General features: G+C 32.9%; 1 pseudogene; it reads right to left on the bottom strand.

Annotated features, from left to right (window-relative positions):
* Positions 1 to 22,369: 22,369 nt before the first annotated feature.
* Positions 22,370 to 30,673, bottom strand: LOC150032627 (agamous-like MADS-box protein AGL62; annotated as a pseudogene).
* Between the last annotated feature and the right edge of the window lie 33,619 nt (positions 30,674 to 64,292).

Below are 64,292 nucleotides of genomic sequence, written 5' to 3'. Positions count from 1 at the left end.
TAAACACTACAAACAGCCATTTTACTATGTCATCAACATGTCGTAAATCCACTTATACAACTGTTGAGACTAAATAAGTAATTAAATAGTACAAAATGATATAGCCCATCTCTGAAAAGCTATAAGTAAGCCAAAAGAAAGTTCCTAAAAAGTGTTGGAACCCTTCCCCACGTTGTGAACCCCTCCCTCCTAAATTCACCTAAATTTCTTTCAAGTCTAAAACCATCATTCAAAATATCCTAGAAGCGTAAACTATGGTACAAACATGTCGTAAACACTACAAACAACTATTTTACTATGTTACAAACATGTCGTAAACCCATTTATACAACTTTTGAAACTAAATAAGTAATTCAATAGTCCTAAAAATATATAACCCATCTCTCGAAAGCTATAAATAAGCCAAAAGAAAGTTCTTAAAAAGTGTCGGAACCCTTCCCTCTTACATCCAACAAAATTTCTTTCAAGACTAAAACCTTCATTTAAAATGTCCTAGAAGCCTAAACTATGCTACAAACGCGACGTAAACATTACAAACAACCATTTTACTATGCTATGAACATGTTGTAAATCTACCTATACAACTTTTGAGACTAAATAAGTAATTCAATAATCCTAAAAATATATAGTCCATCTCTCGAAAGTTATAAATAAGCTAAAAAAAGTTCCTAAAAAGTCTCGGAACCCCTCCCCACATTGTGAACCCCTCCCTCCTAAATAAGCTAAAATAATTTTTTCTCTTGAAACCTACAAAGTAGCAAAAGAAAAAAAAAATTCTACAAAACTACAAACTTTCTTAAACACACCTAAAATGTAGAGAATGTTGAGATAAAAGTATCTATATTGGCTACTATAGGTGCAGGATAGCCACATAACAATGTAACAAGTACCTAATTAAATCCACTAAAACACACATATTTAACATAAATTTACACATGTATAATATAATACAACATATATATGCATCTTTGGTGGCTTTTCTTACCCACCCATCCTTATCTGAGAAGTGACTTTTGTAAAAACCAAAATCCACTGGGCTGAAATCTTCACCATTTTTTGTTTTCTATAGTTAAATAAAAACAATTAGTAGTCATAAATCACTTGATAATGAATAAAATAACAAAGAATTTGCAACATATTAATTCATTTTTCACTTTTAAAAAGGATTAAGACCGACAACAATAGTTGAAATTGAGACCTTTTCTATTCTTCTTATTCGTTTCTTTTTTTGCTACACAAATTTAAAATTTATTAGTACCTAGGTGAAACTTTGACTCTAAAAAAACCTAAAAAGTTTCTAAAAGTCACTTTAACTCTCAAAACTAACTAAAAAAGCTTTTAAGGAGTGTCCAAGAAGCACTTTCACTCTTAAAATAATCTAAAAATGACTAAATGTCACTTTGATTATCAAACTCAAACTAAAAAATTCCCAAATGTCACTTTCACTTTTCAACTCAAACTAAAAAGCTCCTAAAATTTGTTTAAGTGACACTTTGACTCTAAAAAAAACTTAAGAAATTCTTGTAAGTCACTTTGACTCTCAAAACTAACTTAAAAGCTCCTAAATAGTATCTAAGAGCCAAAATAAAAAAAAAATCTTAAAAAGTACTCAAATGATACTTTGACTCTTAAAGCAACTTAAAACTTTCCTAAAAAATATGACTAACAAACGTATTACCCAAAGAAACTGGATAATAATTGAAACTCATCTTGTAACTCCATGTCCACAAGAATAGTTTTTGACATGCTTTCTATATACGATATTTTTTTACAAGCTTTTTGAACTCTAGCAAGTTCCAAAACACACCCTTTTATATTTAGTTAAATAAGTAATTGAGTTTCTCTCTCTAACTTTGTAAATCTTACTTTCTATTTTTTCCATCAACATAAAGTACATAATAATGGAATGTCAAAATTCTAATCATCATCCATGTAGTTCAAATCTTACCACATTTTTTTTCCAACTATTTGTAAAAAAAAAACAAAAATTACAAAATAAGTGTTTAAAATTGATGCTACAAATATAAGTAAGATAGAAAAAAACGAGTATATTCAACTACAAGTTATTACCTTTAGTTAAAACTCTCTAATGTAATGTAAAAAGTGTGTTCTTTTTTTTTTTTCCATTTCTTTTCTAATACATTCATTTTAATCATTTGAAAATAATATGTGAAAAAGAGGACAAAAAAGTCGTTGGAAACGAGCTAATGTACCATTTAGAAGTTTCAATTAGATCTTTATTTTAGTCAATGACACTCTAATACCCACAATTGAATTTTTTTTTTCAAGAAAAATAAATGTTAATCAACTAAAGAAAAGCATTGTGTTAATCAACTAAAGAAAAGCATTGTGTTAACATAATAGGTAAACTTATAACGTGCAACTTCAAAGTTGGAGGAGGGTGCGACGCGGGTGTCAGAGGAGTGTACGGCTGCCAACATCGAAGGAGCAGTCACCGAACCTCCAAGCTTATAAAGAAAAAAGTGAATGGAGGAGGTGGAAGAAAAAAAACGTGGCGAAGGGGGGGAGGAGTGGGAGGAATATGGTAGAAAAGTGGAGTACTGAGAAAGGAAACAGAGGCAAAGAAAATGGGAATTAGGAAAGAAGGGGAAGGAAAAAACGGGGGGAAAGGAAAATTAGATTTTTTTAAACTTTGACCGACGCATTGTGCGTCGGGATAACTGCCTAGTTGTGTTGAAAAACGTAGGTCCTTCATTTTGGCCGATGAATCAAAATTACGTCGAGAAAAACCAGTTTATGTCAATTAAAATTTATGCTTCGGAAAAAAAACGTCGAAACAGATAAAAATTGTTATAGTGTTTTTTACATTTTTTTGGTTAAAATTAGTGGATAAACTAGTAAAAACTCATCTATGTAATATAGTTTGGTGAAATTAAAAGTGTTGATGAAAATTGAACTGTAAAATTGATTTTATTTTTTTCTAACTCTTAAATTATGTAATGACGTGTTAAATACTAAATGGAAAGATTATGTACTACGATAGTACTAGATTTTTAATTTCTACCGTCATATAGTAGGTGTATGATGGAATCGAAATTAGTAGTCAAATTTTGTTCAATATACAAAACTATATGCATGATACATAAAACTAATAATTAAGATTGGCAGTAAACTAACCATAATCCAATAATTACACAAACGTAAAGTTATATTATAATGAGGGATGAAGTTTAGTTTTATGATTGATCATATAACTTTTGATATAATCATCAAACTGTGTGAAAAAATTTAATTGAAGTTGACATTCTCCTTTAGCTCATCCAATAATGCTTTACATTGTTCTAGTGGATGCATTTCCATTTCTTTTATGGGAACCTCCCACTAACATTGTTCCTATATATATATGTAATATAAAATATATTGGTGTTTATAATCTATTCACTCATACTTTTAAATTCAATTGTAATTTAATCAGAATATCAGATGTTAGAACATTGCATAAATTTTGTGGTTGGAGTTGTTTTATTTGATAATGATCTTTATTTTTTAGAAAAAATGTTAGAGATTTATGAAGGGATTGAATCCCAAGTGAAAGAGTGTGAATTCCATATGATTTTAATTTCAATTTCAGAAATAAACAAAAAATCCAGAGCAATAAGAATTTTACAAGATAAATAATAACTGCTAATTTGTATAGTATGCTTTCAAAGAAAAATAGAGAGGAAGATAGGAATTCATGGATCCTTACCCTTGGAGACAAAAAAACTTTTCACAAATCCTCTCCCGTCATGAACAAATGGAACTCTCTCTCAAATTTACGAACATACGATCACAGCAACATCAATGGATACCACTAAGAGTTCTTACTCGTTATTCTTAAGGCTTGAGAATCGACTAGTTGTCATTCTCACCCATGCAGATCAAAGGACAACCTTCATAGACAGGAGTTAACAACTCACTCAGGATCAGGTTAAGTCACCTATGGTCATTCTTGTGAAATATAGGTCTCTTCTAGTAATGGTGTTATATAGAGAGATTATTCATTTCGTGGTCCGGTCTTATATAAACTCTTTGTATAGAATACATTTGCTCACATATCTCCACATGAATGATCAAGATTAGATCATCTGTAGCACTTTACAACAATTGTAATAACTACTAAACGAGCCATATTCCTAGTGTCACTAGGATAAGGTACCCAACCTTATCTATCTATTATAGTTTTGTAGTTTATCACTAAACATGGATCCACCTATATATCTCCACATACATATTTAATGTTTAAGTTATAGTAGATAACATTGGATCTTAGTTTATTGGTTTTTGGGTTAAGGTAATGATAACTCTAAAAAAAACTAGTTTTCTATCATTAACTCTATCCATTTTATATTATTCTTTTGCATAAAATGTTCATTTCATAGGTAAATTCGTCTTGGAAGGGCAAAATAGTCATTTAGGAGAAATTTTAGTTAAAATGGAGTCAAAATGCATTTTGGAGTCAACTAATATGAAGAAGACACCAGAAACTATGAAAATGCCATCCCAACAGTGTCACAACCCCCAATGATGTTGTGTAATGTTGAAAGGTAGTAGATGCATAAATAGGGAAGTGCCATGAAGCTACCCTTAGTGTCGCGACACTATTAGTTTTGACGAGAAAAAAGAAGAAACACATGAGCCCTCCAAATTTGTCGAGAGTTGCAATGCTATCTCAACTCCACTCCAACGCTTGAGGTCTTGAATCGACAAAAGAGTTGCAACACTCTCCTTACCATTGTAATGCTACACCTTAAATATAAAATGAAATTTTAGCCATTTTCACGGAAAGATCAGAACTTCACTTTATTTTCTATCATTTTTTTTTTATCTTTCTACACTTTTTCTTTGTTTCTTACCTTATTTTTAATGCATCCATGCTATTCCTTGATCAAATTTTGAAGGAGATGCTTCATTAAAGTGAGTGATCTAGTTTAGTTTGGGTTAAATTTTTTATTTTCTTGGTATGAGGTTGAATTTTCTATAATCTTTCACGTAGTTGCTTGAAATTTCTGTAATAAATTCTTACTTAAATTTATTCCTGAATGTGAAATAATTTCTATACACTGGATTTAAGAATTTTTGGCGAACTTTCTTTTATTGAATGATTGCTAGAAATAATAGCATGTCTATGTGCTTAATTTCTTAGGGCAACCACAACTAAAAAGTGCAAATGTGTGAATTTGGATTATTGGAAAATTAATCTTATTCACAATAATGCATGATTAGTAATTCATGAACAATTGGGCTAGTAACTTAGACTTTCTGAAATACTAATCCAATCTTAGTCAAAGACCGCTCTTTCTTAATGTAAATAAACAATTAATTAGGTTGCTATCAATTCTTATTAATTGAGCCATTTTCTAATTACACAACCAAGCATATTAAGGATTTCCATCTGGTATGCGATGGGATACATCCTCAAGGAGTTACCCAAGAACAACTAAATCTTAGAGCCTTTCCCTTTTCTTTAAAGATTTTCTTTTTCAATATAATAAGTTCTTGAACTATTCAACGATTTTTAAAAAAAAAAAAAAAAATTGAAGAATCTACTAAACACTAAATTGAAATTTTAGTCTTTATTAGATATAAGATTTAATTTTATATCTAATATTTCATATAGTACTTAAGATTTCATCTGGTAATGATTTTATTTTTTATTTTTTTATCTTTTTTAAATTTATGTTTATTTTCTCCTAAAATTTCATATTATGGTGCTCATATTTCTTGAAGAAACACTTGAAGTCTTAGTCAAAACCATATTTTGTAAACTTTATTTTAATATGACATGATTTTCCAAAACATTAGTGGATAAAAAAAATAAAAATAAAAATAAAAATAAAAAAAATAAAAAACTTATAGGTGCAAATATTGTTTATAAGCTGAATTTTTAAAAACCAAGTAGGACATACATTTTGAATATGTCAAAGACACATTAGATATAAAATTAAAACTTCAACGGAGTGTAAGATATTTTTTTTAATGTTCTAAGGCAAATTATAAAATTGAAAGACCAAGAATACATTACACTTCTTAACATACATTGTGAATTTTAGTTTTTCTTTTCACTCTCATTAATTAATATGAATTTGATAGGCATGGTTAATGATGTATATATACATAAAAAGAAATTATAGACATGTGTTGTTTAGGTTCGATAATTGATAACTTAGATTTTCGTTGATTTTAAAAATTAAAAACAGTAAATCCATTATTAATTAAATAATTAGAATGGATCATTAAATATTGAGATTTGGGAGTTAGGAAATCTAGATTCCTTAATGCATGAAAAATAGAAAACTGATATGCCATAAATATGCCAACAATTATCCAAACATTTTTTCATTATTGATCTATTTTGACATTTACAGAATAACTCCTAATTTTTTTATGAAGTATAATAACTCTTAAATAAAAATTGGTTCATTCTACTCATTAGAGAAAGGGAAACTTGGCAGAGTGGGAGGAAAATGGTGGAAAAGTGGAGTGAGAAAGGAAATAGAGGGAAAGAAAGTGGGAATTAGGAAAAAATGGGGGGAAAGGAAAATTAGATTTTTTAAAAACTTTGACCGATGCATTGTACATCGGGATAACTACCTAGTTGCGTCGACATAAATATGTAAAAAAACTCATAGATCCTTCATTTTGACCGACGAATCAAAATTACATCGAGAAAAACCAGTTTATGTCGATGAAAATTGATCCGTTGGGAAAAAAACATCGAAACAAATAAAAATTGTTATAGTGTTTTTTACATTTTTTTGGTTAAAATTAGTGGATAAACTAGTAAAAACTCATCTATGTTTAGAATCTAGATTGATGAAAGTGCCAAATCTCGCTGGGAATGATAAATCTCATTGGGAATGGTAAATCTCGCTCATAAGGGTGGTCTCGCTCATGTGGGTGATCTCGCTCATGATGATTTTCTCGCTAAAAATACTGTTTTTGTCGATAAAAGTTCCATTAGTAAATGAACTATTTGAGGTATTTTGCTAAGAATTCTAAGTAGTTTAACTGGGAATTATTTCTTTCAGGCAAAGAAGAGCTAGAAGAGGCATATAACACGTTAAGAGGCCAACGAACTGTGAGTGACTAAGTAAACTTTAAGTTTTTTGATATTCATGCATATATGATCAAGTAAAGCACAGTGACATTAACAATGTATTTACACTTCTTTAAGCAACAAATTGTTGAAGAATAATTTAATGCATATCTTCCGGACTGTATGTGTATAGCACCGGTCAAGGTATGTTGTGTAACCGTTACAAAAGCTATGTTCTTATTTGATTTATGCTTTCTAAAGGAAGGTTACGGGAGAACGAATTCTTGTGTAAATGAGTGACAATGGAATAGCTCTTGTGTAATACTAGGCTATGGAACTTAATTTGTTGTTACAAAACACATATTTGATACCGAAGGACATTGAGAAGATATCTAACCAATTTGGTACCGAAGGACACTTGAGAAGGTACCTGGCTAATTTAATACCGAAGGACTTTTGAGAAGGTATCCGGCCAATTTGATACCGAAGGACATTGAGAAGGTATCTTACCAATTAGGTACCGAAGGACACTTGAGAAGGTACTTGGCCAATTTGATATCGAAGGACTTTTGAGAAGGTATCCAGCAAAATTGATACCGAAGGACATATGAGAAGGTATCTTAATAGCTCGATACTGAAGGAGGTTTGAGAAGGTATCTGAGCAGAAGTACCTAAGGATATTGAAGGACAATGAGAAGGTATCCTAGTCAGGTACATAAGGTACGATGGTACTCAGTTATAACCACGTACACGTAGGTAATACGACGTCGAGGGATTGAGCAAATGAGTTTTCCCCGACTAAGGTTGACGTTGAAAGTTAAATTTAGTAGTTCACTCTCAACTAAGGATAAAGGCAGTCGTATCTTCTCATAGACTAGAAGGATAGTTGGAATTGCTAATGCTTATGAATGTTTATCAACGCATGATGCTAACTAATGTATGAGTTTTTCCAAGTATGTTTTCCATGTCTAACGCATGCTAGTGGTTTTATAAGCTAATTCAATTTTTTTTAAGCCAACTTATTTCACAAAGTATGAAGCATGCATTATGGTTAAAACTAAGGTTGAATGAAGCTTGACGAACTATGTTTTAAATACCTAAGGTTGCCAAAGTACATGCGTTGGTATTTCTAAACATAATGAATAGGGATACTTAAGGTAGGGAAGGTATCTGAATAAATGTATCTAAGGTGTGACATATTAAAGGTATACTACCATGAAACACTTAAGGAAAGGGTGAGATAAACTACTTACCTTGACTACGATCCTAGTTATTCCTTATTATTCCTTATGGTTTAATCAGTAGAGTTTTTCCTCTTAAATCAGAAGGAAATTTGGACAGCATTTCCCTTGCATTTCCTCCTTCTAACTAACAGAATTACTTCACCCTTTTCACACAATTTTTACTACTGAGTTTTGTTTGAGAATCTGTTTAACTTCTGCCTAAAGCCTTCTATTTATAGCCGTTTCCAACTTTTCTCTGTGTGACAACTCATCCTACACAAGGCTTCTTTAAAATTACTTAGGTTTAAGAATTTCTCTTAATAAGACACCTAATTTTGGCTAACGTTTGCCCTTACGTCATCAACCTTTGTTTGTATTCCATTTTAGGCTTCTCCATGTATAATCTATAAGATCGTGGCCAAATTCAATGCATAATCCACGCTTCTGTACAAATCTCGCTCTTTCTATTCTCAGAATCTCGCTCTCTCCAGCTTTCTCGCTGGTTTGGCTCTCATGACTCTCGCTTTTGCTCTTGCTCTCACTGGTTTGGCTCTCGTGGATCTCGCTCTCGCTCTCGCTGGTTTTACTCTCATAGCTCTCGCTCTCTCCCACTTTCTTGCTGAGAATCTCGCTCTCTCCACTCTCGCTCTCTCCAATTTTCTCTCCAATCTCGCTCTCTTTGTTCTCAGAATCTCACTCTCTCCAGCTTTCTCACTAGTTGGCTCTCGTGGCTCTCGCCTTCTTTCTCTCCATCTTTTCTCTCCAACTTTTCTCTCTCCCAGTTTTCTCTCCAATTTTCTCTCTAATCTCACTCTCTCCAATCTCGCCAGTGTGGCCCTCTCCTTCTTTCTCTCCATCTTTTCTCTCTAACTTTGCTCTCTCCCAGTTTTCTCTCCAATATTGCTCTCTAATCTCGCTCTCTCAAATTTTCTCTCCAATATCGCTCTCTCCACTCTCGCTCTCTCTAATTTTCTCTCCAATCTCGCTAGTTTTCATGCGTGGGTTGCCTTCACTGCTTGTGGATTCCATTTCTCCTTTTTAACTCTTTCAAATTTTAAGAGTATATGGGAAATTAATTCACCTCCAATTCTTCCAATGAGCAGTGCCCAAACAAAAAAGTTATCTACTGCCCTTTGTCTCCTGAATTACCTAGCATCCAACTTCTAATTAATCCTCCCTGATTCTGCCCCCTTATTCATTATTTTTGGATAATTAATAAATTTATTATTTTTTTTCCAATTCTAAATTTTAACCTCATTTTCCTATTAAATTTATATATTTTTCATTCTTAATTATATATTTTATTTGTTTTCCTGCTTTCTAAATTAGGGTTAGGGTATTACATTTACTACCCCCTTAAATAAAATTTTGTCCTGCTTAACATTTGACATTTAATTTCCTATAGTGCATGCGTATAAATTTGGGTTGTTACATTATTCCCCCCTTAAGAACTTTCATCCTCGAAAGTTTCTTGGTTCTTAAACAGATAAGGGTATTTAACTTTCATCTCTTCTTCTCGTTCCCATGTAGATTCTTCTACTTGCTGATTTCTCCAGAGAACCTTCACTAAACTTATTTCTCGATTACGAAGTGACTTCTTCTCTCTTGCTAGGATGCAAACTGGAGTCTCTTCATATTTCAAGTTTTCACTTATTTGTAGAGGTTCATAATTTACTACATGTGATGAGTCAAACACGTATTTTCGAAGCATCGATACATGAAAGACATTATGTATTGTAGAAAGGGTAGGTGGTAATGCTAATCGATAAGCTACTTGGCCAGTACGTTCTAATATTTCAAAGGGTCCAATAAAGCGAGGGCTAAGTTTTCCTTTTCGTCCAAAACGCATAATGCCTTTCATTGGTGCTACCTTTAGAAATACGTGATCTCCTACTTTAAATTTCAACTCTTTTCGACGGTTATCAGCATAACTCTTCTGTCTGTTTTGAGTTGTTCACATTCTTTCCTGAATTAGCTTAATTGACTTCGATGTTTGATGCACCAATTCAGGCCCTAGTAGTGTTCGCTCCCCGACTTCATCCAGGGGATCTGCATTTTATTCCGTATAAGGTTTCAAAGGGAGCCATACCAATTGTCCCCTGATAACTATTATTATAAGCAAATTCTATAAGATGTATCTGCGAATCCCATGCTCCAGTAAAATTCAAAGCACGTGCCCTCAACATTTCTTTTAGAATTTGATTAACTCATTCTATTTGGCCATCAGTTTGTGGATGGAAGGCTGGGCTAAAATTTAGCTGTGTGCCCATTGCTTTCTACAAACTTTTCCAGAACTTGGAGGCGAAACGAGGGTCTCGATCTAAAACAATCGATACTCGGATTCCATATAACTGGATGACCTCTTTTAAGTACATTTGAGCTAGTGCTTCTGTAGTGTGAGTAGTCTTGCATGGTAGGAAGTGGGCCGATTTGGTGAGTCGATCTGCAATCACCCAAATCATGTTGTGGCCTTTAACAGTTCTCGGGAGTCCTGAGATGAAGTCCATAGAAATATGCTCCCATTTCGATTTTGGAACATTTAGAGGTTGGAGGAGTCCTTGTGGTCGTTGCCGTAGAGCTTTCACCTGTTGACAAACCAAACATTTACTTACATAGTCGGCTATATCCTTTTTCATGTTACACCACCAGTAATGTGCTTTCAAGTCTTGATACATTTTGGTACTCCTAGGGTGTATTGAAAAGCATGATTCATGAGTTTTCTTCAATAGTTCTTTCTTGATTTCTTCATCATCTGGTACACATAGACATCCACGGTAGAGAAGTGCAGAGTCTGGGGCTATAGAGAATTAACCGGTTTCTCCATTCTCTGATTGCAGTTGTTTGTTTAGGTATTTATCTTTTTGTTGTGCATCAATTATCCTCTGCCTTAATGCAGTTCTTGCAATTAACTGTGCTATTCGAGTTGTGAATGTTTCTGGTATTAGTGAGATCTTCGCTCTTTCAAGGTCGTCCATTATGTGTTTGGAGATGGTGCTTAGGGTTACTGTATGAGCTGACTTTCTACTAAGAGCATCAGCAACAATGCTAGCTTTTCCTGGATGATAGAGAATCTCACAATCATAATCTTTGACTAATTCTAACCATCTTCGTTGCCTCATATTTAACTCTTTCTGGGTAAACAAGTACTTAAGGCTTTTATGATCTGTATAAATTTGGATCTTTTTCCTATATAAGTATTGTCTCCATATCTTTAAGGCAAAGACTACGGCAGCTAACTCCAAGTCATGAACAGGATAATTTTGTTCTTAAGGTTTTAGTTATCTTGAAGCATATGCTATTACCTTTCTGTGTTGCATTAATACACAACCAAGCCCCTTCTTCGATGCGTCACTGTACACAGTTAAACCCCCTGATCCGTCACGTATAGTGAGAATAGGGGTTGTGGTCAACCTTTCTTTTAGTTCTTGGAAGCTTTGCTAACATGCTTGGTTCTAGACAAAAGGATCATTCTTCTTGGTGAGGTTAGATAAGGGTAATACTATACTTGAGAAATTCTTCACAAATCGTCTATAATATCCTGCTAATCCAAGGAAGCTTCGCACTTCGCTGACTATTGTTGGGCAAGGCCACTTGCTAACTATTTCAGTCTTAGCAGGATCCACTGAGATTCCTTTTTGCTTTACAATATGCCCTAGGTAGGCAACTTGTCACATCCAAAACTCACATCTAGAGAATTTGGCATACAACTTTCATTTCTTAATATGGAAAGGACGTCCCTAAGATGTTTTTCATGTTCTGCCTCAGACTTGGAATAGACCAAAATATCATCTATAAATACAATCACAAAGTTATCAAGATAGTCCTTAAAAATTCTATTCATCAAGCCCATGAAAGCTGCTGGGGCATTCGTTAATCCAAAGGGCATCACAACAAATTCATAATGCCCATATCTTGTTCAGAAAGCAGTCTTGGGTATATCAGACTCCTTTATTCGTAGTTGATGATATCCAGAACGTAAGTCTATTTTGGAGAATACTGAGGCTCCTTGTAATTGGTCAAATAGGTCATCAATGCATGGGAGTGGGTACTTATTCTTTATTGTCAACTTATTCAACTCCCGATAATCTATACATAAATGCATTGATCCATCCTTTTTCTTAACAAATAAGACAGGTGCTCCCCATGGAGACATGCTAGGGCGTATAAATCCCTTATCTGGCAATTCTTGTAATTATATTTTGAGTTCTTTTAATTCCGCAGGTGCCATTCTATATGGTGCTTTAGATATTGGTTCAGCTCCGGGAATTAGATCTATACAAAATTCTATTTCTCGACTAGATGGTAAACCTGGTAGCTCTTCTAGGAATACATCTTCAAATTCTCTTATTACAGGAATGGTCTTAATTTCATTCATTTGGTTTTGTAACTCCACTACACTTGCTAAATATGCCCAAGCCACTTGGTTGAGCAAATGTTTAGTTTTTAAGGCTGAAATTATTCTTGGGGCTGATTGTGTATTAGAACTCTTAAACTTAAACTTGGTTCCTGTTGGAAAGGTGAATATGACCTCTTTATTATGGCAATCTATGCTTGCATAGTTTGCTGCTAACTAATCCATACCTACTATTATGTCAAAACCACTTATGTATAGGATGATAAGGGTCACCCCTAGTTTATGTCCTGATACTGACAATTCACAGTTTTCCACTACTGAGTTGGCCAACATAGAAACTCTGGCAGGAGTAGCTATGGATAGAATGTAGCCTAAGGGCTTTGATGTTAATTGAGCAGTTGTGCAAATGTTGTAGAGATGAATGAATGACTAAAGCCCGAATCAAATAAAGTGAAGGCATAATACCCGAGGATAGGTAATGTACCTGTAACAACGGCATCTTGATCCTCTGCCTCTTGACGTGTAACAGCAAACACTCGTCCTTTCTGTTGTTAGGTAACCTTATTACTAATAGGCTGGGTGGTCTGGGCAGTTGATACTTGGTTGATGATCTTTGGGCAAGCCTTTTCATAGTGACCCATCTGGCCGCAGTTGAAACACACCCCTAAGTTCCGTAGACATTGCCTCTGATGGTGTTTTCCACAATTTCTGCACTTAGGATATGTGAATGTTTGACTCTTCTGTTGTGACGGTATGCCCTGAGTGCTTTGGGAAATTTTTGCTTGCCGTTGTGAACGTTGAAAGCCTTGTTGGGTGAATTTTCTTTTTTGATTTAGCATGAATCCTTGTTCAGAAGTTGAGGTTTTGAAAGCAAGATCTACTTCGATGAGTAAGGCCGACTCGAGGGAAAGAGCATACTCTTTGTGTCGGAAAGCAGTAACAATGCCTCAAATGCCTTCTCTTAATCCCAAAATAAACCTTTCCACCTTCTTCTCTTTTGTGTCCACTAGTCAAGGGACAAAGTGGGACAAGCGATCAAATTTCCGTTCACACTCTTCCACCGACATGTTCTCTTGACGAAGATTAAAAAATTCCACTTCCTTTTGATATCTCACTGTCAAAGGGAAATACTTGTGGTAAAAAACCCGATTGAATTATTGCCATGAGACTGTACCTTTGATTGTTCTTTGTGTGGACTCCCACTAGAACTTTGCATCACCTCTTAACATGTAGGTGGCACAATTTACTTTCTGTTCCTCTAGGATGTTCATATGGCGGAAAATAGTTTCTATTTCTGTTATCCAATTTTCTGCTATAATTGGATCCACCAATGATCCATCAAATGTTGAAGGATTGAACTTCCTGAATTCTCGAATGATCTTCGAGTCATTTGTATTTTTGGTTATTGGTGTGGTGGACGAGGTTGTGTTTCCATTACTCATATTTTGTATTATTATTCGTAATGCATTTGGTGTAAGTAACACGTAAGGCATCTGTTCATGTCCTTGATTTTGATCCCTTGTGGATTCACTTCGAGGTCTGCCTCGTCGTGTTGGAGCCCTTTGTAGTGGCATCTGGTACACACATTTTATTTTCATAATAAGGAAGTGATCTAATTTTAATTTTAATTTTTTTTAACTCATACCTTACGTTTAGTAAATTATTTTCTAAATTAATTGTTTGAAAATTCCACTCACCAGCGTATTTGGCACAACTATGGCCATCACTTAACAAGCCAAACCATCAAACACCACGACTCTTCTAATTATTAAAGCCTACTTGGCTAAAATGCTCTGATACCAAACTGTAACGATCGGATCTTTACATATTATGGTTCGATTGCTACGACATGCATACTTAGACTTTTCTATCATGAAATGAGTTTTGGCAAAAATCTCAAAAGAACATATCTAAGATTTTATTAATTAGGTAGAAAACTATATAAAAAGTTTATTTTACAAAACACCAGGATCCATAAAACATTAGCGTAGTGATACAAAAATGCATATGCCTATAATTGTGAGTTTGATGGTTGGCCATTTGAGCGACGTCCAGTTCTGCCACCTATGCTATGTTCTTACCTACAAAGTCTGTAAAAATAAGATGGGTATATAATATACCCAGTAAGTAGTTCTCACATGGGATAGTGACCAAATGCACAATCACGTGTAACATGTACTGAAAACATATGATTGGGACCGAAAACATATAATAACATGTGGTGGTCGGTTATGCTTCTAACGTAAATTTCTCCACCCTGATAGGAAGATGAAGACTTAGGCGAAAACTAACCCATCGGGTTATGCAGTCAATAGGGCTAGAGTTGCATCCAACATCAACCATTAACATAAACGTAAGATTGGACTAGAGAGGTGCAACCATACATACTCTGTTAGTCCCTAGCATAATCTTGACATAGAATTGGGATTAGAAAGGTGCAACCATACATGCCCTGCTAGCCCTAGAAGCATAACCTTTATCTAATTAAAATTTAATCTTATGAACAAACATAATGCATGGGGTCCCTTGTCGACAAACGTATTTTAAACATGTAATGCAACATAACAATAACATAATTATGCAACATATTAAAGGTACACTACCATGAAACACTTAAAGAGAGGGTGAGATAAACTACTTACCTTGACTGCGATCCTAGTTATTCTTTATTATTCCTTATGGTTTAATCAGTAGAGTTTTCCCTCTTAAATCAGAAGGAAATTTGGGCAGCACTTCCCTTACGTTTCCTCTTTCTAACTAACAAAATTACTTCACCCTTTTCACACGATTTTTACTACTGAGTTTTGTTTAAGAATTCGTTGAATTTCCAGCCTAAAGCCTACTATTTATAGTCGTTTCCAGCTCCTCTCTGTGTGACAACTCATCTTACAAATGGCTTCTTTAAAATTACTTAGGTTTAAGAATTTCTCGTAATAAGACACCTAATTTTGGCTAACGTTTGCCCTTACGTCTTCAACCTTTGTTTGTATTCCATTTTAGGGTTCTCCATGTATAATCTATAAGATCGTGGCCAAATTCAATGCATAATCCACGCTTCTGTCCAAATCTCGCTCATTTTGTTCTCAGAATCTCGTTCTCTCTAGCTTTCTTGCTAGTTTGGCTCTCGTGACTCTCGCTCTCGCTGGTTTGGCTCTCGTGGCTCTCGCTTTCGTTATCACTGGTTTTACTCTCGTGGCTCTTGCTCTCTCTCACTTTCTCCCTGAGAATCTCGCTCTCTCCACTCTCGCTCTCTCCAATTTTCTCTCCAATCTCACTCTCTCCACTCTCGCTCACTCCTCTCGCTCTCTCCAATCTCGCTAGTTTTCACGCGTGGGTTGCCTTCATTGATTGTGGATTCCACTTCCCCTTTTTAACTCTTTCAAATTCTAAGAGTACATGGGCAATTAATTCACCTCCAATTCTTCCAATGGGTAGTGCCCAAACAAAAAGTTATCTACTGCCCTTTGTCTCCTGAATTACCTAGCGTCCAACTTTTAATTAATCCTCCCTAATTCTGCCCCCTAATTCATTATTTTTGGATAATTAATAAATTTCTTATTTTTTCCAATTCTAAATTTTCACCCAATTTTCTTATTAAATTTATATATTTTTCATTCTTAATTATATATTTTATTGGTTTTCCTGCTTTCTAAATTAGGGTTAGGGTATTACATTTACTACCCCCTTAAATAAAATTTCGTCTTGCTTAACATTTGACATTTAATTTCCTGTAGTGCATGCGTACAAATTTGGGTTGTTACACAAGAACTGCTCTTTCTTAATGAAAATGAACAATTAATTAGGCCGCTATCAATTCTTATTAATTGAGTCATTTTCTAATTACACAACCAAGAATATTAAGGATTTCAACCTGGTTTGCAATGGGATGCGCCCTCAAGGAGTTACCCAAGAACAACTAAATCTTAGAACCTTTCCCTTTTCTTTAAAGGATGTGACTAAAGATTGGTCTTGCTACTTGGAATGGTCTTTAACAGAAGTTTATGGAGAAATTCTTCCTGTCTTCTAGAGCCCTATAGATTAGGAAGAAAATTTATGGGATCAAGCAATTTTTTGGAGAAACCTTCTTTGAGTATTGAGAACTCTACAATTAACTTTATGCGAGCTTCCCACATCACCAAATTTTTTACCTTGACTTTATTCAAGTTTGCTTCCTAATGACATAAGCAACATCGATGCGACACTTGGAGGTGCATTAGCCGATGAAACACCCTCAAAGGTGAGCCAACTCATTTCTACCATGGCAGATAATTCCCAACAATTTAGCTTGAGGCCCACCGGACCTAACTCTTTTGTAACACAAGAGGTAAAAGAGTTACGTTCTCAAATTACTTATCTCACTACTCTTGTGCAACAAATGGCTCAAGCACAGTTGAAAACTCAACTTCACGTGGAATAAGTCAATTACCTTGGAGGGTAAAGACGAGATCCTTATAGTAACACTTGCAATGAAGGGTCATGAGGTCATCTTTATCTTAAATCTGGAAGAAAATGTGACCAACAAGGGAGTTCATCTAATTCTAGTGCACCCCTAGAAAATATGGTGAAATCATTGGCAAATACTATGCTAACATTTCAAAAAGATATAAGTACCTTCCAACAAGAGTAAAACAATTTACAAGAAGAAAATGCTCTTTTCCAAAAAGAGACAAGGCAAGGTAAGCAATATCTAGCCAATCAAATTTCTAAACTGGCCACCACGGTAAGTAAACTTGATATCAAATATGGTAAGCTCCCTGAACAACCTGACACTCATTTAAAAATGTAAGTGCTCCTACTACAGTTAGTGTCTCTGCTTCTCCTAAATCTTCTAAACTCGAATCTTCTGGTTTTATGAACAATGAATCTTCTGAATCACTCAAATGTCTTGAATCTTCTAAATTTGAATCCTCTAAATCTGTTAATTCTAAATCCTCAGAATCCCCGATAATTGAATTCATGAAAATCTGAATCTGTCAATTGAATTCTCTGAAGATCAATTTAATCAACTTTGTTGGTTTTGGTAAATACGATAATAGACCCTGAGCATCTAGGAACTCTAGGAAGATTAATTCTATTTCTTTAGAAAAACCCGATCTTAAAGCATGTACTCCTATTGCTCTTTTTTCAAGTGGACTCTTAGACCCTTAGAAGAAAGAAGAAAAAGATAAACAAACTGAGAACCTTGGAAAACAGACTGCTATCTCTCCTGAAACGAGCTCAAAGTAGTGGGACAAGAAAAATGAAGAAATGATTATAGCTCAAGCAATAGTAATGTCAATTAAGCTACCTTGAGAACAAGACGATCCAGGCATGTTTTGCTTACCTTGCACTGTGGGTAAGAAGAAGCTGCAAAGTGCTTTGATAGACCTAGGAGTAGCTGTGAGAATTATGCATGCATCTTTGTTTTATGAACTTCGGTTGCTAGATCTTAAAAGTACAAATATTGTGACCCAATTGGCAGACTGTAGCATGAGAAAGCCATTAGAAGTAGTACACGATGTTTTAGTAAATATGGATGGCTTGATCTTCTCAACAAATTTCTATGTTCTTAATTACAACCAAAACACTTATTCTCTTTGGAACTCTATCATTTTAGGTAGATCTTTCTTATGAACTTCATTAGCAAAAATTGATATAGGCCAAGGGTTACGATCAATCAAATTTGAAGAAATTTTCAAAAAAAAAAATGTTTTAAATGAAAATGCCTCCATTAATCCACTTGCCTCAAGTGAATTACTATTTCCACAAGATGATGGAGAAGCAGCATCAGTAAAGATGGATGGATGGAGATGGTCGATTGACTCTGATCTAGGAGGAGGTCGATCAACTGTGGTTAACTATGTCTATATTTTTATAAGAGTTATAAAATGAGTTAGACATTTAAAATCTATAACAAAGATCAAATGTATGCTCACTTAGATTTAATGACAACTTGTTTTAATAGTTAAAATAGGCTGTTATCTTATAAAACACAGTTACAAACTCAATCGATCTATAATTCTATCTAAGGCTGTAAGTACTTAAGTTGATGATCTACAAAACAACTTCTACCTGGGGAATATAACTGAAATACTGAACATTATTAACCGGTTTTATGAGCATGCGTGAGCGGTGTAAGATAATGAAATGGTTTCATCACTTAGATATAGTAGGTTAAATCCAAATATAAATGTTATACTTGGATAAACCACATGACTTAGGGTGTTTATTAGCCGAATTACGCCTATGTAAAAGTATATACCCAAACATTTAGAACACTTCAGTGGAGACTAATAACATATACGATATATTGTTCTTAGCTCTCATTTCCCTAAGAGTTCACACCGTGAAATTCATGCTTGGCTTCGTGTCACTCTAGGAGTGACCTCCATTCCAAAATTGTTTGTATGAATAAATAGCAAGGTGAATAGGGGAAGTAGTTCATAGTAAGTGTGTGAAGGATATGTGTCAACATGTCATACAGTCTTTTCCATTAGTTTGGATTGTAAGATTCCTATGTTGCGCCTACTTGTTGACTTTAGGCAATCTACACTAATCGTTTAACAAACGGCTATCCCCTTGGAGGGTCATAATACGGGATTTGGAACAACTAAAACTCTAGGAATGGATAAGATTTCTTAAGTCAATACCCAACCTTGACTATCCAATTTAGAAGCATCGTTGGGGTCGAGCTCTGAAGTCTGAAAAATGGAGGGTTACACTTACAAAATTACTAAGTGTTAGTAATTTCTTGACCGAAATCGGTAGCTAAATAACTATAGGAATAAGAGTTATTATAGAGATAGTATTTAGTCAAGAATGTCTTACATTAGTGAAAGAGTATTTGATTACCCCTCAGTAGCACTTATTCTGACTCACTATAGTATTGTTACAAACAAATAATGAATTTTGGGGACATTATTTATTTTTGCTACAATAGAACTGGATTTAGAAATATTTTACTAATTAAAATTTGTTAAAGTTTTAGCATGTTGAATTCCTCCAAATTACTCATTTTTGATATGTTTAACGATAATAATTATTCAACATGGAAATCAAATATAGTAGCAAACGATGATTCAAAACTTGTTTTAACAGACCAATGTCCTCGATCTCCCAAGTCATTTGCATACCAAAATGGTTGGAATGCGTATGATAGATGGACATTATTCTAACAAATATATATGATATATTAGCTAAGAAAATTAAGAACTGAATGTCATAGATGAAGAGACAAAGAAAGCACGACAAAGTAAATATGATTTGTTTGTCATTGAGACGTGCTTAGTGAACATGATAAAAAGACCTAGATAATAGATTCAGGTGTCGCTAATAATATCTGTGCTTTCGCTCAGTAAACTAGTTCTTGGAGACAACTTACAGAAAGTGAAGCAACTTTTAAGGTAGGGACCAGGGAAGTTGTTTAAGCTAAAGTAGTGGGAGATATGAAGTTATTTATTGGAGATAAACACATTTTACTTGAAAATGTCTATTATATTTCTTATATGAAAAGGAATTTAATATATATCTCATGTTTACTTGAACAAAATTACAAAGTCTCTTTTGAAAATAATGAAGTGTTCATTATTTCGAAAGGTATTAAAATATGTTATGCAAATTTAGAAAATAACTTATACGTGTTAAAACTGACTAGGGTAAAAGCCATTTTAAATATAGAGATGTTTAGAATTGCTGAAACTCAAAATAAGAAACGAAAGATTTCTCCAAATACCTATCATATTTACTTAAGATTAGGACACATTAATCTCAATAGGATTGGGAGATTCGTTAAGAGTGGACTTCTAAATAAGTTAGAAGATAACTCATTACCTCCATATGAATCTTGTCTTGTGGGTAAGATGACCAAAAGATATTTTACAGGGAAAGTTATTAGAGCCAAAGAATCCTTAGAGCTAGTACATTCAGACCTTTGCGTTTCGATGAATATTAAAGCTAGAGGAAGGTATGAATATTTTATCATCTTTATAGATGATTATTCCAGATATGACTATATTTACCTAATGCATCATAAGTCCGAAACACTTGAAAAGTTCAAGGAATATATGGCAGAGGTTGAGAACCACCTGGATAAAAAGATTAAAACACTTTGATCAAATCGAGGTGGTGAGTTTATGGACTTAAAATTCCAGGACTATTTGATAGAACATGAAAATTCAGTCTTAACTCACAGCACCTGGTACACCACAATAAAATAGTGTATTGGAAAGAAGAAATAGAACCCTGTAGGACATGATTCATTCAATGATGAGTTATGCTCAATTGCCTAGTTATTTTTGGGGTCATGCAGTGGAGACTATAGTATATATTTTGAACGTAGTTCCCTCAAAAAGTGTTTCAGAAACACCTTACGAGTTATGGAGATGACGTAAAGGTAGTTTATATCACTTCAAGATTTGGGGGTGCCCAACACATGTGTTGGTGCAGAACCGAAAGAAATTGGAGCACCATTCAAAAGTATTCCTAGAGGAAGATAAAGTGTTTGTATCAATAAATGCAGCATTCCTAGAGGAAGACCCCATTCAAAATCATCAGCCTTGTAGTAAGCTAGTATTGAGTGAGACATCCAGAGAAAGTACAGATAAATTAACAAATGTTGTTGATCAAGCTGGTCCTTCAATAAAAGTTGTTGATGAAACTAGTATTTCACATCATTCTCAAGAGTTGAGAATGCCTCGACGTAGTAGGAGGATTGTTTATCAATCTGACTGTTAAATGGGTTTAATAGGAACTCAAGTCATCATACCTAATGATGGCTTAGATGATCCATTGACTTTTAAACAGGCAGTGGTAGATGTGGATAGAGACCAATGGATAAAAACCATGGATTTTGAAATGGAGTTAATGTACTTCAATCTAGTCTAAGAACTTGTAAATCAACAAAAGAGGGTAAAAGCTATTAGTTGCAAATGGATCTACAAGAGAAAACGAGACCAAGCTGGTATGGTACAGACCTATAAAGCTAGACTCGTGATAAAAGGGTTTACTCAAAGAGAGGGGGTAGACTATAAAGAAACCTTCCCTCTGGTTGTCATGATCAAGTTTATTAGAATACTCTTATCCATTACTGCCTTTTATGATTATAAATCTGGAAAATGGATGTCAAGATAACTTTTCTAAATAACTATCAAAATCCCTCACCCACTGCATGAGCACTATTTGAAGTGTCAAATTGTTGAAAGACTTAGTGCTTGCATGTTTATGTTGAATAAATACTTCAATTTCTAAAATTGAAGTAGATGAAATTCTGAAATTTTGGAAATTCTGCAAAATTTCATTGAGTTCTCAAACCCTCTACAAAATACTTCTAATTCCCTCTCAATTTAGAGTTCCACAACTCAAATCCGAGGCTGATAGTAGAGAAGATTCTTTTGGTGGTCTACTATAAATTTGAAGATCAAATTCGTGGAAAGCATAAGGATTAAGGTGGAATTCTTCAAAGGTAATGAACTGAAACCTAATATTTCATTTAATTCTTAAGATTTCATCTGGTAGTGATTTTATTTTTATTTTTATGTTTTTTAAATTTATATTTATTTTCTCCTAAAATTTCATACTATGGTGCTCATATTCTTGAAGAAAAACTTGAACTATTAGTCGAATTATAAAAACAAAACCATATTTTGTAAACTTTTTTTTTAATCTGACATGATTTTCCAAAACATTAGGGTTTACCGGTGTCGGTGTTAGAGTTGGAGTTTGGAAGAACTGCGGCGGCAGATTGCCATTAGAAGTCTGAATCAAAATCCGATCAACTTATTGTGTGGCATTCTTCTTTAGCTCATCCAAGTATGCTTTGAGTTGTTCTAATTGATGCATTTCCATTTCTTCTATAGGAAGCTCCCACCAACATTGTACCTATATATATATAATATATAAAATATTAAATATGTTATTGTTTATAATTTATTCACCTATAATTCTAAATTCAATAGTAATTTATTAGGAATATTAGAAGTTAGAACATTTTATAGATTTTGAGGTTGGAGTTGTTTTGTTTCATAACGATTTCATTTTTTTTAAAAATTATTCTTGTTTACTCATTTTTTTTACCTAGACCATTTACCATATTTAATAAAGAAAAAAGAAAAAAAAATTGTAATTTGGTTTTAAAATTAAGCTTATAAAGTTTACTTCTATACTTGGATTTTTTTTCTTTTGTTACCTATTTTTTACTAATGTTTTGAAAAACTTATTTTCTTTTTCTTTTTTAAATTGATTGAAGATTCAAATGATTCTTTAAAATAATGAAACCATGATAATCAAATGAGGTAAAAAACAAAGACAATTTTCAAAGATCAAATGATTATCAAACGAGGTTTAAAAACTTTTGAGTTTTGAAAAAGATTTAGTTTTAAAACAAACAAATAAAACTCAAAATAGTGATCAAAATGAAGGTGCTATAATACCTGATTTGCCTTCCACAATTTGTTCAACTCTTCACCTGCTTCTGTTCCACTTCTAGCTTGTTTAGCACTTGAGTATTCAATTCTCGAACATTGGCGTTCCAGTGAGCTTCAATTAGCTTCAAGAAGGTGACCTGAAGATTGCTCTCATTTGGTATCTTCACCATCTCTACCTTTTGCCTACCTCTGCTCTTACTCATGATTCTTAGAAATTATTAAAGAGAAAGTTAAAGAGAGAGAGAAAAATGGTGCAAAAAATGTAACAAAGAAAAATGTTGTTGGTTTAGAATGATGAGTGTTATATATATATATATATATATACATATATATATACACACATACATATATATATATATATACATATATACGCAGATATATGTAAAGGGAAATTTGGGTTGGTGGTGTGTCGTACAAAATAAATGATTTGGTTGTCAAAGAGTTTTGACAAATTGATCATTAAAGATAATAAAATTCTATTTTGGGGATATCATACATGATCTCAATTTGCTTAATATAAATGACAATTAATGCTTTTTAAAATTTTTTAAAAAGAGAAAAAAAACTTCAAATTTAATGTTATAGTGCTTACAAATTCCTGAGAAATAGAAAATTGCAAAGAAAAAATATATATTGAATTTTTCTTATACATATATAATTGATGAAGTTTTCTATAATTTTGTTGATTAAATTAGGAATAGTTAAATGGTTCAATTTTAATTTTATGTCTAACAAATTGCGTATTAATTGAGTAATTAGGAGTTACTAATAATGATTAAGATTAAGACATTATAAGGTACAATGGATTATTAAGTATTGAAATTTGGGAGTTAGGAAATCTAATTTCACTTAATGCATGAAAAATAGAAACCAAAATGCTACAAATATGCCAACCATTATCTAAACATTTTTATTGAGTATAATAATTCTTAAATAAAAATTGGTTCATTCTAGTTATTAGAAAAGTGAAACTTTGCTAAACAAATTTTGATTATTTTTAGGAAAAAAAATCAATTTGACTCCACACTTTGATACGATCAATTTTGCCTCTAAACTTTCACTTTCATTGACTTAAATCTCAAACCTAGATAAGTTTGGTAATATTAACTTTGAAAATGTTTTAATTTTAATCCTCTATAAGTTTTTATCGAAATATTGATAAATAAAAATACATATCATACAAAATTGATAAGATTTCAAGAGAAGACGAAATTAAAGCTAAATCTTTGTTAGAAATGATGAGTTCAGGTAAAGTTATTTAATGGTCAATTTGTGAGTTTATTCAACTTAAATTTGTGCAAAAGTTTATTGTATTGAATTTTTTAAAAGAAAAACGGTATGAAAACTTTTACATTCTTTGTTTTTTTTTTTTTTGGTTAAAATTAGTAGATAAACTAGTAAAAACTCATCTAAGTTTAGAATCTCGTTTGATAAAATTATAAGTTTTAATGAAAATTAAACTTTAGAATTGGTTTTGTTTTTTCTTATTTTTAAATCGTGTAATGAATGAAAGGATTATGTACTTCTATACTAGATCTTTTTCTGAATCGAAATCAACAATCAAATTTTGTTCCTTAAACAAAACTACATGCATGATACATAAAACAAAATAATTGAGATTTGTATTAAATTAACCATGATCTAATAATTACACAAACACAAAGCTATATGATAATGAGAGAAGAAGTTCAGTTTTATGATTGATCATATATCTTTTGATATAATTATCAAACTGTATGAAAAATAATTTTAGTTGAACACTCTGTAAACTGAGAACACGTAGATTTTAATTTAGCTTAATTAAGCTAAATTAAATTTCTTGTTCCTTAAGTTCAAAAGAAACTACATGGTCTATAGGAACCATAGTTATTGTAGGGAAGATGAGAGATGATGTTCTTCGGATCGACGACGAAAAGGCCAGCTTGTTGGTTAGAGTTTATCGATGTCGGAGTTGGAGTTAGGAAGAACTGCAGCGACAGATTGCCATTAGAAGTCTAAATCAAAATCTGATCAGCTTGTTGTGTGACATTCTTCTTTACCTCATCCAAGGATGCTTTGAGTTGTTCTAATTGATTCATTTCCATTTCTTCTATGGGAAGCTCCGACCAACATTGTGCCTATATATATAAAATATTAAATATGTGATTGTTTATAATTTATTCACTTATTGATTGTTTATAATTTATTCACTTATACTTCTAAATTCAATAATAATTTAATAGGAATATTATAAGTTAGAACATTGCATAGATTTTGAGGTTGGAGTTGTTTTGTTTGATAAGGGTTTGGATTTTTTTAAAAAATTATTCTTGTTTGCTTTAATTCTTTTTCCAAGACTAGTTTCACCATATTTAAAAATTGATAAAAGAAAAAGAAAAACTTTTGATATTTGATTTTGAAAATTAAGCTTACAAAGTGTACTTCTATGCTTGGATTTTTTTTTCTTTTGTTACCTGTTTTTTACTAATGTTTTGAAAAACTTATTATTGATTTCTTTTTAAAATTTATTGAAATGATTCTTTAAATTAACGAAACCGTTATAAACAAATTAGGAGAAAGTGAAAAAAAAATTCAAAGATCAAATAGTTATCAAATGAGGTTTAAAAGCTTTTGAATTTTGAAAACGATTTAGTTTTAAAACAAACAAATAAAACACAAAATAGTTATGAAATGAAGGTTCCATAATACTTGATTTGCCTTCCACAGTTTGTACAACTCTTCATCGTGCTTTCGCTCTATTTCTATTCAATTCAACACTTGAGTAAGTTGTGCATTCAATTCTCGAACATTAAGGTTCTAAAAGTTAAAAAATAGTAAATCCATTACTAATTAAATAATAAGAATTTACTAATAATGATTAATATTAGGAAATTAAAAGATACAATGATAATTAAGTATTGAGATTTGGAGTTAGGAAATCTCATTTTCTTTAATGAACGAAAAATAGGAAACCGAAATGAAATAAATATGCCAACAATTATCTAAATTTATAAGTTTTTTTTATCGAAATATTGTTAAATAAAAATAGTCTCATGGGCTTGGGTCTGGCCTTGATTGGCTAATGGGTTTGGCTTTTGGGCCTAATTTAATTGGACATGGGTCTGTCCTTGATTAGCCAATGGGCCTAACCTTTTGGCCTAACTTAATTGGACTTGGGCCTAATTAATTGGAGTTGGGTCTTGCCTTTTGGCAACATCAAGAAAAACTAGAGCTATCTCAAGTTCGAAGTCGATGATGACAACCAGCTCGAAATCGACTACGTCCATCTTGTGGGACACATTGATTTTTGTAATTGTTTTTATATAAATGAGATATAACAACCCAAATTTGTACGCATACACTACACGAAATTAAATGTCAAATGTTAAGCAGGACGAAATTTTATTTAAGGGGTAGTAAATGTAATACCCTAACCCTAATTTAGAAAGCAGGGGACACAAATAAATTTAATAGAAAATTCGGATGGAAATTTAGAATTAGAAAAAAATAAGAAATTTATTAATTATCCAAAAATAATGAATAAGGGGGTAGAATCAGGGAGGATTAATTAGAAGTTGGAGAGAGCGAGAGCCTCGAGAGTAAACCAGTGAGAAAGCTAGAGAGAGCAAGAGCCACGAAAGTAAACCAGCGAGAAAGTTGGAGAGAGCGAGAGCCACGAGAGTAAACCAGCGAGAAAGGCTAGAGAGAGCAAGAGCCACGAGAGTAAAACAGCGAGAAATCTGGAGAGAGCGAGAGCCACAAGAACCAAACCAGTGAGAAAACTGAAGAGAGCGAGATTTAGACAAAAGCGTGGATTATGCGTTGAATTTGGCCACGATCTTATAGATTATACATGGAGAACCCTAAAATTGAATACAAACAAAGGTTGATGACGTAAGGGCAAACGTTAGCCAAAATTAGGTATCTTATTAAGAGAAATTCTTAAACCTAAGTAATTTTAAAGAAGCTAATTGTAGGATGAGTTGTCACGCAGAGAAGAGCTGGAAACGGCTATAAATATGAGGTTTTAGGTTGGAAGTTAAACTCATTCTAAAACAAAATTCAGTAGTAAAAATCGTGTGAAAAGGGTAAAGTAATTCTGTTAGTTAGAAGGAGGAAACGCGAGGGAAGTGCTACCCAAATTTTCTTCTGGTTTAAGAGGGAAAGCTCTACTGATTAAACCATAAGAAATAACTAAGATCGCAGTGAAGGTAAGTATTTTATCTCACCCTCTCTTTAAATGTTTCATGGTAGTGTACCTTTAATATGTTGCATAATTATGTTATTGTTATGTTGCATTACATGTTTAAAATACGTTTATGGACAAGGGACCCCATGTATTATGTTTGTTCACAACGATGAAATAAGATTAAATTTTAATTAGATAAAGGTTATGCTTCTAGGGCTAGCAGGGCATGTATGGTTGCACCTTTCTAGACCCAATTCTATGTCAAGTTTATACTAGGGGCTAACAGGGTATGTATGGTTGCACCCCTCTAGACCCAATTCTATGTCAAGTTTATACTAGGGACTAACAGGGTATGTATGGTTGCACCCCTCTAGTCCAATCTTACGTTCATGCTAATGGTTGATGTTGGATGCGACTCGACCCTACTGACTGCATGACCCGCTAATCATCAGAAGGGTTAGTTTCCACTTAAGTTCTCATCTTCCTACCAGGGCGGAGAAATTTACGTTAGAAGCATAACCGACCATCACATGTTATTATATGTTTTCGGTCCCAATCATATGTTTTCAGGACATGTTGCATGTGATTGTGCATTTGGTCACTACCCTATGTGAGAACTACTTACTGGGTATATTATATACTCATCCTATTTTACAGACTTTTTAGGTAAGAACACAGCGTAGGTGGTAGAACTGGACGTTGCTCAAATGACCAACCATCAAGCTCACTATCATAAGCATATGCATTTTTGTATCACTACGCTAATGTTTTATGGATCCTGGTATTTTGTAAAATAAACTTTTTATATAGTTTTCTACCTAATTAATAAAATCTTAGATATGTTCTTTTGAGATTTTTACCAAAACTCATCTCATGATAGAAAAGTCTAAGTATGCATGTCGTAGCGGTCGGACCATAATATGTAAGGATCCGGTCGTTACATGAGATATTTTAATTTACACATTATTATTTTTACGAGATTTTATTATTTTTATTATTTTTATTTTTAGAGTTAAGTTAATATGGTTTAAAAAATAATAAAATAATAAAAATAATAAAAATAAAATTAAAAAATGTAAAGTGGAATATACTATATAATAACCTAGGTCGAATTTTGAAGACTCGACAACTTAAAAAAAAAAAAACTACAATATTTTTATAAAAATTTTCAAACAACAATATTTTTATAAATACGTTTGAAAAGAACAATATTAGTCTAATTTTGCCTTCAAGTAACCCCTCAAAGAAATTATGCAAATAAATAAATAACCACATTCAATAAGAAAATACATATATATGATAAAAAATATTTTAACCTTATTCTCAAGAATTATAGTTCTTTTTATATAGTTAGTTTTTATCTATACAAGATACAAGCTTCTTTTGTTTTTGTTTTGTATTTTCTTTCTTATCTTTTCCATTCTATGTTTATTTTTTCAAACAAAGCTTGATTTATCTTTTTTTAAAAAAATTAATTAGAAGAACTTCAGTGTGTCTTTACATACTTTCTTACTATTACTTTTGTTTGTTGTTACAATGTTTGTCTATGCTTTTAGTTTAATATCCGTGTTTTAAGTGACGAGTCATCTTATAACTTTTTCAAAAAATTATTTTTGTTCACTCGTTATTATTTTTTTTTTACTAAGACCATTTTCACCATAATTAAAAGAAAATAAAACTTTTGATAAGTCTATTTGAAAATTAAGTTTTTAAAATTTGAAAAATAGATCGGAGCTAAATTTTTAAAACAAATAAACTTATAGGTGGGAGTAATATATTAAAAGTTAATTTTGAAAAACCAAATCAGAGTTAAATTAGATATAAAATTGAATGTTCAGGGACATATAAGATATTTTTAGATTTCTAAGGCCAATTATAAAAATTAAAGATCAAGCATCACTTCTCAACATTCATGAATATTTTGAACAAAAACTAGGAAATCTAAAGACTAAAATTGCAATTTAACCTAATATTGTTTCATACATTGTGAATTTTATTTGTTTTTTTTTTCACTGTCATTAATTAATATGAATTTGATAGACATGCTTAATGATTTATATATACGTAAAAAGAAATTATAGAAATACGTGGTTTAGGTTTGATAATTGATTAGTTGGATTTTAATTAAGGTTCTAAAAGTTAAAAAATAGTGAATTCATTACTAATTAAATAATTAGAAGTTACTAATAATGATTAATATTAGGAAATTAAAAGATAAAATGGATCATTAACTATTGAGATTTGGGAGTTAGGAAATCTCATTTCCTTAATGCATGAAAAATAGGAAACCGAAATGCTATAAATATGCCAACAATTATCTAAACTTATAAGTTTTTTTTTTTATCGAAATATTGTTAAATAAAAATAGCCTCATGGGCTTGGGTCTAGCTTTGATTGGTTAATGGGTTTGGCTTTTGGGCCTAATTGGAAATTTGATTTCATTTGGTTTTTCGATCTTTTTGTACAAAGTTTATCGATGCAATAAAGTAAATGTAACGTCTTGAGTTTTAAATGTAATAAAAATCATAGTATCACGGTAAGGATTTTGAGTTTGATAAAATACTTAGAGGGAAATAATTCAATCTATAATTATCATCTACCTATAATTTCATATTCGAATTTATTATTTAGCTTGTTATTAGATCAAGTGAAGTCATGTAAAATTAGTCATGATGAGTGTGAACCGACTTTACATACATAAAAAAAACATATTATTCTGTGTAAATGCTTAGATCTCATTTGGTAATAATTGTATTAATAATTTTCTATTTTAAAATTTATATTTATTTTTCCTAAATTTCTATTATTGGAAAACCACTTAAATCTTTAGTCAAATTCTAAAAACAATAATAATTTTGTTAAAAATTAAAAGTGAATAACAAAAAAACGAAATTCATAGATAAAAGTAACTGTTCACACGAGGTTTCCGGAGAAACGTGTTTCATGGAGTTGAGCTTGAGTTGGTGTTGATGTTGAAGTTGATTTGATGCGATGTGGTTCGATCTCTAGTACTTGATCCTTTGATTCTCTCTCGGTTAGGTGAATGTGCTTGACTAGAAGGAAAGCACTGAACGTTCTTGAAGTAAAAGTCTTGGAAGAGTGTTTGTGTCTTCAAGGCATCTTGATGAATTCTCTCTAGGATCTCTAAATGTAGAAAATACTGACCCTTGCAAATGAGGGGAGCTTTTCTATTTATAGAGCTCCTGATGCATTTCTTGGGCATGGGATTGGCCTTGGTTGGCCAATGAGCCTAGCCTTTGGGCCTAATTGAATTGGACTTGGGACATGACTTTTGGGCCTAATTAATTGGACTTGAGTCTAGCCTTTGGGCCTAATTAATTGGACTTGGGTATGAGCACCACAAAGTGTGCAGAGCTCACTAGCTTTCTTGAAGAGGCCGGACCGACGCTCCGAGAAGGTGACTTGAAGGTTGCTCTCATTTGGCATCTTTACCATCTCCACCTTTTGCCTCCCTCTACTCTTCCTCATGATTTTTGAAAAATGAATAATGAGAAAGTTAAGAGAAAAAGAGAAAAAATGGTGTGAAAAATGTAAAGAAGAAAGATGTTTGTTTTAGAATAATGAATGTGTTGTGAGTATGAATATATATATAGAGGAATTTGTGGTTGTGGTGAGTTGTACAAAGTAAATGATTTGGTTTGTAAGAGATTTGTTATTAGCTTATTTATATTATATTATACCAACATGTTAATCTTATTTATATTTTGTTTGTTTTTGTTTGTATTTAAGCATAGTTTATTGTTATGTTTAAAAAGTTGATGTTTATGCTTTAATATTTTTAGTTAATACAAAATTATTGTGATTTTTTGAAATATATTTATGATGATATTTGATTTTTTTAGTATTCATTTTGAAAATATAGTTTTAAATAGTTTTAAAAAGTTTAATTTATTGTTATGTTTAAAAAGTTGATGTTCGAAATCTTAATATTTTTAGTTTAATACAAAATTATTATGATTTTTTAAATATATTTCTCATGATATTTTATTTTTTTAGTATTAAATTTGAAAAAAATAGGTTTAAAAAGTTTATCTTATTGTTATGTTTAAAAAGTTGATGTTCAGAAACAATATTTTTAGTTTAATACAAAATTATTGTGATTTTTTTAATATATTTCTCATGATATTTTATTTTTTTAGTATTAAATTTGAAAAAATAGGTTTAAAACGTTTATCTTATTGTTTTGTTTAAAAAGTTGATGTTTATAATTTAAAAATTTTAATATTTTTAGTTTAATACAAAATTATTGTGATTTTTTTAATATATTTCTTATAATATTTTATTTTTTTGTATTAAATTTGAAAAAAAATAGTTTTAAAAATCCACCTTATTGTTCTGTTAAGTTGATGTTTATAGTTTAAAAACTTTAATATGTTTATTTTAATAAAAAAAATATTGTGATTTTTAGAAAATAGCGGACAAATGTTTGGGATTTATGTTGTTTACAAATGGTAATATGATTGATTGTATTGATAGACTTGACCATGACAAACCACCAAGTGGGGGTTTTAGCATAAATGTGAACAGTGGAATTGTATTTGAACAATTCATGATTGGGATGTCACTTAGTGTAGATATGAGAAAAAATCAGTTAGAAATAATATATAGACATACTAACCTAGAACCATCAGGATTAATAAGGTTTATGTCATTTCCTATTCCGAATGCACAAGCTATGAACTTGATGTTCTCAATCGCGATGCCACTCCTGAAATTAGTGCATTTGTATGTAAATATAAATAGGATAGGGTTGGATATAAACTTGAATGCACCATTTAATCAGTTTGAAGATCCAACACAATGTATTGATCCTGATCTGAAATCAGTTGCATTGCCATGTGATAATGAAGATATGGTGGTTAACAATCAGTATAGAGATTTCAGAACAGAAACAGACAATGAATTCGAAGAGTTGGATTCCGATGGTCGTGAACATGAGTTATCTTCAAATACATTCAACGATTTGGATATGAATGTACTAGATAACATTCGAGAACATGACCCAATTGTAGCCCCTATGGACGTTGACAATACTCAGTTGCATAAAGAGTTGATTTGTCAAGATAAAGAAATGCTACAACACGCGGTCAACTGTTTTTCTATTAAATGTCACGCACCATATGAGGTTGCAGAATCGACACTGAAAATTTGGAAAATTCTGTGTAAGAATTGGGAAGAAGGTTGCAAATGGAAACTTCATGCAATAAAGAAAAAATCGCATGGCTTGTTCGAGATCACTAAGTATGATGAGCAACATACATGTTTTTATTCAGAACTGAGTCTGAGTCATGTTCAATTGGATTCATCAATGATTGTACTAGAGTTCTGTGGTGCCGTAAGATAGAAACCATCTATCCGTGTGACCCAACTGCAGTCCAACATCAAATCAAAGTTTAGATATCATGTTCCTTACCATAGGGTATGAGAGGGCAAAAGAAAAGCGTTGACTAAAGTGTTCGGTAATTGGGATGAGACTTACAAATTGTTACCCAGGTGGTCGTATATGCTTAAGCAGTCCAATCCTGAAGTGGAGAGTGAAAGAAACGTTTACTGAAGGTCATGTTATCCTAACTTCTGTATTTTGGGCATTTGGTCCTCGTATAGAATCTTTTAATAAATGTCGACCGATAATTCAGATAAATGGTACCCACTTGTATGGCAATAATCGAGGAAAATTATTGATGCTACATCAATTGATTCGAACGGGCATCTTTTTTCACTTGCATTTGTTGTTGCAGATGAAGAGTCTGTAGACTCATGGGGATGGTTCCTGAAACACTTGAGATAAATTGTAACACACGAAGAGGTGTGTTTAATTTCAGATCGACATGCTTGTCTTACATGCTGATCCATTGTTGTTGAGAAAATTCGATAGACAAAAAGTTCACGTTATCATAACGAGATAGATTGGAGAGAACCAGTCACTCGACAACGATGTGGATTTTGTAATCAGTTAGGTCATAATCGAAGGAACTGTCCTTCGTTACTAAGACAGCCTACGGACAGTTAAGGATTAAGAAATAAATATATTTTTTTCATGTATATTTAATTAAGTGTAGATGATACATTTATTGTATACTCAATTTTTTTTATTATAATTTATAAAGTTGTACATTATTCTTTTAATTAAGTTGTACATTATTTAATTGAGAAATAAATACTTTTTTTATCATGTATATTTAATTAAGTGTAGATGATACTTTTATTGTATATTCAATTTTTTTTATTATAATTTATAAAATTATACATTATTCTTTTAATTAAGTTGTACATTATTTAATTGAGAAATAAATACTTTTTTTATCATGTATATTTAATTAAGTGTAGATGATACTTTTATTGTATATTCAATTTTTTATATGTACGATATACCTATTGTTCCTCCACTAGCTCCTAGACGTAGAGGACCTGTTCGGGAAGAGGATAAATTCGATGAAATTGCCCACAATGTGGAAGAGTTGCCCCCTGTGATATAGATGTAGAGTCAAACTGATTATGTTAATCGGATGATTATGATGCCAGCATTTGGTTCAAGACATTATGACTCAGAGGCTGGTCCATCGTCTTCATACGTGCATGGACATGGTTGGGGTCGTGGAGAGCATAATGAATATTTATATTATGAACAGCTTGCAGAGGTACCAAAGCAACATAAAGAAGAACCAGAGCAGCCTCAAGTTCGAAGTCGACGATGAAAACTAGCTCGAAATCGACGACGTCTGCCTTGTGGGACACATTGATTTTTGTAATTATTTTTATATAAATAAGATATTTTAATTTACACTTTATTATTTTAATGAGATATTATTTTTTTTTAATTTTTTATTTTTAGAGTTAAGTTAAGATGGTTTAAAAAATAATAAAATAATAAAATAATAAAAAATAAGAAAATGTAGAGTGGAGTATACTATATGATAAAATAATGAAAAATAAAAAAAGAAAAAGAAAAAATGAGTTCGAATTAATGGAAAAAAAAAAAGTTGGAGGTCGAACCATAAAAATTCGACCTAGGTTCGTTGAATTTTGAAGACTCGACAACTTTAAAAAAAAAAAACTAAAATATTTTTATAAATAGTTTTAAAACAACAATATTTCTATACGTACCTTTCAAAAGAACAATATTAGTCTAATTTTGCCTTCAAGTCACCTCTCAAAGACATTATGCAAATAAATAATCTATACAAGATACAAGCTTCTTTTGTTTTTGTTTTGTTTTTCTTTCTTATTTTTGCCATTCTATGTTTATTTTTTCAAACGAAGCTTGATTATTTCTCCTCTTTTTAAAACTAATTAGAAAAACTTTAGTGTGTCTTTACATGCTTTCTTGCCGTTAGTTTGTTTGTTGTCACAATATTTGTTTATGCTTTCTGTTTAATATTCGTGTTTCAAGTGACGAGTCATCTTATAACTTTTTCAAAAAAATATTCTTGTTTCCTCGTTATTTTTTTTACTAAGACCATTTCCACAATAATTTAAAGAAAATAAAACTTTTGATAAGTCTTTTTGAAAATTAAGCTTATAAAATTTGAAAAATAGATCGGAGCTAAATTTTTAAAGCAAATAAAACTTAATTTTAAAACAAATAAACTTATAGGTGGAAGTAATGTATTAAAAATTAATTTTAAAAAACCCAGATCTAAATTAGACATAAAATTGAATGTTGAGGGACATATAAGATATTTTTAGATTTCTAAGGCCAATTATAAAAATGAAAGATCAAGCATCACACTCCTCAACATTCATCAATCTTTTGAACAAAAACTTGAAAATCTAAAGATGAAAATTGCAATTTAACCTAATATTGTTTCATACATTGTGAATTTTAGTTGTTTTTTCTCTCTCATTAATTAATTTGAATTTGATAGACATGGTTACTGATTTATATATACATACTAAGAAATTATAGAAATATGTGGTTTAGGTTTGATAATTGATTAGTTGGAATTTCATTGACGTTCTAAAAATTATAAAATAGTAAATCCATTACTAATTAAATAATTAGAAATTACTAAAAATGATTAATATTAGGAAATTAAAAGTTACAATGGATCATTAAGTATTGAGATTTGAGAGTTACGAAATCTCATTAAAAATAAGAAACCGAAATGCTATAAATATGCCAACAATTATCTAAACTTATAAGTTTATTTTATCGAAATATTGTTAAATAAAAATAGTCTCATGAGCTTGGGCCTAGCCTTGATTGGCCAATGGGCCTGACCTTTGGACGTAATTTAATTGGACTTGGGCCTGGCCTTTGGGCCTAGTTTAATTGGACATGGGCTTGACCTTTGAGCCTAATTAATTGGACTTGGGTCTGGCCTTTAGGTCTAATTAATTGGACTTGGGTCTGAGCACCACAAAGTTTGTAGAGCTCGCTAGCTTTCTTGAAGAGGTCGGACCGAAGCTTCGAGAAGGTGTGTCACACCTCACCCCAGATCACCCTCTTAGCCTAGAGAAGGGCGTGACTGCAGCAGTTATCAACCCTTAGGCTAACACTTACTGCCTAAAAACTCTTGCGGAATAACTCTGATACGAAATACAAATTATATGCAATGGGACGGCTGTAGGCCCACAATTTATTAACTTAGAAACTTAATATGTTTAGAGTATTTACAACAATAGATTTACAAGTCCCAAAACCCACAAACCCTAGTCCTCATATGAACAATAGTAACATGTGTACAATATTAACAGTAACCACCTAGCAAACGATTACAAGTTTTTTGATTTTTTAGTGGCAGAGCAGATACTGAACAGTCTTCAGAGAATTTGACCGTTACCTGTGGGGGGGAAAAACAAAAATATTTGAAAACAGGGTGAGCTTACGCCCAGTGAATGACCGAGAAAACATAGTAAATTCTCATGCATAATTTTAGAAAATAGTTTTATCTGAAATATAAACTTTTGCAGCATAAATATTTTCCAAGCGTAATGTATATAAAATTGTTTTAAACATAAAACAGTAAAATCATTTCTCAAATCAAAGTACTATATACCTGGTAAAATAATCCCAACACCAACTACTAGTCCAGAGAGAACCCTCATGCTCAATCTCTGACTTTATTCACCTGTGGCCACACTAAGTACCTTCACACATTAGGTACTACTACTCAGATACCTTCTCCTTGTACTTCAGTATCGAGCTATTAGGATACCTTCTCCAACGTACTTCAGTATCCTGTTGGCTTGGTACCTTCTCAAACGTACTTCAGTACCAATAGATACCTTCTCCTTGTACTTCAGTATCTAGTTGGGTGGATGTCTTCTCCTTGTACTTCGGCATCGCATTTTACCAAAACTATTTGTAAACAACTTTTCTTTATAAAGCATGTACAGTATAACACATATACAACGTAGCTTTAAAGATGGTAACGCATGTTGGATAAAATCAATACATATACATATGTAAATAGTTTTTCAACAATATGCATGCGTTCAAATCACAATTCAAACTTGCTTGGAAACCACTTTAGAAAACTAGAAGGCATGAGAATTATTTTCGTAAACATGCTTTCTATAAAACGTTTGCAATCAAAACAGTTTAAAAACGTTTTAGTTCGAAAACATTTTAGCCACTCACCTCGAACCCTTAGGAACTTTTCACTCTAGTAGCTCCTCGGGTCCCTTTTTCACCCCTAGAATCCAGATTCAACTTACAACTTAGATTACTTATAGTTTCGAACCTTATATGGAAATACTTCCTTCTACAAACATATTCTAAAATTTCTTAGGAATCTTACCCTAAACTTTCAGCTCATAATTCTTCGTGGTTTGGCCGGAATCTCAAAATCTTCAAGACTGGCACAGACTGATCCAACAGTCTAACCCTTCTGCCTTCTTCTCAACCTCCAGCCCAGTTCCTTTGAGCCTTTTCCTCCAGTAGCCCTACTCTGAAAACTAGACTTCTAGAGATTTCAGATGGCTTTGGAATCACTCCAAATGCACGAGTATATTGGAAGATCTTCTTGTCCAAAGTTGACACATTCCTCTGATCCCTCACTGCCCTCTACTGTCTCTACGAAATTTATGATTTTTGTGTGATTTAAAAATGAAATCCCAACTCCCTATTTATAGGCATTCAAATTGCTCGTGGGATTGACAGCACCTACTTGGCTGCATGGCCAAATGTTTAATCTTCTCTTTATCAACGTAAACTGACTTCACCTTGGTTCAATGTGTTCTTCCCAAACGCATCCAATACAATTTCTTAGGGTTTAAGAATTTCTCTTAATCGGATACTTAGATTTTAATTGACGTTTGCCCTTTACGTCTTCAAGCTTTGTTTGTATTAAAATTAGGGTTTTTACATGCATAATCCACCCCAACACGTCCAAATACATCGCCCAAACGCTTGCTCGGCCGTTCAATGCATAGGCGAGGCGTGGGCATGACGTTCAAATCGGACAAAGTAAGGCTAGCATAGGCGCTCTCGCTCTTTCCGCTCTCGGCAGTGTCGCTCTTTCCACTCTCGGCAATGTCGCTCTGTTTCATTTTTTCGCTGGTCTCGCTCTTTTCACTCTCGCTCTCTCCAGCAATCTCGTTGGTCAGCTCTCTCCAATCTCGCTCTCTTCAGCTTTCTCGCTGGTCTCGCTCTCTTCACTCTCGCTCTCTCCAGCTTTCTCGCTGGTCTCGCTCTCTCCCATCTTCTATCCAATCTTGCTCTCTCCCATTTCCTCTCCAATCTCACTAGTCTCGATCTCAACGATCTCGCTCTTAGCTACTACGATCATTGTTCTCCGTACACATTTGCTCACCACTTTGTGATACTTTTACATGGATTTTCCAAATTTTTCCAAAGTAATTTCCCATATTTTTCGCATTTCACATAAATTCCATTTTTTCCTCAGTCCTTCAGCCATAATGCATTTCACATAACTTCTCTATACTTAGCCAAAATTTCACAAACTTAATTTCCATATTATTCCACACTAGCTCAACCTACTTATTATTTTTCCCCAACTTTCCCATCTCAATTCCATATTTTTTTTTTCCTTTCAAATCTCCATTCCTTCTTTCACCAATCACACTAACTGTTTTCAACAACCTATTTATTATACAAATTTCATTGCAATTTAACACTTAGAAATTTCCTTCCCCTTAACTTAGGATTTAACTTTCACTTAGTTAATTTCTTTTATCACTTGCTTAAGTAAGGAAAATAGAAATCTGGGTTTCACAAGGTGACCTGAAGGTTGCTCTTATTAGGCATCTTTACCATCTCCACCTTTTGCCTCCCTCTGCTATTCCTCATTATTTTTGAAAAATTAATAAAAAGAAAGTTAAGGAGAAAGAGAGAAAAAATGGTGTGAAAAATGTAAAGAAAAAGGATGTTTATTTTAGAATGATGAATGTGTTGTAAGTATGAATATATATATAGAGGAATTTGTGTTGGTGGTGATTTGTACAAAGTAAATGAGTTGGTTCTCAAAGATATTTGACAACCAAATCATTTAATTTTAATTTAGGAGTTTTGGTAAAGTTATTCAATGGCTAATTTTTACATTAATCCAACTTAGCAAAAATTGATTCTATTGAAAATTTAGAGAAAATTTTGTAGTTTATTTAATTAGTGGATAAATTAGCAAAAATTAATTTAAGTTTAAAATCTAATTTGGTGATTAAAGTTTAGGGGAGAAATTTATCTTTTCTTTCTTATTGACAGCGTTCACAAAGAGAAAAGGAGACAGAGAAAAAATGAATTGGAAATATTATTTTCGTTTTGTTTTTTGATCTTTTTGTACATAGTTTATCGACGAAACAAAGTAAATGTAACGTCTTGAATTTTAAATAAATTAATCCAAAAAATTACTTGTGGTATAGATGTTTTATATTTATTTTTTTTCAACTTTTCATTTAAAAATTTGTATAATTCACTTAATACTCAACGATTTCAATTTAAAGATCAATGAAATAGAAAATGGTAGATTTTAAATAATTAAACAAAATATTGTTTCATACATTGTGAATTTTAGTTGTTTTTTTCACTCTCATTAATTAATATAAATTTGATAGACATGCTTAATGATTTATATATACCTAAAAAGAAATTATAGAAATGTGTGGTTTAGGTTTGATAATTGATTAGTTGGATTTTCATCGAGGTTCTAAAAGTTAAACAATAGTAAATCTATTACTAATTAAATAATTAGAAGTTACTAATAATGATTAATATTAGGAAATTAAAAGTTACAATAGATCATTAAGAATTGAGATTTGGGAATTAGGAAATCTCATTTCCTTAATGCACGAAAAATAGGAAACCGAAATGCTATAAATATGCCAACAATTATGTAAACTTATTTTTTTTAATTGAAATAATGTTAAATAAAAATAGTCTCATGGGCTTCGGCCTGGCCTTGATTGGCTAATGGGTTTGGCCTTTGGGCCTAATTTAATTGAACTTAGGCCTAGTCTTGATGGGCTTCATGGGCTTGGTTTTGGCCTTGATTGGCCAATGGGCCTGGTTTTTTGGCCTAACTTAATTGGACTTGGGCCTTGTTTTTGGGCCTAATTAATTGGAGTTGGGTCTGACATTTAGGCAATATCAAGAAGAACCAGAACTACCTCAAGTTCGAAGTCGACGACGATAACCAACTTAAAATCGACAATGTCCGCCTCGTGGGACACATTGATTTTTGTAATTATTTTTATATAAATGAGATATTTTAATTTACACATTATTATTTTTATGAGATACCATTTTTTTATTTTTTTATTTTTAGAGTTAAGTTAAGATGCTTTAAAAAATTATAAAATAATTAAAAAAAATGTAAAGTGGAATATACTATATAATAACATAATGGAAAATTAAAAAAAAATATTAGGTCGAATTAATGGAAAATAAAAAAATATAGAGTGAAGTTCGAATCTTCAAAATTCAACCTAGGTCGAATTTTAAAGACTTGACAACTTAAAAAAAAAAAAAACTACAATACTTTAATAAATACTTTTGAAAAGAAAATATTAGTCTAATTTTACCTTCAAGTCACCCCTCGATTAAACTATGCAAATAAATAAATAACCACATTCAGTAAGAAAATACAAATATGTGACAAAAAATATTTTAATCCTTTTAATATAGTTAGTTTTTATCTATACAAGATACAAGTTTCTTTTGTTTTTGTTTTGTATTTTCTTTCTTAATTTTGCCATTTTATGTTTATTTTTTCAAACAAAGCTTGATTTATCTTCTTTCTAAAATTAATTAGAAAAACTTCAGTGTGTCTTTTCTTGCTTTCTTACCGTTAGTTTTGTCTGTTGTTACAGTGTCTGTCTATGCTTTCTGTTTAATATCCGTGTTTCAAGTGACGAGCCATCTTAGAACTTTTTCAAAAATTTATTTTTGTTCACTCGTTATTTTTTTTACTAAGACCATTTTCACCATAATTAAAAGAAAATAAAACTTTTGATAAGTCTTTTTGAAAATTAAGCTTATAAAATTTGAAAAATAGATCGGAGCTAAATTTTTAAAACAAATAAAACTTAATTTTAAAACAAATAAACTTATAGGTGGAAGTAATGTATTAAAAGTTAATTTTGAAAAACCAAATCAGAGCTAAATTAGATATAAAATTGAATGTTGAGGGACATATAAGATATTTTTAGATTTCTAAGGCCAATTATAAAAATTAAAGATCAAGCATCACACTTCGCAACATCCATTACTAATTAAATAATTAGAAGTTATTAATAATGATTAGTATTAGGAAATTAAAAGTTACTATGGATCATTAAGTATTGAGATTTAGGATTAGGAAATCTCCTTTCCTTAATGTACGAAAAAAGAAACCGAAATGCTATAAATATGCCAACAATTATCTAAACTTATCATTTTTTTTTTATCGAAATATTGTTAAATAAAAAGTCTCATGGGCTTGGGTCTGGCCTTGATTGGCTAATGGTTTAGGCCTTTAGGCCTAATTTAATTGGACTTAGGCCTGGCCTTTGGGCTTGGGCCTGGCCTTGATGGGATTCATGTGATTGGGTCTGGCTTTGATTGGCCAATGGGCCTGGCCTTTTGGACTAACTAAATTGGACTTGGGTCTAGCCTTTGGGTCTAATTAATGATGGGTCTGGCCATTGGGCCTAATTAATTGGACTTGGGTCTGAACACCACAAAGTGTGCAGAGCTCGCTAGCTTTCTTGAAGAAGCCGGACCGATGCTTCGAGAAGGTGACCTGAAGGTTGCTCTCATTTGGCATCTTCACCATCTCCACCTTTTGTTGTTTTTTTTAGAATGATGAGTGTGTTGTGAGTGAATATTATATACAAGAATTTAGGTATGTGGTGCGTTGTATAAAATAAATAATTTAGTTGTCAAAGAGTTTTGACAAATTAATTGGTGTTAGTAAAATGCTTGGTTTGGTATGAAAACTAATGGTTTTTTAAAATTCTTAATAAGAAAAAGAAAGACATTCAAATTTAATGTTATAGTGGATACAACTTTGTGAAGAATAGAGAATTGGAAAGAAAATAATGAAATATTGAGTTTTATCTTATAAATATATAATTGAATTTTTTTTGTTAAATTAGAAATAGTTGAGTGGTTGAATTTTAAGTCTGTGTCTATATAATCTCTGAATTTAATGTTATAAGTAGGGGTGGAAACGGTTCGATCAAACCGAACTTAACCAAAATTTATAATATGTGAAACATATTATCCTCCTCTTATCTAACCAATGTGGGATAGTCTAACCATGCGGGACTTTGGTCGGATTCTCAACATACATAAAAAGAAATTATAGATATGTGTTTCTTAGTTTTGATAATTGATTAGATGGATTTTGAATTGGAAAAAAAAAAAAAGAAATTTATTAATTATCTAAAAATAATGAATAAGGGGGCAGAATCATGGAGGATTAATTAGAAGTTGGACGCTAGCTAATTTAGGTTATATAAGTTAAAAAATAGTAAATCCATTACTAATTAAATAATTAGAAGTTACTAATAATGATTAATATTAGGAAATTAAAAGTTACAATGGATCATTAAGTATTGAGATTTGGGAGTTACGAAATCTCATTTCCTTAATGCACGAAAAAGGAAACCGGAATGCTATAAATATGCCACTAATTATCTAAACTTATAAGTTTTTTTTTTTTTTTATCTAAATATTGTTAAAAAAATAGTCTCATGGGCTTGGTCTGACCTTGATTGGCTAATGGGTTCGGCTTTTGGGCCTAACTAAATTGGACTTGGGTCTGGCCTTTGGGTCTAATTAACTGGAGTTGGGTCTGGTCATTGGGCCTAATTAATTGGACTTGGGTCTAAACACCACAAAGTGCGCAGAGCTCGCTAGCTTTTTGAAGAGGCCAGACCGACGGTGACCTGAAGGTTGCTCTCATTTGGCATCTTCACCATCTCCATCTTTTGCCTTCCTCTACTCTTTCTCATGATCTTTGGAAAATTATTATAGAGAAAGTGAAGAGAAGAGCGAAAAAATGGTGTGATAAATGTAAAAAAAGACGATGTTGTTTGTTTTAGAATGATGAGTGTGTTGTGAATGAATATATATATACAAGAATTTGGGTATGTGGTGTGTTGTATAAAATAAATAATTTTGTTGTCAAAGAGTTTTGACAAATTAATTGGTGTTAACAAAATGCTTGGTTTGGTATGAAAACTTATGCTTTTTTAAAATTCTTAATAAGAAAAAGAAAAAATTCAAATTTAATGTTATAGTAGATACAACTTCGTGAAGAATAGAAAATTGGAAAGAAAATAATGAAATATTGAGTCTATCTTATAAATATATAATTGAATTTTGAATTTAACTGTTATAAGTAGGGGTGGAAACGGTTCGATCAAACCGAACTGAACCAAAATTTATAATATGTGAAACATATTATCCTCACTTATATACCCATGATCCTTCTCTTATCTAACCAATGTGGGACCGTCTAACCAATGTGAGACTTTGATCGCATTTCCAACATACATAAAAAGAAATTATAGAAATGTGTGGCTTAGTTTTGATAATTGATTAGTTGGATTTTTGTTGAGGTTTTAAAAGTTAAAAATAGTAAATCCATTATTAATTCAAAAATTAGAAGTTAATAATAATGATTAATATTAGAAAATTATAAGTTACAATGGATCATCAAGTATTGAGATTTGGGAGTTATGAAATCTCGTCTCCTTAATGCATGAAAATTAGAATGCCGATATCGTATAAATATGCCAACAATTATCTAAAAAAAATTTCATTATTAATTTGTTTGATTATTACCGAATAACTCCTAATTAGTATATTTTCTCTTAAATAAAAATTGGTTGGAAATTTTGATAAATAAATTGTGATTTTTTTTTTCGGGAAACAAATCAATTTGACTTTAGACTTGTTCGATACCATCAATTTTGACTCTAAACGTTCACTTTCATCAACTTCGATATCAAACCTAAATAAGTTTGGTAATATTAACCTTGAAAAATGTTTTAAATAAGGTTTTTATCGAAATATTGTTAAATAAAAATAGGCTCACATAAAATATATGCATAACGTACAAAATTGGTAAAATTTCAAGAGAAAACGAAATTAAAGATAGATCTTTGTTGGAAAATTACTAGTTTTGTTTGTTATTATAGTGTTTGTCTATGTTTTCTGTTTAATATCCGTGTTTCAAGTGACGAGTCATCTTCTAACTCTTTCAAAAATTTGTTTTTTTCACTCTTTTTCTTTTTTTACTAGGGCCATTTTCACCATAATTAAAAGAAAATAAAACTTTTGATAAGTCTTTTTGAAAATTAAGCTTATAAAATTTGAAAAACAGGTCGGAGCTAAAATTTTAAAACAAATAAAACTTAATTTTAAAAAAAATAAAGTTATAGGTGGAAGTAATGTATTAAAAGTTAATTTTGAAAAACCAAATCACAGCTAAATTAGATATAAAATTGAATGTTGAGGGACATATAAGATATTTTTAGATTTTTAAGGTCAATTATAAAAATTAAAGATCAAGCATCCATTCATGAATATTTTGAACAAAAATAGAAAATCTAAAGAGTAAAATTGCAATTTAACCTAATATTGTTTCATACATTGTGAATTTTAGTTTTTTTTTTTTCAATCTCATTAATTAATATGAATTTGATAGACATGCTTAATGATTTATATATACCTAAAAAGAAATTATACAGGAAATTAAATGTCAAATAATAAGCAGGACGAAATTTTATTTAAAGGGGTGAAAATTTAGAAGGAAAAAAAATAAAAATAATAAAAAAATAAATTTGAACTTGGAAATTTATTCATTATCCAAAAGATAATGAATAAGGGAGCGAGCGGAAGCGAGAAAGTGGGAGAGAGCGAGAGCCAAACCAGCGAGAAAATTGGAGAAAACGAGATTCTCAGAAGAGAGCTGCCGATCGAAGAAAGAATTGGAGAGCGAGAAACCCAACGAGCGATGCTAGCGAGATTGAGGCTGGCGAGAGTAGAGAGAGCGAGATCCCTGGATAGAGCGAGATTGAAGGAAAATTGGAAAGAGCGAGATCCTTGGAGAGAGTGAGATTGAAGGAAAATTGGAGAGAGCGAGAATTGTAGTGAGGGAGTTGGGGAGAGCGAGAGTAAAGAGAGCTATTCTTAGCGAGACAGTAGGAAAGAGCGGGAGCGAGCGAGAGAGCGAGAGCGGGAGCGGGAGAAAGAGCGAGAAAGCTGGAGAGAGCGAGATGGAAGGGAAAATTTGAGAGCGAGAGTGAAGAGAGTGGGATTTCCAGCAAGAAAGCTGGACAGAGTGAATTCCTAGCGATAAAATGGGAGAGAGTGAGATTTTAAGAGCAGAGTGAGCGAGATTTGGACAAAAGTGCAAATTATGCGTTGAATTTGGCCACGATCTTATAAATTATACATGGAAAAACCCTAAAATTGAATACAAACAAAGAATGATGACGTAAGGCCAAACGTTAGCCAAAATTAGGTGTCTTATTGAGAGGAATCCATAAACCATAAGTAATTTTAAAGAAGCCACCTGTACGATGATTTGTCACACTGAGAAGAGCTTAAAACTACTATAAATAGGACCCTTTGCCGAAGATTTAACCCATTCTCAAATAAATCTCAGTAACAAAGAATCGTGTGCAAAAGTAAGTATGAGTGAGGAAGTTATGTGAGATTAAAAGCGAAAAGCTCGGGTAAAGTGCTGCCCAAATTTCATCTTTTGATTTAAAAAGGGAAAACTCTGCTGATAAAATCATAAAGAATAATAAGGAATAATTAGATCACAGTCAAGGTATGTAGTTTATCTCACCCTCTCTTTAAATGTTCTATGGTAGTGTACCTTTATTATGTTGCATGGTTATGTTAATTGTTATATTGCATTATATGTTTAGAACACGTTTCTCTACAAGGGACCCCATGTATTATGTTTGTTCACGATTACGTTAAAATCAAGTTTTAATTAGGTGTAAGTTATGTTTCCAGTCTAATCTTATGGTTATGCTAATGGTTGATGTTGGATGCGACTCTGGCCCTACTGACTGCATGACCCGCTAATCATCAAATGAGTTAGTTTCCGCTTAGGTCCTCATCTTCCTATCAGGGCGTAGAGATTTATGTTGGAAGCATAACGTTTATGCTAATGGTTGATGTTGGGTGTGACATAACCATTTCGTCCTGCTTATTATTTGATATTTAATTTCCTGTATGCGTACAAATTTGGGTCGTTATAGGTTAGTTTCCGCTTAGGTCTTCATCTTTCTATCAGGGCGGAGAGATTTATGTTGGAAGCATAACGTTTATGCTAATGGTTGATGTTGGATGCGACTCTGGCCCTACTGACTTCATGACCCGCTAATCATCAGATGGGTTAGTTTTCGCTTAGGTCTTCATCTTCCTATCAGGGCGGAGAGATTTATGTTGGAAGCATAACCGACCACCACATGTTATTATACGTTTTCGGTCCCAATCATATGTTTTCATGACATGTTGCTTGTGATTGTGCATTTGGTCACTACCCTACGTGAGAACTACTTACTGGGTAGATTATATACTCATCCTATATTTTTACAGACTTTGTAGGTAAGGACACAGCGTAGATGGCAGAGTTGGACGTCGCTCAAATGGCCAACCATCAAACTCACTATTATAGGCACATGCATTTTGTACCACCACGCTAATGTTTTATAGATCCTGGTGTTTTGATAAATAAATTTTTATATAGTTTTTCTATCTAAATAATAAAATTTAGATATGTTCTTTGAAATTTCAACCAAAACTCATCTCGTGATAGAAAAGCCTGAGTATACATGTCGTAGCGATCGGATCATAAGGTGAAAGGATCCGGGCGTTACAGTTTGGTATTAGAGCGTTTGGGTCAAATAGGCTCTATTACATTAGAAGAGTCGTGGTGTTTGATGGTTCGGCCTGTTAAGTGATGCCCATAGCCATGCCAAATACACTAGTAAGAGGAATTTTCAAACGAATAATTTAGTAAATAATTAAAAAAAAAATTAGATTGCTTCCTTATTATGAAAATAAAATGTGTGCACCAAATGCCACCACGAAGTGCTCCAACACGACAAAGAAGACCTCGAAGTGAATCCACAAGGGATCAAAATCAAGGACATGGACAGACGCCTTATGTGTTACTTACACCAGAGGCACTACAACTACTCGTACAAAATATGAGTAATGGAAACACAACCTCGTCCACCACACCAACAACCAACGATAAAAATGACTCGAAGATCATTCGAGAATTCAGGAAGTTCAACCCTTCAACATTTGATGGATCATCTGTGGATCCAATTATAGCAGAGAATTGGATAACAGAAATGGAAACTATTTTCCGTCATATGAACATCCCAGAAGAATAGAAAGTAAATTGAGCCACCTTCATGTTAAAAGGCGATGCAAAGTTCTGGTGGGACTCCAGACAAAGAACAATCAAAGGTACAGTCTCATGGCAGCAGTTCAATCAGGCTTTTTACAACAAGTATTTCCCTTTGACAGTGAGATATCAAAAGGAAGTGGAATTTCTTAATCTTCGTCAAGAGAATATGTCAGTGGCAGAGTATGAACGGAAATTTGATTGCTTGTCTCACTTTGTTCCTCGACTAGTGGACACAGAAGAGAAGAAGATGGAAAGGTTTATATGGGGATTAAGAGAAGGCATTCGAGGCATTGTTACTGCTTTCCGACACAAAGAGTATGCCCTTGCCCTCGAGTCGACCTTACTCATGGAAGTAGATCTTGTTGCCAAAACCTCAACTTCGGAACAAGGATTCATGCCAAATCAAAAGAGGAAATTCACCCAACAAGGCTTCCAACGTTCACAACGGCAAGCAAAAATTTTCCAAAACACTCAGGAAATACAGTCACAACAGGAGAGCCGAACATTCACATATTCTAAGTGTAGAAATTTTGGAAAACATCATCAAGGGCAATGTTTTCAGAACATAAGGGTGTGTTTCAATTGCGGCCAGACGGGTCACTATGCAAGGGCTTGCCCAAAGTTCATCAACCAAGTATCAACTACCCAGACCACCCAGCCTACTAGTAACAAGGTTACCCAACAATAGAAAGGATGGGTGTTTGCTGTTACACGTCAAGAGGCAGAAAATCAAAATGCAGTGGTTACAGGTACATTACCCATCCTCGAGTATTATGCCTTCACTTTATTTGATTCAGGCTCTAGTCATTCATTTATCTCTACAACATTTGCACAACATACTCAATTAACATCAAAGCCCTAAGGCTACATTCTATCTGTAGCTTCTTCTGCCGGAGTATCTATGTTGGCCCACTCAGTAGTAGAAAACTGTGAATTGTCAGTATCAGGACATAAACTAGGGTGACCCTTATCATCCTAGACATAAGTGATTTCGACATAATACTAGGTATGGACTAGTTAACAGCAAACTATGCAAGCATAGATTGCCATAATAAAGAGGTCATATTCACCTTTCCAGCAGGAACCAAGTTTAAGTTTAAGAGTTCTAATACACAATCAGTCCCAAGAATAATTTCAGCCTTAAAAACTAAGCATTTGCTCAACCATGGAGCTTGGGCATATTTAGCAAGCGTAGTAGATTTACGAAACCAAAAGGATGAAATTAAGGCCATCCCTGTGATAAGAGAATTTGAAGATGTATTCCCAGAAGAGCTACCGGGTTTACCACCGAATCGAGAAATAGAATTTTGTATAGATCTAATTCCCGGAGCTGAACCAATATCTAAAGCACCATATAGAATGGTACTTGCGGAATTAAAAGAACTCAAAATACAATTACAAGAATTGTTAGATAAGCGATTTATACGCCCTAGCGTGTCTCCATGAGGAGCACCTGTTTTATTTGTTAAGAAAAAGGATGGATCATTGCGTTTATGTATAGATTATCGGGAGTTGAATAAGTTGACAATAAAGAATAAGTATCCACTCCCACGCATTGATGACCTATTTGACCAATTACAAGCAGCCTCAGTATTCTCCAAAATAGACTTACGATCTGGATATCATTAACTGCGAATCAAGGAGTCAGATATACCCAAGACTGCTTTCCGAACAAGATATGGGCATTATGAATTCATTGTGATGCCCTTTGGATTAACGAATGCCCCAGCAGCCTTCATGGACTTGATGAATAGAATTTTTAAGGACCATCTTGATAACTTCATGATCGTGTTTATAGATGATATTTTGGTCTAATCCAAGTCTGAGGCAGAACATGAAAAACATCTTAGGGACATTCTTTCCATATTAAGAAATGAAAGGTTGTATGCCAAATTCTCCAAGTGTGAGTTTTGGACGCGACAAGTTGCCTACCTAGGGCATATTGTAAAGGAAGATGGAATCTCAGTAGATCCTGCTAAAACTGAAACAGTTAGCAAGTGGCCTCGCCCAACAACAGTCAGCGAAGTGCGCAACTTCCTTGGATTAGCAGGATATTATAGACAATTTGTGAAGAATTTCTCAAGTATAGCATTACCCTTAACCAACCTCACCAAGAAGATAATTCTTTTGTCTGGAACCAAGCATGTGAGCAAAGCTTCCAGGAACTAAAGGAAAGGTTGACCACAACCCTTATTCTCACTGTACCTGACGGATCAGGGGGTTTAACTGTGTACAGTGACGCATCGAAGAAGGGGCTTGGTTGTGTATTGATGCAACACGGAAAGGTAATAGCATATGCTTCAAGACAACTAAAACCTTATGAACAAAATTATTTCGTTCATGACTTGGAATTAGCTACCGTAGTCTTTGCCTTAAAGGTATGGAGACATTATTTATGTGGGGAAAAGATCCAAATTTATACAGATCATAAAAACCTTAAGTACTTCTTTACCCAAAAAGAGTTAAATATGAGGCAAAGAAGATGGTTAGAATTAGTCAAAGACTATGACTGTGAGATTCTCTATCATCCAGGAAAAGCTAACATTGTTGCTGATGCTCTTAGCCAGAAAGTCAGCACATACAGCAGCTCTAAGTACCATCTCCAAACACATAATAGATGATCTTGAAAGAGCTGAGATCTCACTAATACCGGAAACCTTCACAACTCAAATAGCACAGTTAATTGCAAGACCTGCATTAAGGCAAAGGATAATTGATGCACGACAAATAGACAAATACCTAAACAAACAACGACAATCAGAGAATGAAGAAACCAATCAATTCTCTACAACCCCAGACTCTGCATTCCTCTATCGTAGACGACTATGTGTACCAGATAATGAAGAAATCAAGAAAGAACTATTGAAGGAAGCTCATGAATCATGCTTTTCAATACATCCTGGGAGTACCAAAATGTATCGAGACTTGAAAGCACATTATTGGTGGGGTAACATGAAAAAGGATATAGCCGACTATGTAAGTAAATGTTTGGTTTGTCAACAGGTGAAAGCTCTACGGTAATGACCACAAGGACTCCTCCAGCTTCTAAATGTTCCAGAATGGAAATGGGAACATATTTCTATGGACTTCATCTCAGGACTCCCAAGAACTATTAAAGGCCACCACATGATTTAGGTGATTGTAGATCGACTCATCAAATCGGCCCACTTCCTACCATGTAAAACTACTCACACTATGGAAGCACTAGCTCAAATGTACTTAAAAGAGGTCATCCGGTTACATGGAATCTCAGTATCAATTGTTTCAGATCGAGACCCTCGTTTCGTCTCCAAGTTCTGGAAAAGTTTACAGAAAGCAATGTGCACACAGCTAAATTTCAGTACAGCCTTTCACCCACAAACTGATGGCCAAACAGAACGAGTTAATCAAAACCTAGAAGACATGTTGAGGGCATGTACTTTGGATTTTATTGGAGCATAGGATTCGCAGATACATCTTATAGAATTTGCTTATAATAATAGTTATCAGGCGACAATTGGTATGGCTCCCTTCGAAGCCTTATACGGAAAGAAATGCAGATCCCTGTATACTGGGATGAAATCGGGGAGCGAACACTACTAGGACCTGAATTAGTGCAACAAACATCAGAGTCAATTAAGCTAATTCGGGAAAGAATGCGAACAGCTCAAAGCAGACAAAAGAATTATGCTGATAACCGTCGAAAAGAGCTGGAATTCAAAGTAGAAGATCACGTATTTCTAAAGGTAGCACCAATGAAAAGAATTATGCATTTCGGACGAAAAGGAAAGCTTAGCCCTCGCTTCATTGGACCCTTTGAAATATTAGAAAGTATTGGCCAAGTAGCTTACCGATTGGCATTACCACCCACATTTTCTACAATACATAATGTCTTTCATGTATCGATGCTTCGAAAATACGTGTTTGACCCATCACACATAGTAAATTATGAACCTCTACAAATAAGTGAAAACTTCGAATATGAGGAGACTCTGGTTTGCATCCTGGCAAAAGAGAAGAAGTCGCTTCGTAATCGGGAAATAAGTTTAGTGAAGGTTCTATAGAGAAATCAGCAAGTGGAAGAAGCTACATGGGAACGAGAAGAAGAGATGAAAGACAAATACCCTTATCTTTTTAAGAACCAAGAAACTTTCGAGGACAAAAGTTCTTAAGGGGGGAAGAATGTAACGACCCAGATTTGTACGCATACAGGAAATTAAATGTCAAATAATAAGCAGGACGAAATTTTATTTAAAGGGGTGGAAATTTAGAAGGAAAAAAATAAAATAAATAAATAAATAAATTTGAAATTGGAAATTTATTCATTATCCAAAAGATAATGAATAAGGGAGCGAGAAAGTGGGACAGAGCGAGAGCCACACCAGCGAGAAAACTGGAGAAAACGAGATTTTGAGAAGAGAGCTGCGCGATCGAAGAAAGAATTGGAGAGCGAGAAACCCAGCGAGCGATGCTAGCGAGATTGAGGCTGGCGAGAGTAAAGAGAGCGAGATCCCTGGATAGAGCGAGATTAAAGGAAAATTGGAAAGAGCGAGATCCTTGGAGAGAGTGAGATTGAAGGAAAATTGGAGAGAGCGAGAATTGTAGTGAGGAAGTTGGGGAGAGCGAGAGTAAAGAGAGCTATTCTTAGTGAGACAGTAGGAAAGAGCGGGAGCGGGAGCGGGAACGGGAGCGGGAGCGAGAGTGAGAAAGCTGGAGAGAGCGAGACTGAAGAGAAAATTTGAGAGCGATAATGGAGAGAGCGGGATTTCCAGCAAGAAAGTTGGACAGAGTGAATTTCTAGCGAGAAAACGGGAGAAAGCGAGATTTTAAGAGCAGAGTGAGCGAGATTTGGACAGAAGCGCGAATTATGCATTTAATTTGGCCACGATCTTATAGATTATACATCGAAAAACCCTAAAATTGAATACAAACAAAGCATGATGATGTAAGGGCAAACATTAGCCAAGATTAGGTGTCTTATTGAGAGGATTCCATAAACCATAAGTAATTTTAAAGAAGCCACCTGTACGATGATTTGTCACATTAAGAAGAGCTAAAAACTACTATAAATAGGACCCTTTGCCGAAGATTTAACCCATTCTCAAACAAATCTCAGTAACAAAGAATCGTGTGAAAAAGTAAGTGTGAGTGAGGAAGTTCTGTGAGATTAAAAGAGAAAAGCTCGGGTAAAGTGCTGCCCAAATTTCTTCTTTTGATTTAAAAAGGGAAAACTCTGCTGATAAATCATAAAGAATAATAAGGAATAATTAGATCACAGTCAAGGTAAGTAGTTTATCTCACCCTCTCTTTAAATGTTCTATGGTAGTGTACCTTTATTATGTTGCATGGTTATGTTAATTGTTATATTGCATTATATGTTTAGAACACGTTTCTCTACAAGGGACCCCATGCATTATGTTTGTTCATGATTACGTTAAAATCAAGTTTTAATTAGGTGTAAGTTATGTTTCCAGTCTAATCTTATGGTTATGCTAATGGTTGATGTTGGATGCGACTCTGGCCCTACTGACTGCATGACCCGCTAATCATCAGATGAGTTAGTTTCCGATTAGGTCCTCATCTTCCTATCAGGGCGGAGAGATTTATGTTGGAAGCATAACGTTTATGCTAATGGTTGATGTTGGATGCGACTCTGACCCTACTGACTGCATGACCTGCTAATCATCAGATGGGTTAGTTTTCACTTAGGTTCTCATCTTCCTATCAGGGTAGAGATATTTATGTTGAAAGCATAACGTTTATGCTAATGGTTGATGTTGGATGCGACTCTTGCTCTACTGACTGCATGACCCGCTAATCATCAGATAGGTTAGTTTTTGCTTAGGTTCTCATCTTTCTATCAGGGCGGAGAGATTTATGTTCGAAGCATAACCGACCACCACATGTTATTATACGTTTTCGGTCCCAATCATATGTTTTCATGACATGTTGCTTGTGATTGTGCATTTTGTCACTATCCTACGTGAGAACTACTTACTGAGTATATTATATACTCATCCTATATTTTTACAAACTTTGTAGGTAAGGACACAACGTAGATGGCAGAGTTGGACGTCGCTCAAATGGCCAACCATCAAACTCACTATTATAGGCACATGCATTTTGTACCACCACGCTAATGTTTTATAGATCCTGGTGTTTTGATAAATAAATTTTTATATAGTTTTTTTTATCTAAATAATAAAATTTAGATATGTTCTTTGAAATTTCAACCAAAACTCATCTCATGATAGAAAAGTCTATGTATGCATATCGTAGCGGTCGAATCATAAGGTGAAAGAATTCAGGCGTTACAGTTTTCCTAACCCCCCAGGTAGCGAAAGGTGAGGAGTTCCAGAGTGCTACTAAGGTCAAGGTCTGCCACGTGCCACAATTACACTTTCGGAGAGTTGTTACGGTTGTCGTTGAAAAATTTGTTGTTAAGTCCTTAAGTTTTATAAACGTTCTATCACTGTCGTAATAAAAGATGGGCCTACTTAATCTGTTATAGTTTATCTCCTTGACTTAATCATTCTGCTGTGTATAAGTTATAGTATGGTATCAGAGTTATTTCACAAGAATCATTTGGCAGTAAGTGTCAGCTCAAGGGTTGATAACTACTGCAGTCGCATCCCTCTCCCAGGCTGAGAAGGTGGTCTGGGGGCGGGGTGTGACAACTTGGGTCTGGCCTTGATTAGCCAATGGACCTGGCCTTTTGGCCTAACTTAATTGGACTTGGGCCTTGTCTTTGGGCCTAATTAATTGGAGTTGGGTCTGGCCTTTTGGCAACATCAAGAAGAACTAGAGCTGTCTAAAGTTCGAAGTCGACGACGACAACCAGTTCGAAATCGATGACGTCCGCCTTGTGGGGCATACTTATTTTTGTAATTATTTTTATATAAATGAGATATTTTAATTTAAGTATTACTATTTTTATGAGATATTATTATTTTTATTTTTTTTATTTTTAAAGTTAAGTTAAGATGGTTTAAAAAATAAAAAAAAAAGAAAAAAAGAAAAAAATTGTAAAGTGGAATATACTATATAATAACATAATGGAAAATTTTAAAAAAAAATATTAGGTCGAATTAATGGACAACGAAAAATATAGAATGAAGGTCAAATCTTCAAAATTCGATCTAGGTCGAATTTCGAAGACTCGACAACTTAAAAAAAAAACTACAATATTTTTATAAATAGTTTTCAAACAACAATATTTTTATAAATACATTTGAAAAGAACAATATTAGTCTAATTTTGCCTTCAAGTCACCCCTCAAAGAAATTATGCAAATAAATAACTAGCCACATTTAGTAAGAAAATACAAATATGTGACAAAATATTTTAACCTTATTCTAAAGAATTATACTTCTTTTTATATAGTTAGTTTTTATCTATACAACATACAAGCTTCTTTTGTTTTTGTTTTGTATTTTCTTTCCTATTTTTTCCATTCTATGTTTATTTTTTCAAACAAAGCTTGATTTATCTTTTTTATTTAAAATTAATTAGAAAAACTTCAGTGTGTCTTTACTTGCTTTCTTACTGTTAGTTTTGTTTGTTTTTACAATGTTTGTCTATGCTTTTTGTTTAATATCCGTGTTTCAAGTGACGAGTCATCTTATAGCTTTTTTAAAAAATTATTGTTGTTTACTCGTTATTTTTTTTTACTAAAACCATTTTCACCATAATTAAAAGAAAATAAAACTTTTGATAAGTGTTTTTGAAAATTAAGCTTATAAAATTTGAAAAATAGATCGGAGCTAAATTTTTAAAACAAATAAACTTATAGGTGGAAGTAATGTATTAAAAGTTCATTTTGAAAAACCAAATCAGAGCTAAATTAGATATAAAATTGAATGTTGAGGGACATATAAAATATTTTTAGATTTCTAAGGCCAATTATAAAAATTAAAGATCAAGCATCACACTTTGCAACATTCATGAATCTTTTGAATAAAAACTTGAAAATCTAAAGACTAAAATTGTAATTTAACCTAATATTGTTTCATATATTGTCAATTTTAGTTGTTTTTTTTTCACTCTCATTAATTAATATGAATTTGATAGGCATGCTTAATGATTTATATATACATAAAAAGAAATTATAGAAATGTGTGGTTTAGGTTTGATAATTGATTAGTTAGATTTTCATTGAGGTTATAAAAGTTCTAAACTTATAATTTTTTTTATCGAAATATTGTTAAATAAAAATAGTCTCATGGGCTTGGGTCTGGCCTTGATTGACTAATGGTTTTGGCCTTTAGGCCAAATTTAATTGGACTTGGGTCTGGCCTTGATAGGATTCATGTGCTTGGGTCTGGCTTTGATTGGCCAATGGGCCTGGCCTTTTGGCCTAACTAAATTGGACTTGGGTCTAGCCTTTGAGTCTAATTAATTGGAGCTGGGTCTGGCCATTGGGCCAAATTAATTGGACTTGGTTCTGAACAGCACAAAGTGTGCAGAGCACGCTAGATTTCTTGAAGAGGCCGTACCGATGCTTCGAGAAGGTGACCTGAAGGTTGCTCTCATTTGACATCTTTACCATCTCCACCTTTTGCCTTCCTCTACTCTTTCTCTTGATCTTTGGAAAATTATTATAGAGAAAGTGAAGAGAAGAGCGAAAAAATGGTGTGAAAAATGTAAAGACGGACGATGTTGTTTGTTTTAGAATGATGTGTGTGTTGTGAGTGAATATTATATACAAGAATTTAGGTATGTGGTGCGTTGTATAAAATAAATAATTTGGTTGTCAAAGAGTTTTGACAAATAATTGGTGTTAATAAAATGCTTGTTTGGTATGACAACTAATGCTTTTTTAAAATTCTTAATAAGAAAAAGAAGACATTCAAATTTAATGTTATAGTGGATACAACTTCGTGAAGTATAGAGAATTGGAAAGAAAATAATGAAATATTGAGTTTATCTTATAAATATATAATTGAATTTTTTTTTGTTAAATTAGAAATAGTTGAGTGGTTGAATTTTAAGTCTGTGTCTATATAATCTCTGAATTTAATGTTATAAGTAGGGGTGGAAACGGTTCGATCAAACCGAACTTAACCAAAATTTATAATATGTGAAACATATTATCCTCCTTTTATCTAACCAATGTGGGATAGTCTAACCATGCGGGACTTTGGTCGGATTCTTAACATACATAAAAAGAAATTATAGATATGTGTTGCTTAGTTTTGATAATTGATTAGATGGATTTAGAATTGGAAAAAAAAAAAGAAATTTATTAATTATCTAAAAATAATGAATAAGGGGGCAGAATCATGGAGGATTAATTAGAAGTTGGACGCTAGCTAATTTAGGTTATATAAGTTAAAAAATAGTAAATCCATTACTAATTAAATAATTAAAAGTTACTAATAATGATTAATATTAGGAAATTAAAAGTTACAATGGATCATTTAAGTATTGAGATTTGGGAGTTAGGAAATTTCATTTCTTAATGCACGAAAAAAGGAAACCGGAATGCTATAAATATGCCAACAATTATCTAAACTTATAAGGTTTTTTTTTTTTTTTTGATCGAAATATTGTTAAAAAAAATAGTCTCGTGGGCTTGGGTCTGGCCTTGATTGGCTAATGGGTTCGGCTTTTGGGCCTAATTTAATTGGACTTGGGCTTGGGCTTGGCCTTTGGGCTTGGGCATGGCCTTGATGGGATTCATGGGCTTAGGTCTGGCTTTGATTGGCCAAAGGGTCTGGCCTTTTGGCCTAACTAAATTGGACTTGGGTCTAGCTTTTAGGTCTAATTAACTAGAGTTGGGTCTGGCCATTGGGCCTAATTAATTGAACTTGGGTCTGAACACCACAAAGTGCGCAGAGCTCGCTAGCTTTTTGAAGAGGTCGGACCGACGGTGACCTGAAGGTTGCTCTCATTTGGCATCTTCACCATCTCCACCTTTTGCCTTCCTCTACTCTTTTTCATGATCTTTGGAAAATTATTATAGAGAAAGTGAAGAGAAGAGCGAAAAAATGGTGTGAAAAATGTAAAAAACTGGATACAACTTCAATTTTAATGTTATAGTAGATACAACTTCGTGAAGAATAGAAAACTGGAAAGAATATAATGAAATATTGAGTCTATCTTATAAATATATAATTGAATTTTGAATCTAATTGTTATAAGTATGGGTGGAAACGGTTCGATCAAACCGAACTGAACCAAAATTTATAATATGTGAAACATATTATCCTCACTTATATACCCATGATCCTCCTCTTATCTAACCAATGTGGGATCGTCTAACCAATGTGAGACTTTGGTCGCATTCCAACATACATAAAAAGAAATTATAGAAATGTGTGGCTTAGTTTTGATAATTGATTAGTTGGATTTTTGTTGAGGTTTTAAAAGTTAAAAATAGTAAATCCATTATTAATTAAAAAAATTAGAAGTTAATAATAATGATTAATATTAGAAAATTATAAGTTACAATGGATCATTAAGTATTGAGATTTGGGAGTTAGGAAATCTCGTCTCCTTAATGCATGAAAATTAGAAAGCCGATATCGTATAAATATGCCAACAATTATCTAAACAATTTTTCATTATTAATTTGTTTGATTATTACCGAATAACTCCTAATTAGTATATTTGCTCTTAAATAAAAATTGGTTGGAAATTTTGATAAATAAATTGTGATTTTTTTTTTTCGGGAAACAAATCAATTTGACTTTAGACTTGTTCGATACCATCAATTTTGACTCTAAACTTTCACTTTCAATAGCTTCGATATCAAACCTAAATAATTTGGTAATATTAACCTTGAAAATTTTTTTAAATAAGGTTTTTATCGAAATATTGTTAAATAAAAATAGGCTCACATAAAATATATGCATATCGTACAAAATTGGTAAAATTTCAAGAGAAAACGAAATTAAAGATAGATCTTTGTTGAAAATTATGAGTTCAGGTAAAGGCATTTAATGGTCAATTTGTGTATTGATTCAACTTAAATTTGTGCACAAATTAATTCTATTGTATTTTTTAAAAGAAAACAATGTATGGAAATTCACTACAAAAATTTTCACCTTTCCCGACAAAAAAAAAAAGAACGTCGGCATAGGTTATGCGAACGCATTTTTTTGCATAGACATAATTGTCGCTGTATCCATGTTGGGAGAAGTGCCTCTAGACAAAAACTATTTTCGTCGGCATAAATACAATTTTTGGCAACACAATTGTTTCCGTCGGCATATGCGTTTTCGCAACAAAATACAATTTGCGTCAGCAAAAGCATATTTTTAAACAACAAAAATTTTCAATTCCTTACACAGATTTCTGCCAAAGTTTATTTGCATCGGCATAAGTTGTTTATAATTTTATATATTTTTTGTAACAAACAAAGAACCAAATTTTTATTTCATGAATACTTAATTATGCACAAACAAAAATTAATCTTACAACATATCAATTGGAGACAAATATAACAAAAGTATGCTTATATATTTAAAAATAAGACTCATATTCAATACACAAATTAAAATTCTACGAAAAAAAAAATTGTGTATACAATTAAATTTGAATTTTTCTATCCCCTACACAAAAAAAAGTTTAATCTTCTCTCCCCCACGCTACGAGCATGTCGTAAATCCACTTAAACAAATACATAAACGCCCTTTAAACCTCCACAACTATCGGATGCCTACAAATAAGCGAAGAACAAAGTTCCTTTAAAGTACACAATTAGGCTTCAAAATAATCTAAACCACAATTACAACATATACATCCCCTCCCAAGCTATGAGAATGTCTTAGTTCCACCTGAATGTCATTTAAACCTATAAAGTAGCAACAAATGCGTAGAAAGCATCAAAGTGAATCTATCCCCACCCTACCCCCACCCAAATCCACCTAAATTTCTTTCAAGGCTAACCCGTCATTCGATAGTCCTAAAAGCATATAACACAAACTCTCGGATCCCTACAAATAAGCCAAGAACAAAGTTCCTTTAAAGTGCACAATTAGGCTTTAACATAATCTAAAAAACAATTACAATATACCAATACTACGAACGTGTCCTAGCTCCACCTAAATGCCATTAAAACCACCAAGTAGCCACAAATGCATAGAAAGTATCGAAGTGAATCCCTCCCTCCTAAATCTACCTAAATTTCTTTAGAGACTAGACCCGTCATTCAAAATGTCCTTAAAGCCTAAACTATGCTACAAACGTGTTGTAAAAACTACAAACAACCATTTTACTATGTTATGAACATGTCGAAAATCCACTTATACAACTATCGAGACTAAATAAATAATTAAATAGTCCTAAAATTATATAGCCCATTTCTCAAACAGCTATAACTATGCCAAAAGAAAGTTCCTAAAAAGTGTTGGAACCCCTCTGCAAGTTGTGAACCCCTCCCTCCTAAATTCACCTAAATTTTCTTTGAAGTCTAAAACCATCATTCAAAATGTCCTAGAAGCCTAAACTATGTTTTTTTTTCAAACAAAGCTTGATTTATCTTCTTTTTAAAATTAATTAGAAAAACTTCACTCTGTCTTTACTTACTAGTTTTGTTTGTTGTTATAGTGTTTGTCTATGTTTTCTGTTTAATATCTGTGTTTCAAGTGACGAGTCAACTTCTAACTTTTTCAAAAATTTATTTTTTTCACTCTTTTTTTTTTTTTACTAGGGCCATTTTCACCATAATTAAAAGAAAATAAAACTTTTGATAAGTCTTTTTGAAAATTAAGCTTATAAAATTTGAAAAACAGGTCGAAGCTAAAATGTTAAAACAAATAAAACTTAATTTTAAAACAAATAAAGTTATAGGTGGAAGTAATGTATTAAAAGTTAATTTTGAAAAACCAAATCAGAGCTAAATTAGATATAAAATTGAATGTTGAGGGACATATGAGATATTTTTAGATTTTTAAGGTCAATTATAAAAATTAAAGATCAAGCATCCATTCATGAATATTTTGAACAAAAATAGAAAATTTAAAGAGTAAAATTGCAATTTAACCTAATATTGTTTCATACATTGTGAATTTTAGTTTTTTTTTTTCAATCTCATTAATTAATATGAATTTGATAGACATGCTTAATGATTTATATATACCTAAAAAGAAATTATAGAAATATGTGGTTTAGGTTTGATAATTGATTAGTTGGATTTCCATTGAGGTTTTAAAAGTTAAAAAATAGTAAATCCATTACTAATTAAATAATTAGAAGTTACTAATAATGATTAATATTAGTAAATTAAAAGTTACAATGGATAATTAAGTATTGAGATTTGGGAGTTAGGAAATCTCATTTCCTTAATGCACGAAAAATAGGAAACCGAAATGCTATAAATATGCCAACAATTATCTAAACTTATAAGTTTTTTTTTATCGAAATATCGTTAAATAAAAATAGTCTCATGGGCTTAAGCCTGGCCTTGATTGGCTAATGGGCTTGGCCTTTGGGCCTAATTTAATTGGATTTGTGTGAAACCCGGATCTCCATTTTCCTACTTAAGTAAGTGATTAAAGGGTTAATTAGGAGAAAGTTAAATCCTATGTTATGTAAATAATCTAATAATTGTACAATTTTCATAATAACGGTAATAATTGTTACCTTCTGGGGATCAACAATTAGTAAGAGTGAATGCAAACTATAATGGTTAAGTATTATAGTTATGATAACCATATTTGATCCTGGAGTACGAGTAGAGAGGATCCTAAAAGGATAAAATGAAGAGAAAACCTTGAAGACTTAAATCCTGAATAGTGAAGAAAGGATTGAAAAACTGAGGAAAATATAGAAAATTATTTGGGAAAATTCGTGTGGAAGTTGCACGGAGATAAACCATATTCATAGAAGCTAACGAGATTGGAGAGAAAATGGAGAGAGCGAGATTGGAGAGAAAATGGGAGAAGAAATGGGAGAGAGCGAGAGTAGAGGCAGCGAGAGTGATTTGAGCGAAAGAATGGGAGAGAGCGAGATTGGCTGAGCGAGAGACTGAGAGAGAGTGAAGTTGGAAAGAAAGGGTGGAGAGAAAGATGGAGAGAGCGAGATCCTTAGAGAGAAACCTGGAGAGAGCGACACGGCCGAGATTCAAGCTAGTGAGAAGGCTGGAGAGAGCGAGATCCTTAGCGAGAAACATTGAGAGAGCGACACTACCGAGAGACAAATGAGGGAGAAGGCTGGAGAAAGCGAGATCCTTAGCGAGAGTGGAGAAAGCGAGCATTTGAGCGAGAAAGTTGGAGAGAGCGAGAGCAACCTGAACGTCTCATTCGAACGTCACACCCACGCGATCAAAGGAAACCGCCTGTGCATCGAACGGCCGAACATTTATGTGTTGAATTTGGCCACGATCTTATAGATTATGCATTGAAAACCCTAAATTGAATACAAACAAAGCTTGAAGACATAAGGGCAAACGTCAATTAAAATTGAGGTGTCTGATTAAGAGGAATACTTAAACCCTAAGAAATTGTGTTGGATGCGTTTGGGAAGAACACATTGAACCAAGGTGAAGTCAGCTTACGTTGATAAAGGGAGGATTAAACATTTAGCCATGCAGCCAAGTAGGTGGTGTCAACACCATAGGAGGATTGGACGCCTATAAATAGAGCCGTTGGGATTTCATTTTCTAATCACAAATCATAAAATTCGTAAAAAGAGGGGGAGAGTAGAGTGCATTGGACAGTGAGGGTGAAGAAGAATGCATCAACTTGAGACGAAGAGATCTCCCAATCTACTCGAGCGTTTGATGTAATTCTAAAGCCACATAAGAGTTAAGAGAGTCAAGTTTTCATGGTGAGGCTGCCGGAGAAGAAGCTCTAAGGAATTGGGCTGGAGAATGAGGAAAAGACAGAGGGGTCGAGCTATCGGGTAATCTAAGCCAGTCTTGATGCTTGGATGATTCCGGCTAAACGATGAAGAGTTATGAGGTAAGATTTTATGGTAAGCTTCTTGAGACATTTTAGAATAGTTTGGTAGAAGGAAATATCTTAAAATAAGGTTTAGAACTATGAGTAATCTAAGCTGTAAGTTGGATCTGGATTCTAGGGGTAAAAAGGGAGCCCGAGGTAGAAAAGGGAACTATTAGAAAGGCTCCTAAGCAATTAAGGTGAGTGTTATAGCTTTGATCATTAAAACATAGTGTGAGTGTTATAGCTTTGATCATTAAGACATAGTGTGAGTGTTATAGCTTTTGATAATTAACATATGTCGTGAGTGTTATAGTTTTGATAGTTAATATATGTTGTGAGTGTTATAGCGTTATAGTTTCGATATATCGTGAGTGTTATGTTGCTTTGATAAATAAAGTGTGTTTATACAGTGTTGATAGTAAATGCATATTATGAGTATTCACTTAGCTTTATACAGTGTTGATAGTAAATGCATATTGGAACATATGCATCTATGGATACAAGCTACATGCTTTGGTAATATGATGTTGCCATGATATTGCTTGTGTGTGACTATGGAAACTGCGATTACGCCCGGGATGTGGTTAGCATGCTTAACAAAAGGTGCTTGGCGGGAGAAATTGGTCAGCTTCGGTCGGCGGGAAATAATTGGTCGGCTTCGGTCGGTGGGAAAATTGGTCGGCTTCGATCGGCGGGAAATAATAGTCGGTGACGACCGGCGGGAAATATGGTCAAGTACCTAAGAATGACTAGCGGGATAAATAAAAATAGTCGATGTGCACATTGGCGGGGATTGGGGTCATAGGAAGGTTTCCATAGGTGATTGTAATATTTGATGATAGAGTATTATTGCTATGTGTTGATGTTGGAATTCAAATTAGTAGCTGCGTGATTATGCCATATATTGCACTTAAGTTTAGTGTGAGTGCCAACATGTGATTGGTTTCCCAAAATGATGATTTTCAAAATTATTTTCATCTTTAAAAGAACCATTCAGTGGGCTTAGTAGCTCACACTTTTCAAATTGTTTTCCTAACCCCCCAGGTAGTGGAAGGTGAGGAGTTCCAGAGTGCTGCTAAGGTCAAGGTCTGCCACGTGCCACAATTACACTTTCTGAGAGTTGTTACGGTTGTCGTTGTAAACTTTGCTGTTAAGTCCTTAAGTTGTATAAACGTTATATCACTGTCATAATAAAAGATGGGCCTATTTAATCTGTTATAGTTTATCTCCTTGACTTAATCATTCTGCTGTGAATAAGTTATAATATGGTATCAGAGTTATATCGCAAGAATCAATAGGCAGTAAGTGTCAGCTCAAGGGTTGATAACTGCTGCAGTCGCATCCCTCTCCCAGGCTGAGAAGGTGGTCAGGGGTGGGGTGTGACAACTTGGGTCTGGCCTTGATTAGCCAATGGGCCTGGCCTTTTAGCCTAACTTAATTGGACTTGGGCCTTGCCTTTGGGCCTAATTAATTGGAGTTGGGTCTGGTCTTTTGGCAACATCAAGAAGAACCGCTGTCTAAAGTTCGAAGTCGACGACGACAACCAGTTCGAAATCGATGACGTCCGCCCTGTGGGGCATATTTATTTTTGTAAATATTTTTATATAAATGAGATATTTTAATTTAAATATTATTATTTTTATGAGATATTATTATTATTATTTTTATTATTTTTAGAGTTAAGTTAAGATGGTTTAAAAAATAAAAGAAAAAAAGAAAAAAAGAAAAAAGAAAAAATTGTAAAATGGAATATACTATATAATAACATAATGGAAAATTTTAAAAAAATATTAGGTCGAATTAATGGACAATGAAAAATATAGAATGAAGGTCGAATTTTGAAGACTCGACAACTTAAAAAAAAAAAAAAAAAAACAATATTTTTAGAAATAGTTTTCAAACAATAATATTTTTATAAATACATTTGAAAAGAACAATATTAGTCTAATTTTGCCTTCAAGTCACCCCTCAAAGAAATTATGCAAATAAATAACTAGCCACATTCAGTAAGAAAATACAAATATGTGACAACAAATATTTTAACCTTATTCTAAAGAATTATACTTCTTTTTATATAGTTAGTTTTTATCTATACAAGATACAAGCTTCTTTTGTTTTTGTTTTGTATTTTCTTTCCTATTTTTTCCATTTTATGTTTATTTTTTCAAACAAAGCTTGATTTATCTTTTTTTTTTTTTTAAATTAATTAGAAAAACTTCAGTGTGTCTTTACTTGCTTTCTTACTGTTAGTTTTGTTTGTTTTTACAATGTTTGTCTATGCTTTTTGTTTAATATCCGTGTTACAAGTGACGAGTCATCTTATAGCTTTTTTAAAACATTATTGTTGTTTACTCGTTATTTTTTTTACTAAGACCATTTTCACCATAATTA

Source organism: Benincasa hispida, chromosome 11, assembly GCF_027475165.1.
Source record: "Benincasa hispida cultivar pf3 chromosome 11, pf3_genome.v1.1, whole genome shotgun sequence".
In the NCBI taxonomy this organism is placed as follows: Eukaryota; Viridiplantae; Streptophyta; class Magnoliopsida; order Cucurbitales; family Cucurbitaceae; genus Benincasa; species Benincasa hispida.
This window is presented reverse-complemented; position numbering and strand designations above follow the sequence as displayed.